We start from the raw sequence: 63,688 nt of genomic DNA on the forward strand, positions 1-63,688 counted from the left end.
ATACCTAGGCATAACTAAAAAATATAATATTTGTAGGTGCGTAGATCATTCAATCCTGTGACCTCGATAACTGAACTACTCGATCCAATCATCGTATATTTCTATGATTAGTGACTAATGATTATAGATAAAGCTTTTTAGCATAGGTATAATATATCATCAATGATGGTTTGTTCAAATAATTTAGGCCAATTCATTTATTTCGATTAAGACTTACGTCTTATGACAATATATATATACGATTGTACGTTTATGTCTCATCTTATCTCAATGCGACGTTACTACTTACCTACTAGATAGGAATAACTGTGACCCTTTTTATCGATTTATTTTATTACAGGCAGCATATTATTCTTATTTCTTGCAATATTATACAGTAGCTAGGTAGGTACTTGTACAGCTTTATTGCAGTAGGTGTTGACTACTGCTGAAAGCCGATTTTATATAATATGCTATATGGGTGCAAATTAAAATAAACGGTCGTAAGTCTGTCCAAAAAATGTGCTTTTGCACATACTTCGAAATCATCATTACATTTAAAATGGATATTATTTTAAGAATTAATAGCAGAACCTCTCTACCTACGGCATAAATTCACTAACAAAAGTTGTATTTGTCCATTAGGTAGATACACGCAATATTATAATGTATACATTATACATTTATTAAACCGGTACCTAAACGCACGAACAGTATATAATATTACAACTCATAACTAGAGCATGGATTTTTATGCACTAAAAAGTATTGAAATATGCCATCTAATATGCAGTAAAAATCATGAAAATATGCAAGAATTTTTTTTTATTCATTTCAAATTTACAAATTAAACAACTTGTAATAATTAATTACTTAAATACTAAAAAAAAATTAGGGAATTTTCTGAACAAGTTAATGTATTTTTAAAATTATATTTATTTTTAAAATGAATAATGCATTACGAGTTTTTCTTCAGTGAAGCTGTGACGTTTATCGGTTGACATATTTTCGACCCAAGTTCATATGCTCCAACGAGCATATTTGAAGCAACTTAGTATGATTTATTGAAGGGTCTTGATAAATATCTTCGAGCTGAACGTTTTCGCTTAATAATACTGAATTTGAATTCATTTTTCTCAAAATTTTCAGACCTTTATTTTTATTGAAAAGCTCGTTTAATTTTGATGTAAGTGTTGCACCTTTCAATCTAGGAATAGAATGAATTTTTTCTTTCGTTTCGCCAATTATTGAAAAGCTTTCATGTAATACCATATTTTGAGTTTCCAGTTTTTTTCAAGTTTTTTCCAGTTGTTATTTACTGCCAACAAAATTATTTTTCTATACTTGACGAAATATTATTTTATACATTTTTTTTAAATTGTTGGTTGAATATGTAGTATATTTGGAATTTTATAAAAATATGCAAAAATATGCAATAACGCCAATAACTATAAAATATACAGAAATATGCAAAAAAATATTTTTCCAGTATCTTAATGCAATTATGATTCGTAAAGATTACTGAAAATCCAAAAATGTGAAAATGAAAAAATATGCGGTTGCATGGAAATCCGCCCTAGTTATTAGCAGGGAACGGATTTAATTGTATATACATATTTTTATTGAAATGAGATATTTTAAATCTGATAAAAAATGTTTACGATTGAGATCATTCTAATTTAAATAAACCCGAATGTATTTTACTCATTTTTACACATTTTTGATAAATAAGTACATATTTTATACATATTTTAGTAATTTTTGATATTTTCATTGGCAACAAGATAAGTAATTTTTGAAGAAAAAATAAGATATAATTATTTCTAAGTTGATCAATTAATAGCGGCCATTAAAAAAATATGCTTAAAAGATTCCAAACCGTGCTTCAAAATTTAAAGAAATGTATCCAGATCATAATTAACCTCTTGAACCTATCATAACAAGTTGGGACTACGTGGCTTGAAGCCATCAAATGCTATTGTGATCATTTTGACAAAATAAAAAATGTTATTTCAAATTTTGATACTGAATCAGCTGCAGCTATTGAAAAAGCAAATTCACTGTTGCAAAATATCAATTTGAAAAACAACTTGACACACATTTCTGCATTTCTGTTTTTTGATTAAGACAATTAAACATTTGGAAACTAAAAACATGTCTTAGATAGATAATATAAGCATTGTAGAAAAATCAGCAGATAAATTTAAAAAAACTCTAGGACACATGGGAGAAATAGTCAAAAAGAAATTTGTCAATATAATTTTAAAAATTCTGGATTTCAAACTATTAAAATCAACAAGATTCTATGAACATCGAATTCGCTCCTTCCGATATAGTAAACATGAATTACTCCTCTATCACATATCTGTTGACAAGGAACCGTCAACCGCATGTAAACATATATACTTAGATATATTGACTGATATTCAAAGAATTAACTTTTCGACACTCCGATATCAATACCTATAGATCTAATAAAATAAAATAATAGTTATAACTTATAAATCTTTACACAATATGTTGTATACTTAATTATCTAAAATAAACCAGAATTCAGAGAACATTAATGAATGATAAATTTTTTATGGATGAAATTAATATTAGGAATTTTTTATTTTATTTTTAATTTATTCAATATATATTTATAACAACTTCATTAAGCTGACTACCCATCTTGTGGGTTGCCAAAAGACACAGTATACACAATCAATATTGATATACATAGGTGCTATACAATTATAAAATTATAGTAATATAAAATAATTTTATAAATATAATTATAATTATTATAAAAAGAAAAAATAATGAAATATCAACTAGGTAGAATTGATGAGAACATAAGAAAAAATAAAATAAGAAAAATATAGATTATAGATGAAATATGAAGACATTTGTGTTGGATTAACTTACACTAGTCAAAAGTATACCGCATGTGGATTTAAAATGTGTATTTTCTCCAACCTTAATATTTAGAAGTTGTGACTTGTGAACGGTACTACTAATAAGTCATCAAGACTAAACCGCTTATCACGATCATAGATTAATAGGCGAAAGTACACAATGATGACTTTTTATTAGATTTATAATTGTAACTTTTATTTTAAAATATAATATTGTAATTGTATTATTTATTGTTGATTCGATATGAGAGTAACTTTAAAAGCAATGGCTTTTCGGAAATAAATATTACATATTATAAACAATAAGCGATGCGTATTAAGCTATTTGTTTTAGTTTAAAAATGTGTATCAATAATCAAATCTGAACTGTCTATAAATTACACAGTTGGTTGTTGTCTTACAAAACTAAACTAAAAAAAAAAAAAACAACTTTTATATTCTGAGAAGTCGTAGTTTGAAAAATGGCGGGACGTTCTCCATGGTGCACTGATTCTAAAGCTCACCGGCCGGCCTGTAATCAAGTTTTGGTAACCACTGTTGTCAGCTGTTCGATCGGCCGTCGGGACTTCGTCCGTCATATCTCCGATGTTGCCGTTCTCACCGGCGATCTCGCTTCCCATTGGTCGACCATGGAGCTGTACTTCGGGCCGCCGCAATGCCGCACGACCCGGGCGCTTACTCGTATAGTATCCGTGACGTCGTGTCTATCCGTCCCGTTTGTCTGTCATTCTTTCTCGCCGCCGCTTGTCTCACATCCATCCCGGTCTGTACGGCTCCGTGATCGGTAAGTAAAACATCAAATTCATCTTTGCTTTTATTTTATCTTTCGGAAAACGCATCGCTGGTTCAACTGAATTACTCTGCGGTTTGGTTGTCGCGTTTACCGTTGCTTAAGCCCAACGTATAAGGCGGCGACCGATCCGCGCCGTCCGCCATCTTTACCAGTCGGGTCACGCCTCAGACGGCGGAAACCGAATTTTATCATTTTTTCGACTTCCGAACCGTTGTAACTAAATTTTTCTCTCACCCCCTAGGATCCGGATTGTAGAATTTCTCGTCGCGTCTTTCCACCCCCGGTCGTTTTACCATAACCGCCGTCCCCTCCAAATTTGCCCTTGCCAAAGGTTAAATCGGCCGTGGCACGAGGTTAATTGATCATTTTCATTAATCTTGTATCCGTGTGTATTTGTGATTTCAGTTTTAACACTCCATTAGCCCACAACAAATCTACAACAAACAAACATGTATTCCTTTGCCAAAGCCGTCGCACCTGCTGTCCGCTCCGCTGTAAGTATAATGTATTAGGGGTTACATTAATTGGTTATAAATTGATTTAGAGGTACTACCGCGTATCAGAGGAATTATGTTTCAGTTTAACTCAAAAAGGGTTGGTTTGAGGTTAAGAAGCTGTATTTGGGTGAAGGTGATTACAAGGGCGAAAGTCTTCCAAAACAAATTTTAAACTTATGTGTACCTATATATTACATGGTTTCTATTTACACTTAAATAAAGAACCTATTTGTATTACATTTGTCCTTTTAGCCATTTCTTTTATAGGTTTTGCTATGTTATACCTAACTCAAATTAATTTTATCAGAACTACACATATATTTTTCTCACAAATGGTTTTTTTTAATTTTTATATTTAATTCTTAGTATATTACGTAGAACATAATACATGCATACAAATAAATTTAGGCAGTTTCTTTTTTTCCAACTAAATTAATAAGTTAGTTGCCATTCAAAATAATTATCATGTTAATATAATTAAGTTAAATATAAATGAAAGACCTACTTGGAAATTAAGTTGATTGTAATGAAACAAATGTAAATAGTAAAATAAAATAAGAAGTACGTTTATAGTTGTTCTATGAATTTTTCAATACTTACAAATATTGATGAATATTAGATTTGAATAACCGAATTAAAAATACACTGCTGTAGGTATTTTTACTTCTGATATAAGTTTAATAGAATATTCATTTATTATACAAATGATCTGAAGTAGCATATTAAGTGTATTAAATATTGATAGTTTATTAAACATTGCCCTAAAAAATTAATTAAAATTTTTGTTCTTAGATCCTCTCCAACTCCAGGGCATCCATTGTCAGGCCAATCAGTAGCATTGTTTCAAATGGACCCAGCACACAAAACCAACAAACTCCCAGTGCCATTATTGCCAACGGAAGCTTGGTAAAATTATTTTTGAGTCTTAAAAATTAAATTTTGATATTTTTTAACAAGTAATATAAATTCATTAAAATCAGGTTAACGCTGTCAGAGGATTCCAGACATCAGCTGTGTCAAGAGATATTGACTCTGCTGCCAAATTCATTGGTGCTGGTGCAGCCACAGTAGGAATTGCTGGATCAGGTATCTAGATTTACAATTCTAAACTATTTTTCTTTTGTACACAAACTGCTTGAAATTGGTGATTGTGCTTGTGTGAGTTTTAACCTAACCTATATTTTTTCTCATTGTATTTTTTAAATAGCTTAATAAAAATGGAATGGTTACCTTCTATTTTTATTATTAATTCAAAATTTTTATATAATAGTACAAATTATATATTTTTACATAATATGCAATGCATTTTATTATGCATTGCTTAACTTATTAATTTCTACTATTTATTCTTACTGCAATCCAATTACATAATAAAGTGTAACTCTATTTTTCCTCCCCTAACATTTGTCACTTTTTCATCCTCACAGGTATGGGAATTGGAGTGGTTTTTGGTTGCTTAATGTTAGCCTACGCACGTAACCCGTCATTAAAACAGCAGCTTTTCTCATATGCAATTTTAGGATTTGCTCTGGCCGAAGCAATGGGCCTCATGTGCATCATGGTTACTTTTTTATTGTTATTTGGTGTTTGATGGAAATGTAGTTTAATATATCAAGAGTTATTTTGCTCATCAATTAACCATAGATTTTCTTTTGAAAATTTATGTTAAGTTTAATCAAATATTAACTATTAAATAGTTGTAAGATGGAACCCGTTTTTTTATGTCTTAGTTTCTTGAATAAGTTTACATACAAGTTTGAACACTATATTTCCATTGTAAATGTCATTAATAAGTTTCATTGGTTTTGTATTTCATGTGCTATTTTTTCATTATAATAAAATAGTTTTCATCTTATTTATAATTGTTTAAGTATAATATTTATATTGTTAGAGTAAACACTAAATTTTATGAGCTAATTTATTTTTTACAATTTTTGTCATTAAGAAGTTCTATTACTTATGAGTAATGACAAAGCTTTTGCTATTTCATTTTTAAGCTTTTGCATGATATTTGAGTTTTGGAATTGTGATTGTTTTATTGGTACAAGAAATTGAAGCATGGTGCAGGAAATGTAAGTTACACAATTTTTTTACAAGATACCCCTACTTTTTTTTAAGAAACTTAAATGTATCAGTAAAATATTTTAATTCATTAATATAATTTTCAATGGTCATGAACAATCTTTTTTTACATTAAATTATTATAAGTTTATTTTGTTGATCACAGTGGTCAGTAGCTATTCAATTTTTTTCATTCTCTTTTTTTATTTTATTTAAATTATCTGAGATCAAAACAACTATCAACTTATTATTATTACTGCAAACATATAATCTTTGGCCCACAATTTTACTTAAATACGACTGTATTAAATAAATTGTATCACTTAAAATATCTAAAATTAAAGCTTGCATCTTTTTAAAAAGTATTTTGGATTTATTGCTTTTAATTTTATTTTGTGGACCTGGGTGTTATAAAAGGTTTGTTCGATGCAATTTTTTTTTGTTAAAACTGCCGATACTCTTGCTGGACAGAGTATTTTTGTTGATTTTTATATTATAATAATAAGTTTTTAATTTTTGTTTTTCTTTGTTTTTAGGCGCTGGAATTGGAACAGTATTCGGTTCCCTAATCATTGGTTACGCACGTAATCCATCACTCAAACAACAACTTTTCTCTTATGCCATTTTGGGATTTGCTCTGTCTGAAGCCATGGGTCTCTTCTGTCTCATGATGGCTTTCTTATTGTTGTTCGCTTTCTAAGTCGTCTCACGATGTCTTTCGTCATTCATTAAGCAAAAAATAAAAAAACATCCCATAACATAAAACCAACAAGGAATTTTTTTAATTCTGTTCAAAATTGGCACGATCGAAAGAATTGCGAAAGACTGTTGTCTGTGAAATACACTTTGATAGGGAATTTACCTGTAATGAAATAGATAATAACTTTAAGACAGCACTTAGGTGTTTATGAAACTGCCTCATATTGTAGACGTATTAAATGCCTAGGTTGGAATACTGTTTTTTTTTTTTTGGTTTTTCCTATTTTGTATATTTCACAGATATATAAATAGAATAAATACTTATTGTAGAATCCATTTATTTATTCCTTTTTTTTTTTTACTGACTTTTTTTAAGAATCTGTTGGTGAATTTATCTCAATTAAAAATAAAAATTATTTTTTGCTGTTATCAGTTTTGGCTTTAGGTACCAATGTTACATGTTTTCTATAAAACGTAATATACAAAGATTTAAAAAAAATTTGTTTCTTTGATTAAGTTGATAATTTTAATTTAAAGTTTGTTTCATGGGAGAACACCTTGCATTTGCTATCTGTCTTTAAACACACACTTATGACAACAAATTTTTGTTCACTAGTTTTAATAGTGCTGTTAGTTTTGATATTAAAGGGAATTGACCTATTATCAAACTTTCAATTAAGAACATTTTTTTTTTTTTTATTATAAAAGCCGCTAGTAATTAAGAACATTATTTGTACTTAAAGTTAGCTTTTATTTAATATTTTCGAGCGAGATTGACATTTTTAATTTTTCATATTTCATATACCCGTATCTTGCTTGAAAATTAAAGTATCTAAAATCTGTGATGCTTCGGCACAGATAATTTCTTACATGAAAGTTCGGATTAAAGGTAAATTTACTCTACCATCAAAACTAACGGGACATTATTGAACTAGTAAGCAAAAAATTGCTATGTAGTATGTTTGCAAGTTTGAAACATTTAACGTATGGGTTGCATCCTTTTCATGTATTTTAATAATAATACAAAAATATACAAAAGTGATTTTAGTTGGGTATTATTTTGGTTGAAGTAATTAAATGTTAAGACTGCTCAATTGAATAAAAGGTAATAATCTTGCAAATTATAGGAAACTTTCAAATCACTAAAAAATAGAATTATTAAGAAAATTGTTCATATTAATGACTAAAAGAAAGATACATTCATAAATGTATAGTTATAACTTATAACAGTCTTTGACCCAAGGTTATTTACAAGTATAATTGTATAAATAGTTTGAGCTGCATACATATATTTATGATAGATAAGCAATTAAAAAATATTCAAATATAGTTAATATTTATTATTTAGTAACTGCTACTGAGGCATGGTTTGTGTGAATCATGATTAATGAGTTAAGTTATAAATATTTTCTCAGCAGGTATTACAAGTCTATAAGAACAAATAATTTTTAATTTTGATACTTGAAAAATTTGTTCTTACAAGTAACCTTAAACCCAAAAACCTAAATATTTTATTAACACAATTTTTTTTTAAATATTTAAACACATTTTAACTTCCTACTGGATATTATATTTAAACCTATTAATTTTAACTATCTTGTAATTCAAGTGTTATTTGTGGATTTAGTTTTGCCTCGAAATTGTGTTTGGTATGATTGCAAATGTAGAATGATAATGGTGTATCATTGAATTCTAATTTAACCAGGGCTTAAAACCGTTTACCGGTTTTTCACGATAACCGTTAAAAACCGTAAATTTTAAGAACTCTAAACCGTTTACCGGTTTTATTTGCAGTATGGAAAGCGGATATCGGTAACCGAATAACAAAAGTTTATAAAGTCGTATACCAAAAATCAATTATCACCATTTCTGAAAATCGTTCATTTAGCGATACCCGGTTACCATTATAATGCGGAAAAGATTTTTTTGTTCCAATTACCAATCATTTATTGTTATTTCAGTTGATATTTTATTTGTAGAAAAATATTTACCTGTTATATTGAACTTATAAGTGTATGATATAATTATATATTATACACAATCACAATGTCAAAATATACGTACACCGGGTACACGCCATGCGCCAATACCTACGCCATACGGGTAATACTAATATGTTTATGAATTTATGATGTATATTAAAAACAATATATTTATAGCTGTGCTGATTAGTGATTATTTCATATTACTGGTATTCCCCTATTTGGCCATTTCTCGTAATACAGTAATTCGTAATTCGTAAATGCATTTTGTCTATGTTGCGCGCGTGGCCCGGATAGAGAAGACAAATGGTGCGCCGACATCCTCTTAAGACAGTTAAAAGTATATACAGATATATCTTAGTCCGTGTTATAAACACATTATAAATAATTCGTTATTGATAAGTGATAACAAAAAACATTTTGTGAAAAACGGTAATTAAACCGGTTAAAACTTAAAATCGGTAACCACTACATTATTATGGTGTAGGGTAACTGGTAACCGGTTATCAAAAAATTGATTACCTATAACTTCAGAAACGGTTTTAAGCCCTGAATTTAACACATCCATGATCAAACAATGACCACAAACTAAGATATTTAAATGGACTAGACAATATGGTATATCTATTCAATGGTTTAAAATTAAGCCACCCTTCGAGTAGTTATAGTTAAGGTCCTATGGCTATAACATTATAACACATGGATTTGTGAGGCCTACTCTCTATCCCTCCTCTCCGTGGCAAGGCCTATTCAAATAATGATGGGATACCCTCGACAGTCAGTAATTTTCCATTTGACCGGACACCTTTTTTTTTAATTAACGTATGTAATTAATCATACTAAAACGATGGTGAATTCAGAATTTGGAGCTCGGAGCTTTCGAACTTTTTGAAATTATAGCTAATTAAAATGTCATATACATGCTGCGGACGCCTGATTACTCACTCGCTCGGACTGTTATATTGCCATTGTGTATGTGTCTATTAAATTTTGCAACATAGAACAATAATATATTATTATGTTAAAAACAAACATTGCTCTTGTAGCTATTAATTAATTAATGCATCATTAAAAAGTATGAGACGCGTGACTACCTAAAAAATACTCATAAGTTATTAAAACATAACTTTTCTTAAAATACAATAATAATAAAAATGTTATTGATAATTTTGCGTTATGACACTACACTGTCAATTCAAATGGAAAACGTCACTCGAGTTAGTAAAACCACCTTAGATAGGTTTCGACTTCAAATCTAAGTCTGAATTCCGACTTCACTATCGTTTTCAGCATACTTAATTGTACCATTGATTATAAATACTAGTATTTATAATCAATGTTATAACTTAAAAAATATAATTAGTAGATAGGCAGGGCCGAATTGGTATGAATCGGTCAATCAAGATTTTCACTTCTCAGCTGTCTATTTACATATTCGTTGGCTCAAAATTGCGTCTAAAATTGTAACGATGTTGTATTGGTAGTTAATTTTATTTTAATCGGCCTTGACGGTACCGTATTACTCTTAAGTACCTATGAATGTAACCCGTAGTTACCTAATCCTAAAACCTAATATATTACTAATAGCCAATAGGTATGATTTATAAATTATAATACATTGTATTTAAATATACAAATTACAAACACGTACAAATAGATTTGAACGATAGGGAACTATTCGTGTTAAAAAATCGTTTACCAGTTAGCCAGAACTGAGCATGTCAGGGTCGAGTGTTAACGATTTTCATACATTTTTTACGGCATTTGGTACTTAAAATATTAGACTTGATAAAAATAGAATTTTTTTCTACTTGAAATCGATATAAGTATCAACAAACATGATCAATAACGATCTGCATTATTTTAAGTCCAATCATGAGAAATCTATTTTTGGATCGAAACATGTTCCATGTTTGATGTTCGTAAAGTGTCATCCCTTTTCATTTTTCATTATGATATTTTTAGAAATGTATACATCTTGATAAGGTGATTTACCTAGGTACTTGTACTATATATTTTTTACGATTTATTATTTAATATTTGATACTAAATAGTAAAGACCATAATAATATGTCACATGACGGGCACGAACTTGTTTATTTATAGGTATATTATCATGCTAAAGACTATACACGATAAGCACCCTTCGTGTTTCTTAATATTTAAAAATCGTTCTAGCTTTGTCGATTTGACGCATTTTTTGCACTGGATATCATTTAGGAACTTTTGATCCCAGGTCCCAAATTCGACTTTGCTTGTAAATTTGTACAGATGTGGCATGTAAATTGTAAGTGTCATCCTACGACTGCGATTACAACGATTTGATTCAATTTTTGAAATTTCCCGCTCCTACTTTCACTACAGTGGTTGTCAACCTTTGTTTTTATTTATTTTTTCGTCGGTTTACGAGCACCCACTGTCTATTTCTTATCACGGGTGGTGTACTGGTGTTCGCCGTTTAGGCCAATCGATGAAAAAAATATCATTCACCTACCAAAGAGTGAAGGGCAAGGAATACTGTCAAATCTTTTTGCTGTCAAGTCTGTCACTTTTGTCGTTCACTACATACCAAAAGCTACCATGACTAACTTAGTCACCAAAAGTTCGTATATGCTGGAAAAGTTGGGCAAGAAGAGCCCCAGGGTAAGTGCATCATCTTCAGTGACATTGTGTGTATTACATTTTTGGTCCTCTGACATTTTCAACGGGCACTTAAAATCAAGTATCCCTGAAATTTGGCCTAGATGTAAATATACTAGCACTCTGGACTAGCCAAAGTGACACTGAGTTGGCAACTCGCTCCCATATGATAAAGCAATATCAATCCCTGTCTAACCTTTAATATGTTTCGATAGCTTTTCGCAGCGTCATTGCCTGCATGCCCTTTATGGAGTAACAGTCAGCAGCGTCGCAACCTCAACGTACATGAACATGTCAGCTATTCGCTGCTGAAAGGTGCTGGTATACCTGTGCCTAAGTTTGGTGTAGCCAAGACTGGTAAGGAAGCAGCCGAACTTGTCCGAAGTCTGGGACTCACAGATATTGCAGTCAAGGCTCAGGTGTTAGCTGGTGGTCGAGGTTTAGGTCATTTCAAAAAGGGATTCAAAGGCGGTGTTAAAATGGTTGACACGTTAGTTACAATTATACCCAATGATAATATTATTTATGTGTTACATACAATACAAATTTTATGAATTCAGGGCAGAAGAAGCTGAATATGTATCAGGTCAGATGTTAGGAGATTTTTTGATCACAAAACAAACTGGAGAGAAAGGCCGTATCTGTAATGCGGTTATGGTAGCTGAACGTGTGTATGCTAGAAAAGAATTTTATTTTGCTGTCATGATGGAAAGAGCATTTGGTGTAAGAGAATAAATCAATTAAAATAATTAAGTCATCATAAGAAATATAAACTGTCTATAGATATTCATTAAACATTCATATTTTTAATAGGGCCCAGTTTTGATAGCGTCTTCTCAGGGTGGTGTAAACATAGAAAAAGTTGCTGAAGACAATCCTGAAGCAATTTTATACATGCCCATTGATATTACAAAAGGTAATCATTTGTTATTAAACTCATCAGTTAATATCATGTTTTATTTTGTTCTGTTATTAACATTAATTTATTAGTATTGCAAACCCAGTCATTTTTAAATGAGTCATTAAATATTATCTATTTAATATACAAAATAATAATAATAATTCATATTTTAATAAAACTAAAACAATATTATGTACTTAATTTAACAACAACATTATTATTTAAATTATCTATTTTAAAATGATTGCTAAGTCATTTTAAGCATTTGAATTTAACCTATAAGGTCAATTAATTATAAAGAATGAAGATAGGCAAATAAAATAATCTCGATTATGAATCAATATTTTTATAATATAAACTTTGTATTTAAGTAAAATAGATTATTTTATCTATAATATATTAGTAAATATATATATATATTTATTGTTTATACTAGAATTTAATTGAATATGATTTGAATTAAAAAATTTAATTTACTTGTTAGTGGGACATGGATTTTTTAAGTAAATGTATCGTTTTAATCAGTGAAGATATCTAATTCTTAATTCTAAGTAAAATTAACAAGAATCTTAATTTCATACTCACATCATATATTAATATTCAGTAATACTAATAGTAGGTATATAAACTTATAAGCTTATAGTTATTTACTTTTGTTTATAAATATTAACTAATAATTTTACCTAATAAATTTCCAATAAAGGCTTAAGTTAATAGTTAGCTACTTTGATGAATAATATATTTATTGTTATTAGGTATATCTAGAGAACTGGCTTTAGATGTAATCACCAAAGTTGGATTGACAAAAAAAAAAGATGAAACTGCAGATGTAATTTTGAAGTTATATGACTTATTTCTTACCAAAGATGCTCTATTAATTGAAGTTAATCCTTATGCTGAAAGTATTTCTACCGGGGGATGTAAGTAAAATATTTTTTTATACAATTAATTAAGCTACAATTTTTTTTTTTTTGTTATGTAACAAACATACTATGTTATATTATTTTTTTTAAGATTATTGTTTGGATGCCAAATTCCGATTTGATGATAACGCAGAGTATAGGCAAAAAGAATTGTTTGATTTGCGCGATTGGACTCAAGAAGATGAAAAAGAAGTAGAAGCTTCAAAATTCAATCTTAATTATATTGCACTAGATGGTAATTAATTAAAATGTACATAATTATTAATTATATGTCAAAATTGATTGTTATATAATTTGCCATTATAATTATTTCAGGTACCATTGGTTGTTTGGTAAATGGTGCTGGTTTGGCAATGGCTACTATGGATATAATTAACTTGCATGGTGGATTCCCAGCTAATTTCTTGGATGTTGGAGGTGGTGCTACTGCTTCTCAAGTGAAAGAAGCTTTTAAAATCATCACATCAGACCCTAAAGTATGAATTTTGTTTAACTACCAATAGTAAATGGGGCTTTCTTCAATAAAATTATAGAGTTCATAGTCAAATTTATTAATTATGGAATTATATTAAAATGATTTAAGCTGAAGAGTTTGAATTGAAACTGAGTTTATCATTAATTTTTGAATTATTATAGGTATGTGCTATTATGGTGAATATTTTTGGTGGAATAATGAGATGTGATATCATTGCTGATGGAATAATTGCGGCAGCTCAAGAGTTGAATCTCAATGTACCAATCATTTGTCGTTTACAGGTATATTATTGTATTATAAATCATAATTAATATGTACTATTACAGTTAGATGTAAAAGATATTTAACCTTTTTTTTAACTTATAGGGAACAAATGTAGATGAAGCAAAACTTCGCATTGCAAACTCTGGTATGAAAATTTTGCCAGTAGACAATCTAGATGAAGCTGCTCGTTTGGCAGTTAAATTGTCTGAAATTGTGAATCTAGCTCGTGAACAACACTTGGGTGTCAATTTTGAAATGCCCATCTAAAAAGGAAAATAAATAATCTAACAGTAATTATTAATATTATGTTAACTAATACTTGTTCTTGAAAGGCTATTGCACATTTGTCTTCTAATTACTACACAATACAGATCAGTAAAATACATTTTATATTCTCACTCAAAGCTTAAATAAATTATTCAGAAGAGACATAAATATGCTTTAACGTTTCCCTTTTATTATTTTATTTGTTGTTGGACACCCTTGAATTAAATGGTTTTTGGTTTCTTATACTCTTAAAAATTCATAATAAGTATGGCTATTGTTTTAATAATATTTTTCTTTTGTTGTTTTTGTCAGATAAATTGTTTTATATAATATTATAGATAATTTATCCCTATAATTTATACATCTAAAAAGTTATTCTAATAATGTTCTTTTGTATGATAGTTACCTTTATGATTAAGTGTTACTAATGATTTAATTTTGTGACATAATTTAACAACTAAACCAATTCATTGTATAGTATTAATTTTAAAATAAAAAAAAAGAAAGTATTATTGCTGTTTAAAAGTCTCCTTAAATTATAAAATGAACAATTTGTAAAGATTTATTCCCGCTAACAGCTTTTTGAAACAAGAAGGCACAGATAAATTAATGTCCATGCTATAGAGTTAATCTTATAGTCAGTTGTGAATGACACGCTATGTTATCTTTGATTGTATTTCATAAATTGTTCCTTAAAAAAATGAAAGTTTACTTATTTTTAGCTTAGCTAATTTAGGTATCTTTTTTTAATTATTAAGTAAAATTATACATAAACGATAATGGCTGTAGATACTTAGACCACCATTATCTTATTATTATTACTATTGTTGTTGTTAATTCTACATAATATTATTGTAAATTGTCATGAATATAATAGATATTAAATAATAATAAACAATTGTTATAATGTGAATATTATTATTGGGTCATTATGTTTTTAATCATTGTTTCTATAGAAATTAGGATATGTGAAGATTTATTCAGTGGTATTATAGAAAAAAATAGATATAGTTTTTACCAAATTGAAAACGAAAACCCTGAGAAAGGTTTTTTTATGTCACCACCGATGTCGTTAAGGATTGAAAATGAATAACAATTTATTTTTTCCATTTTTCACTTTACGAGTGAGGATGTTAGCTCAATATTTGTTTCCTCTCTCAGAGTCATGACGTGTAACATAGATTAAACGCACTCGCATAAAATAATTTATAAATGTTTTTTAGTAATCTTAGAGTAAAATCACCTACTGTAAAAATTATAGTGAATAATATTATTAGGAGTTTGACTAATCGGTATTCGGTTTTATATTTTATTATTATTTGATATTAGAGGTGTTCGACTTTTCTATAAAAAAATCGCAAAATTAGATTGATATTAAACTGTTTTGAGCCAATATTTAGACAAATCATTGTGTCATACCTTTTAAAAGTGATAATAGCATTTTACCCAAGATCACTCAAAAACATAACAAAAAGTATATGTGAATGTGTTGTCTATGTTGCCCCGGCCAAAGAGAAACCAAACAAACAACAGCAGCTAGCAGCATGGGCAGGTACCGGATAGGTACTTTTTTTCTATCAGGATATATTTATTAGGGCTACATATAACTAGGACCAATCACCAATAAAATATATAAAAAAAAAATGCTCACAATACTTTTTACAATCAAATCATATTATATACTATACACAATTAATTGTCAAAAAAATATAGTATTTTATTATAATAACATTTTTTTATGTAAACTATTTAGGTACCTATTAATTATTATTAGAGCTGGGATTTGTTTGCATTTGTATATTTATTCTTGTTAATCGTATGGTGTGCTAAGTAAGCACAAAATTTGTTTCATGACAACAATTTAAAAAATGAAACTTTTAGATCTTATTTTTGAATACTTCGACATTTTTCTATTTTAAGAGCTTATTTTACAATTTTAATTGCATATTTCATCTTTTAGTGCATATTTCGATGTTTTTTGTTGTTTGAGACATTTTTGAAATATAATATAGTATTATAATATAAGAAAAAATATTATATTTTTATAGTATCGATTATTAACATCATAATAAATTAATAGGTTGCGTTATTTATTTTAGGTTCCTTTTTTATATAAATTGATTTATATTTTTTTCTTATAGATTAAAACTACCTACAAAATAATGAAAGTGAAGAAAAAAATTAAGAAAAATAGATAAGTATTTATAGTAGGGTTTGATAATTTGTTTAAAATATATTGGATTAATTAAATGTTTAAAAAAAATATTTTTTTTTGCTAATTTTGTTATGCATAGATTTTATTTTTTATTTTTTTGTGCATATTTTAACATTTTAGTGCATATAGCATATGTTTATGCATATTTAAGATTTTTTTAGCGCAAATTTGGTTGGTTATTAATGCATTTATATCCGTGCTCTAATTATTATTATGGTTGTTTATTTTTGTCATTCGAACATCAAACATATTTATTTATATTTACATTACATTAATACATTATTTAGTTTTAGTACAATAGAGTATAGACAATAGCTCATAGGTACAACAAAAAAGGTACATATTTATTATTTGTACGCCTATCAATGGGTATTATACAGAGGCAACTAATGGAGTGTATATTACAAATATTCAATGATCAATATTCAATACAACTGTACAGCTGTTAGGCGATATAATAAAAATTATTTAATTTTAATTTTTCGAGACTTGGACTTCTGAGTATACTGATGGGGACCTACCGGCTAAATTCCTATTTCCATGTGGTCCTATCCATGGCTAGCCGACACTCCCTTATTATTCACGTGTACAACACTATCGATCTGGTGTTGGAACAATATTACCTATTACAATTGTGTTTAATAACTTTCGTTGGCGTAACACAAAAACTAGATACGACCCCCCCCCCCCCCTGGTGAGGTTTTGGTATACATCCGAGTCCGACGACCAATAAAGCCCGGGATTCCCGAACAAGTATAATGGGCAATAGGTGTATGTACCTTGGTATATCTTTAATTCGTGGTTTCTTCGAGTCGCAACCTAACCTATAGGAACCCACGCTGTTTGTTTAGCAAGGATCCACGTGGCAACTGGTTTTTGGGTCAGGTCTCTGGAAGTCTGGACCAATATTCTTACGAAAGTTACCATAAGTTTTAAATACTCACGAGGCCACAACTAACTAGGTACCTTATTGACCTTATATCATGTACTTACCTACAAGGTTACAATCGATCGATCACATTGTACAAGAATGATCTAAGATTTAGAACCATAAATAAATAATTACTCATCCTGAACTAACGTTTTGTACAAAAAATCAACAGCTGTCCTAAAATGTTATACACACAGTCGTAGAAAATAGAACAATAACAAACGGTTGACAGTAGGTATTAATTACCTTTTATTTTGATTTATGATATTTTTTTCGCAGAGCAGAACAATAAAATGTAAACTTTGTCCAAATAAATAGTTGTTTTTGACTCTTGATTAAAAACTATTCATCGTCCGACGTCCATCAAGTATCAACATTTAGTTTCGGCACAGAATATACAATATATTAATTTGGTTTCAGGCGGGCATCGCAAGAATTTTGAAAATCGCTTTTTATTCTCTAAGAATTTACGATTTACATATTATCTAACAATATACAGGTACCTATCTATTATATAATATTATTTTATTTAATTCATAGGCCACAGCCAATAGGTAAATACATATTTAATTGAATAGTAGGTAATTAATACAAATTTAAGTTTCGTATGTAGGTCATAATATTTTAAAACTTTAAAGGTAAACACGATTTCAACCGACTACGATAATGGTCAAGAAACGTTATAACATTACAACGTCAAAACATATCATAATATATTTTTGATGTCTTTTAAGGTACACAGTTTAAGTCGATCATTACCGAATTTTATTTCTCTTTTCAGTCTATAGTCTAGAGTTCTAGAGGTTTCCTGATTATTTTTCGTAAAATCTCACGTGAAACGGTGAGACGCAGTTATTGTAGACGCATGTAAATAATGCCTTTTTTTCATGGAGACATGGACAGATTTTCGTATCCATGCTCGTCGTTATCAGGGCCGTTATCAAGCCCATTGTTTTGGTATTTACTATTTACATGACTGCAGCCGTGATCCGAACAAAATATTGTGTATCGCAATATTATTAATTTTTAACTGTTTAGACTAGGCGATAAGTTTGTCTGTTTGTGTTTATTTTTTTAAAAACTTTTTTTTGAATCCAAATCTGTGTTTGAAGACCGATCGAAGACGACCACTTAAACGTAAGTACACCAAGTCAGAGAGGCTTCCACTGTTTTCCCGTCGACAACGCTTCTGGTAAACCGTAACATATGTCTTCGAGATGCAAACGTTTTGCGACTCAAAATCGGTTAGAAGCCTTTTGAGTGTAAATTGTTTGTGATAAAATGCCCCAATCGTCAAAATGGTATGACTTTTTTGTGCTGCTTGACACTGTTAACAAGTGCATTGTTGTGCGTAGAAGAACCAAATAACCCCCAAAATAACATTTTGTTTGTAAGTCAGATTTCACAACAACGGTTATGTTTTTATACTAATATTATTGATGTATACAATCGACGATCGTCTACTTATTCAATAATTACTAATGCGGTTGGTTTGTTGACGGACATCATTTTTGTTTTGTTTTCTCATTGTGTGTAGGTACAATTTACTTGGTCAATTTTTTAAACTCATGCTTCAGTCAAATAAATTTTGTTTTATTTGTAAATATTGCACTTTTATTATTGGTTCTACTTATGCATTGACCATACTACCTAGTTGCATCATTCCTGTCACCACTACTTGTATTCTTCTTGTACAGTAATTTATTTACTATGCATTCATGTATAATAATATATTAATGCAACTTACATTTTACTATTTAATATATTTATATATATATTTTGATTATTTTAAGTGTTACCGCTAATTTTTACCTAGCCCATTTCCTATGTGGCATGGTTTTTCATTATAGTGACATTTTCACCGTTCAAAGCATAGCAACAAGTGCCAGTTGTTTATCGTTGTTTAATGGCATTTTTTGCCAAGGTTTGTCCAAAAGTTGCCATGTTCCTCGGTGCAATTGTTTTTTCTCAGTGATCCAAAAAATTGCTTACATATTCTGAAAAACTATTGCTTGAAGGTCGGTAGTAGAAAAAACTAATATAGGAACTTAATTTAATCTAATTAATAGAAATGATGCACAAGGGTAGTAAAAAATTTCATTTAAGCTTCAATTATTTAGATATTATTATAGATGGTAGGTATACTAAAAATTAATTACATTTTTGCTTTGGCATTGAAACATTTTTATTTATTTTTTTTTAGATCTAGGTTATTCAATTATTGATAATGGGCGATGAGTAATAATTTCTGCAAATAGTCAAACAACTTCAAAATTCTTTCTCAAAGCTATGTTTTCATCAGGTAAGCTAATTGTTCTAATAACTTAGGTTTGTATGTTGTCATCTTAAAGTAACATTTTTTTGACACAATACAATTTATAATTTTAAAATTCTCATAACTTGCTTTACAATAAAAATATTTAAAAAAACGCTAAGACAGGCACCTAAATAATAATTCTTCCTAAAATTGTAAATTGGTCAATCCGCTCCAATATAACAATTAATTTTGTGAAATGGATGTAATCAATGATGTAAATTTGTAAGACAAAAGCAAGACGTGTGTATTACGTCCAATTGAAATGTAATTTTCATTTAAAAAAGTACTTTTCCGTTTTTACTTATTAATAGTTTAAGTAATTTCATAACAGTTATTTAATAGTATTTTCAAGCTATTCTGCCTCAAAAAAAGACGTTTAAAACATAAGGTTAATCACAATTTAATAACTCAAAACTGCTTCACCATTTATTATTATTTTTAAATAATAGTGTATATAAAATATTACCAATTGCATGAAAGTATTTTGTTTTCAGACTAGATATTTGATCTGTAAAAGTAAAGACAAGTTCTCAAAGATTTGCATAGATAAACAAATATTAATTTTAACTTTATAAAATGAATACTTATTTCCAAATTTAAGATTCTAAAAACAAGTAATATTATTTCCTAAGTTATTCAAAAACAAAATTCTGTCAAAATATTCAGTAAGATCAATTGAATTAAAAAATTAAATAAATAAAATATAATACCTAACTATAATTACCTTATATATTTTTATAGGTTAGTAGGGATCATTTTACTACAAACAGAGGTAGACGTTAAGAAAGCTAAAAAATAATAATAATAAATCATTCAATAAAAATATCGGAAGTAAAAATTAAAAAATTAAAATACAATATCAAAAGAAATTATTTATTATATACATTTAAATATTAAAATATTAAAAGAAAAATTAAAAAATGTTAAAAATTAATAATTTAATATTAATTCAAATTAAATTAAATATTTTGGGTTGTTTTATTAACAAAATATATTTTAGTTCTGGTTTATATATAAATTATGAAAACAATGATAATGTTCATACTATAACTATAATAATGGTATTATATTGTATTGTACTTTATAGCTTATTATTTAATGTACGTACTACCTAATTTTATCATTTTTACATGGTATCATCCAAAATATTTGACTTCATTAATATGTATTATAAATTTATAACTTTTCGATTAAATTTGTACATCGTAAATATAAATATAAAGAATAACTTTTTGATACAGTATTTTAATTTTTGGTTTATAATAAATATCTTTTTGATTATAATTTATACACATTTTGGACAAATTATAATAAATATAAATAACTGTTTTTGATATGATGTTTAAATTTTTAATTTTTTTAAACTTATATTTTTATTGATTGATTTTTTTCAATTGTCCCCATATTAAAACGGTCGTGCCCAAATGATACATCCATTTGTCCCTATTCAAGTGGGATGTATATTTTATTAAATGAATATTAATTAGTAACAATAAAATATAAATTACTGTAAATAACAATAAATAATATATATTATTGATTATATTTATATTGATATATTATAAAAAAATGAAATAAATAATAAATATTGAATGCAATTAATTTTATAAAAAAAATTTAAAATTCTAATGATGAATATTCACTATCATTTATTAATTACTTCAAGAAGATAAGATCCTCACTGAACCAATATATATATCTAATCGTTAAAACTACATTTAAATTATTAGCATTCATTTTATAATAGACAATTATTGATTTCTAAAATGGTCTATTATAAAATCAAAATATCATACTATAAAGTTTTATTGAGTTAATTAATTTATTATTTTAATAATAAAATGTCAATAGTGAATATCTATTATTTTTATCTTACAGTTCAAGGTAGTGAAATTGCCTGTGATCATTAAACTTTGAGTTTATTCACTGAACAATATCCAAGCATCCCAATGAAAAGTGTAGCTGTTGACGGTACATCAGAAAATTTACGTCAGTTAAACACAACTTGGGGGAAGAGTAGAGGTGAACAACAAACAGAGTTGAGTGCAGACGCACGGAACACAGTACGAAGAACCTTGTTTGTTGAGCCGTCCGCTAAATTAGAAAGCAATGATAACATTTTAACGGATGCAAACGAAAAAAATCCTAAGTGGCTATCTTACGTATTACAGAGGTTAAGTGAAGATACTAAAACTATGCCTGGTAATAGTCAAACACCACCAGCCAAAGAGGTTAAAGAGAGGGAGCCGGAAGTACAAACTGGAGTTGGACCTGATTGTGGTATAAAGGATGTTTGGGCTCATAATTTGGAAGAAGAGTTTACGTCAATACGAAAACTTTTACCAAAATATTGTTACGTGGCTATGGATACGGAATTCCCAGGTGTTGTAGCCCGACCTATTGGCGATTTTAAAACAACTGCTGATTATCTGTACCAGTTGTTGCGGTGTAATGTCGATCTGTTAAGGATCATTCAATTGGGGCTTTCATTTTTTGACGAAGATGGAAAAACTCCCACTGGTCCATATACTACTTGGCAGTTCAATTTTAAATTCAATTTGTCAGAAGATATGTATGCCCAAGACAGTATAGAACTATTGACAAATTCCAGGTAATAGTAAATTTCTATAATTTTTGTGATTAGCATAATACAGTTAAATTGTCTTTATTTTTCAGAATACAATTTAAGAAGCATGAAGAGAATGGAATCGAACCTATAGTTTTTGCTGAATGCATAATCACATCTGGTTTGGTATTGATGGATAATATAAAATGGATGACATTCCACAGCAGTTTTGATTTTGGCTACTTAGTCAAGGTGTTGACCGATGAAAAATTGCCACAAGAGGAGTCAGATTTTTTTGATATGTTCTCTCTATACTTTCCTTGTGTGTATGACATCAAGTATCTGATGAAGAGCTGCAAAAATTTGAAAGGTGGTCTGCAAGAAGTTGCAGATCAATTGGAACTGAAGCGGATTGGACCTCAACACCAGGCTGGTAGCGATTCTCTACTAACAGGCATGGCTTTTTTTAAAATCAGGGACATGTATTTTGAAGGAATGATTGATAGCAAGAAATATTGTGGTCATTTGTATGGCTTGGGCATTACCACATTGAACAATGGCCAAATTCGGTATGATAATAATGAAGGGCCGCCCAATTAAATATACCAGAAATACATTATTAATATAATAATAAATATATTATTCCCAATGATCGTACAGTTGTTGTTTACCACTGATGAATGGTACCAACTATACATTTTGACTTTAAAGAAACAAATTTAAAAAAAAATTATATGCCTCGAGTATAATTTTTCTCTTCTCAATTTATTTATTCTGTGTAAAATTTTGTTTGCCAACTGTGAATGAAATTAGAAAATGATAGAATTAAATGTAGCTTAGAATTATTATGTTAAGAAAAAAAATTAAAGAAAAAAAATGGTCTGTATAATAATTGTTGTGTAATTTTTTTATATTATTTTTTCTTTTAAGACATTTGATCTATATGCGTTTTGATTTAAGATATTTGTTATATATTTAACACAGTTTAAAAACATGGACACTACATTTTTATTTGTGAAGTGAAGTGTGGAATTTGGTCCAATGTAATTCAGGACCTTAAAATAAACTAGCTATATTTCGTTTCCTGGTACCTGTATATAGATTAATAAACCATTTTATTAAATGAGTATGAGTAATATTATGTCTGTAAATGTTATGTTAGTGTCTAAACACAAATGATTAGATTATGTTCATAATAGATCATTGGTATGTGGCATGTGTACTACAACCTCCTCACCATTGTGTGTAAACGTAATAGATTTTAAAATTATAATTTTCAATTTTATGTTTTAAACTATTTGAAAGTTTACAATCATATAGTGAGAATTTAACCACTTGATAATGATAGGCGTGCGTGAGTGTGCAACAAGTATAGGAAGTGAGTACTTCTAATAATTTACATTGGTGTTTTTATTAGTAGACTTAACTTTTTGATACTATTTTAGAATAATTTTTTGAGTTCTATTATTTAAAGATTTTAAGTACAATTATTTTAAAAATACAATTATATATTTATTTAAAAAAAAAAATATTAAACTAATTATAATAATTATAAATAGTCAACATGGCCCCAATCTATACTATGATATAGTTCATGTGGTATTTTAACATTTATAACCAGAGCTATTAATTGAATTATTTTTCTTATGAACAAATTTTGTTTTAAATTCAAAATATTGTCATTCTAAATATGAAATTTAATTTTGCATATTTCTGTCAAAAACCATGAATACAAATGACGGGGGATTTTTTTTAAAAACATTTTTAATGTTCTATACTTCTATACCAATATATAATATTTTATATAAAGATTATTTTTCATAAATCTTTTCAAAGATACATTTTTTTATTTGAGAAGCTATTTATATACATTTTTAATATTTTCCTCATATTATTTTTGAAGTCATAAACATAATAATTATGAATTTATTTAATTTAATTATTTCCACTTTGGGACCTGATTATATTTCTTTACTTATGAGTTCCAAAGTGTTTGCATATTTCAAAGCTTTTAGTCCATTAAAATTCAGCCCTGTAATATTATGATACCTATCCATATTTTGTTTAAGTAAACATTTTGGGATGTTATTAACATATTATTAGACATTAGTATTGTCGGCAATGCACCTTAGTTCATTATTATTTATGATAAAATATTAAAATATGACGGAAAGTTATAAACAAATTATATATTAATAACTAGTATTGTTGTTCATCCTAATAGGTACCAATTTAGTATTCATATTTGTGTACAGATGAGTTTGTTAGATATAGGCACTTAAGTCATTAAAATTAATATAACTCATAATATTATCCTCCTACATATAGCATACCTATAATATAGAAGATGTTTTTTTTTTATAAGTTATGTATTTCTATTACTATTATACTAACTATTATTATTTATTAGGTATTAAATAATAAATGTTAATTATTATATACATTTAATTTGTAAAAAAGTTATATCTAGATTTTTATACATTGAGTCATTGAGTGAGTCATTTGCATGGTACACAAATTTAAGTACCTACGATAATCCAACTCAAATGATCTATTATTGTTTATTTATAATATACAAAACTTAATTTTAGCAAGACCTATATGGCATTTACGATATTTATAATATTTTATCTAAGATTATTGATAAAGCCAGTTCATTACATACTTACTTTTCTAAAAGGTACATAGCTACATCCCAATACCAAACCTTAGTTGTGTTAGTAAAGAAAAATACTAATAATACCTCATAATATGTAGCTTGAAAACTTGATTTTTTTTTAAGATTTCTGTGTTTTGCTGTTTTATGAAATAAGTATGATTATCGTGTTAAAACGTTAAGAGTTTCTCACTGTTTCCTGACGTAGATAATTGTATTACAATAGTTTGTCTATAAAATTTATCATTTTGTAAACAAAAATCATATTGTACATTTTATTTTTACGAAATAAAATTACAAACGTGTTCTTATATGTTAATATAACATTGGAGGAAAAAAAGTTGTTACCTATGTCCTAATTAATATTCTCAGGTGGAACATTTATTCAAACTTCGGCAGAATCTTTAGAAATCCTTTTCTCTTTCAGTAAAAATAAAATCAATTATTACTATTTTATTTAATATAATATTATTTTGTTTTTAAATTATAGGTATAATATATTTTAAAGTTTTAAACGATTCGTTTCGTAATGACGGACAGCTATATATTACAGCCCATAAGTGTTTTTCCATTTTTATTTTTTAATTCATTAAAATTCGTTTATTGATGATCGATGTATAATAAACATTTAAATCATACTGAAAAGTCAGAGCTGCATTTTTAATTTACTCGTATCTATAATACATTATTATTCTCATATCAAATTGTTTCGTAGAGTCGAGATGCCTACATCACAATAATATATGTGTGTTCTGATTTGTTATTATTACTGTATATGTCACGATAAAAAGTAATTGATTAACAACATAATATTATTGCGATTGCACTCGGCGATCGGAATTTTCATTAAATGTAAATTGTAAAATGTAATATTATTTATTTTTTATTAATGTGTACACATCAATATATAATATTATAATTTATACAGGGTGATTCTTCAAGCATGATCACATCACCTAATATTGGATTTAGCATTTATTACATCTACTTGGGCCATTTTTACAAATGATTAATGTTTATAGATTACCTAATATAATAATTACTAATATTTTTAAATCACCATAACCCCAAACCCATTATCATGGACCTATAATCCTTAGTATCTAAGTACTCCATGTTAGGTACATAACTCAAAAACCACTCGTTTGAATTTTGATTCTGAAACAACATTTTCAGAAAAATCATCCACTAAATAATTTACAGTAGAAAAGGGAGGTTCCCGTCTGAGGAACAGACATTTGTAGTATCTCCACAAGACATTCCTTATATGTAATACAAAAAATCTTAAACATTTGAAAATACACTCACCATATAAATATTCTTAAAAATTCCTAAAATCAGTTTTTGAGAAACTGCAGTATTGAAAAAAAAATGAGACGAGAATGCTTGGCGAATGATGCTGTATAATAATTTAAAACTATGATATGGTATAGGAATTTAAGACTTCTCGAAATAACAGTTAGGACAATATTATTTATTATAGCTATGGTATTAGATATAGATAGATGGTAGATCCGACAGTGAAATGTAAGGTGTAACGTATAAATGTATAATACTTATTCAATTTTGTGATTTATGAAAATTATACAACACGCTGGCAAATATGTTTTTGAATTTTAATATTTTACGTTTTATTACAATTATAACTATATTTAATGATATCGTTACCTATGTCATACATTTATACATTGTACTGTCAACACTCAGTGGACAAACTAGAGCTAAAATGTTGGGGTCGGTGAGCTGAAGCCCCAACCTGATATTATATGAAAAGTAATCTGTGGTGGCGTTGCTCCCAAACCCCCAATACATAATCACTTAAAAATATTTTTAAAAAAACAAATATTTATTTACTCAAATTTAATTTTTTCACAATAGTAATAATGTCTGTATATTATGCGTACGGTTCATAATAAAATAATTATTCTGGTACCTATATCGTTTATCGTTGTATATTAGTTAAATGTATTGTATGTATATAGGCCGTTATTGTGTTGGTTAAAGGTTTGAATTGTAATAACAGTAATGTTAAGAATTCATTATTATTATTATGATTTATGTTATTTGTATACATTTATAAATACCAATTTTACAGTATTACAATATTACCACGAATTACAACTCTAGTTCAAAATTCAACCCTCTAGAGCAGCGTTTCTTAAACTTTTTTATCCGTGGAACCCTTTTTTATGTGTACTTTCACCGTGGACCCCCAACTTTTTTTAGCTTTTTTTTATTGAGCTCTTAACAATAAATTATCACAGCTCGATAATTAGAACCACTACATTGTTTCAATACTTTCAATGCGTCATTTTATGTAAGGAATATTTGCAATAAAAGTTATAATTATGTGTCAAAATTTAAAATTTTGAACAAAAAACCACAAGTTTCGGGGAACCCTGAAGTGACCTCCGCGGAACCCCGGGGTTCCGCGGAACACAGTTTAAGAAACGCTGCTCTAGAGTAACCGGTTAAAGTCGACATTTCTTAACAAGTAATTTAATAAAATATACATCTTAGAGTCGTTTAAAGATTATAATATATTAAAAATAAAAATATACCTACACCTTTATTATAATATTATAAATGTAAAAACCTCTAGATAACGTCTGTAGATGACCTTCAGATTACTATTGCTCGAGCAATAATTATGTGGTATTTATTTTTGTCAATATTTGTTTTTTACCAAAAATAATCAGTATTGCAAATTTGTTATAATTAGCATAATTTTAGGTTTATATCATATACAGTGATGTCCAAACGAGATGTCGATACTTGATTATAGTATTATATACATTTATAAATAATATTATTTTACCTAATTTTATTTAAAATACGCTTTCTTACGCGATAGGCGAATTGGTTTTTTTAATGGGAAATAATGGCAACGAATAGGAGGCAGGGCCTACTTATATCGCAGTAATTTTTACAAAATGTTTAATTTTGGCATATTATTTTACCTCGAACATGTGTGTGCCCAAACCGCACGACGTGCTTGTCATTCTCGTGTAGATGGGTACCTACGATATATGTTGTATCATTATTATTTGTTCATTCGGAACACAGTTGTTTCTAGCGGTAGCACGACTGCAGCAGCAGAGTCACACGCACATAATAATATAATATTATAGGTACGCACACGCATAAAATATACGTAGGTACAACACCTATGTTACATACAAAGCGTTTGTTTCAACTGTACCTATACTCATAATCATAACAAGGCCGTAACTGAAAAAATATCGTGGGGGGTCCAACATTTGGATAGCTATCTACTGGACACTTTTATCATTTTTACGTTCAAAATACAAAAACTTTTGTTCTACTTTTAAAAATTTCTGGAGGGAGGGTTCAAGACCCCTGAATGTTCGATGCCATGAAATACATTTTTACTTTTTGCTACCATATATTTAAACTTGTTCCGAGTCTTAATACTTTCCTGATTGACAGTTTTTAGGTATTTTTGATTTCATATTCCTAAGTCGAATATTTTGTTGAGAAATTTGATATACTTACCTATGAAAATCGAATTTCGAACAAGTGGGGTTGTTATTTAATTAGTTCAACATAAGTATTGGGTTTAGAGTTTTTATAATTTAGACTTTAGAGTTTAGATTGAAACAAATTATTTGGACGAATTGGACGAGTTGCACGGGTGGAGTATTCCGCAAAGCGTTAGCTTACACTACAGCGCAGTCATGTGTCAAGAATTTTCGTTGCTGATTGAACCCGACGCGTGTATATATATATAGGTTTATGCCTGTATTTCGAACCAAAAAATACAAACGCTCGACATTGTCATTATATAAAATATAAATAGTACGAAAATCTGGAATAGTATTCCATCTGACGTTGGAATGCGTCAGACTGAATGCGACGACGTCATGATGTCTCTCGACTAGAAACGCGTGTCGTATTAATTTATTATAATAATATACGTATTCATCACGATGTATTTATGTTTTTTTTTCGAGGGAGCGTGCGCTCGTATAATATAACGATGACATCACCTCCGTGTCGGTATGACGAGAAACGCGATGGGCGAGTACAACTATACAGTCATCGTCGCTGGTTTAAGATTGGACTGACACTAACCTTTTTTTGATCTGCTGCAGACGACCTGTTTGTAGGTACCCGAAAATTAAAACCGTCGATGATCGGAGAAAAGCTCCTTATGAAACACACGGTTAACCGTGTACCTATAATAATATGTCGTTTGCATCTCTGTCATTTTGTATCCCAATTGAGTGGGTATAAGTACAACCAATGATTTGAACAAACAATTTCTCCAATAAGACTTTAAGAGCTTGTTAGGGTTGGTCATTTGGTAGGTCAGGGGTGTACTGGCATAATTCCCGCTGTGCCGCTGCTACAAAAATGAATAATGTATTCATTACAATATTATCCCTATGTAATAAAATAGGTTGATATGTATGTCGTAGGAATATATCATTATATATATAAATATTTTGTAACTACATATTATATAGCACGTGAGTGCTGAATGTTAAAATATTGTTTACGTATGAATTATTGCTTACGGGTATTACACTATAATATAGAAAAGTCAAAAATAAGTCAATTCGTGTAGTTTTTAAACTTTGTACCTATACGGCTATACTAAATGAATATCGATTAGTAATCGTTTACATTTCACCACGACAATTATTTATTTACGATAACTCCTGCCACCTGCGCACTGTGCAATGACAACCATCCAGCAAACTATAAAGGCTGCACTGTCTATAAAGAACTCCAGCAACGACGTCGCCATCCCGTGAGCTCCAATCATGCCCGTCTACAGCATCCGCAACAGCCTCAACATCCTCCAGTTGACCAGTCCAACTACCAGCCAGCCAATCAAGAAACCTCTCACACCACTAATAAACCTAGTACTCGATCATACGCTAATGTAACAGGTAACGGCACCACTCAAAATAATACTGATAATTCTTCAACCAATGTTGATTTCATGCTTACCAAATTCTTAGATGAACTTAAATCAATAGTTAACCCCTTAATAAACCTTCTGACCACTGTCATCACTAAACTTATTGAATCCAAAAATGATAAATAATTCATACACCTCTAATTCCCTCCTAATCCTACTTTGGAATGCCAATGGACTTAAAAACCACAGAAACGAACTTCTTATCACTCTCCAGGAAAAAAGAATAGATGTAGTACTTATCTCTGAAACTCACTTTACCAATACATCCTATGTTAACTTTCCTGGCTACCATTCATACCGTGCAAATCATCCAGACAACTCTGCCCACGCTGGTGCAGCTATATTTATTAGGGCTTCACTCACATATACTCCATTACCTAACTTCCATACAAATCACATCCAATCGTGTGCAGTTTCCTTATTGCTCAACAATGTACCTATTACCATAGCAGCGGCATACTGCCCTCCTAAACACAAAATCTCACCGGATCAATTTACTGAATTCCTAGCCACCTTAAATAATAATTATATAGTTGGTGGTGACCTTAATGCTAAGCATATTCAGTGGGGCTGCCGTGCCTCTAACCCTAGAGGTAACTCTCTCCTTCAAACTGCCTACCACTCTAACATCTCAATTCTCGCTCCACCTAATTTCACCTATTGGCCCACATCTCGTCATAAAATGCCTGATATTTTAGATATCTTTGTCGCCAAAATTCCAAATAGCCTACACACGCAAACTCAAAACTTGTTAGACCCATGTTCAGACCACTCACCTGTCTTGCTTTCAGTAGATTCCCAACCTCCCGAAAAACTCAATTCATCGATGCTATCCCAATATCGAACAGACTGGGAAAAATTTGGTCACACCTTATCTGAAAAAACTGATCTAAAACTTTGTCTAAAAAAATCCTCCGACATTGATGATGCTGTTAACCTACTCACAAATAACATTCAATCGGCTGTCTGGGAATCAGCAATCCAACCCCCTCCAAGAAAGACTGAATTTAATCTTCCTATACACATCAGGACCCTCATATCACTGAAACGTCGTGCACGAGCAATTTGGCAACATTCCAGATACCCATCCGACAAGCGTCACTACAACGCCCTTGCACTAAAACTTAAACGCCTCCTTGCTAGTCATAAATCTGAAGCTTATGCAAACTACGCATCTTCACTCTCACATAATGATGGTTCACTTTGGAAGGCCTCTAGAAAACTCTTACGTATTCATAATCCACCTCCTACTCTACGTAACGACGATGGTACCTGGGCGGTCTCTGACCAAGATAAATCAAACATATTTATGAAACATTTAGAAAATACCTTCCAACCGCATTATAATATTTTATCACCCAGCAAAATCCAAGAAGTTGAAAGCTTTCTCAACTCTCCACTACAGATGTCCCCTCCTCCTAGAGCCTTCTCCCCTGGTGAAGTTTACTTTAATATTAAAAAGCTCCCAGGAAAAAAATCCCCCGGATTTGATCTAATAACTGCAGAAGTAATCAAAAATTTACCTAAAAAATCTATCTTATTCTTAACACAAATCTACAATGCAATGCTCAGATTATCTTATTTCCCTATTCTCTGGAAATACTCTACTATAATTCTCATATTAAAACCCAAAAAGCCCCCGGACTCCCCGACTTCTTATAGACCAATCAGTCTTCTCCCAATACTTTCAAAGTTATTCGAAAAACTGCTATTAAAACGTATTCTACCCATTGTCGACACTGCAAACATTTTACCTAACTCTCAATTTGGCTTCCGCAATAGCCACTCCACCGTTCATCAAGTGCACAGATTGGTAGACAAAATATCCTATGCCTTGGAAGAAAAACTCTATTGCACTGGTGCGTTTCTAGATGTCTCTCAGGCCTTCGACCGCGTGTGGCATGCTGGTCTTTTATATAAACTTAAGATTCTTCTTCCTAGTCACTACTATTTAATCCTTAAATCCTATTTAGAAGACCGTCACTTCTCAGTGCGAGTAGGTTCCACCTTTTCTGCTCCTACTTTAATCAATGCAGGCGTACCTCAAGGTGCAGTCACAGCTCCCCTCCTATTTAATATATATATATCTGATCAACCCTCTTCCCTCCATACGCTTGTCGGTGACTTTGCCGACGATAAAGCTATCTTAGCCTCTAGTTCTGATCCTCATCTAGCCTCTAGCTATATTCAGGACCACCTTCACCTTCTCCAAGCCTGGTACAAGGAATGGGGAGTTAAAATGAATGAATCTAAATCAATCCATTGTACTTTTACGCTTCGTCAAGGAGTGTGCCCGACCCTCCTCCTTAACAACCAACCCCTCCCCACTGCCCAATGTGTACGCTACCTTGGAGTCAACATTGACCGTCGACTTACCTGGTCAGCTCACATTAAAAATAAAACTCGAACGTTGAACGATCGTTTTCGTCTTCTCCGGCCACTCCTAACTTCTAAAAATATCAAACTACCTACTAAATTACTGCTGTATAAACTACTACTCAGGCCCATTTGGTCCTACGGTTTACAACTTTGGGGCTCAGCCAAAGTATCAAATACAAACCGTATACAAAGGTTTCAATCCAAAGTCCTTCGCGTCATCTCCAAAGCTCCCTTCTATGTTTCAAATGATACCCTTCATTCTGACTTCAATTTACCAACCGTCACTGAACTAGCCAAGCTCCACTATAAACGATTCAACAACAAGCTAACACATCATTCCAATCCCCTTATTGTCCAACTATCATCTGCAACTATTCCAGGAAATCCCCACAAAAGATTAAAAAGGCAATGGTGTCGTGACCTACTTTTATAATTTAAAAAAAAAAAAAAAAAAAAAAAAAAAATGTATCAATACAACTTATGATCTTTTGTTACTTATAACTATTATGTAGTATGTATATGTATTCACTGCACTATCACTATTATTAATATTAATATTATGCTAGAACTAATACCTTAAATTTAAATTAATATTCATGCTGAAGTACCTCCGATGGGAGGTCTCTTCATTCAGTCTCTTCTGTCTATTTTTTTGTTTATGTTATTATCAATTAAGCTTATTGTTCAATATTGTAACAGATAGCGTAATAAATAAAATTTTGTTAAAAAAAAAAAAAAAACGATAAAAGTGAAGATAACTTTTATTAGCAGTGTCGTAAAAATGACAAATTTCAAATAATATGTTGTTACATCTGTACATATTATGTACCTTACATCGATTATAAAACCTGGTTTATATAATAGATGGACATGGTAGTTATAACTGAGAAACTGAAAAATTCTAATTTCACCTTCGTTCAGTGACGTAATTTGGAGGCAGGAAGAGGCAATGTGGGCATTTGCCACTGTCTAATTTTAAAAGCAGTCCTGTTGTTTTCATTTAACCATTTTTATATTTTATTAGCGCAAACACATGCCTATTTTTATTATGTTTTGGGAAAATATTATGTTATGTACTGAGAAATTATTGTCATGCAATGATAAATTGGTAATTAATAGCTGGAATTTATTTATATTTAGACTCACGAAGGACGTGCATGAAAGCTAGTATGTACGTATGTGTGCATGTGTGTGTTTTATAGGAAAAGGAACATAATAAAATGTGCTTGTGAGCGATTTTTTTAAGTTCACTATTTGGGTTGTTCAAAACTTTTACCCCCCTCTATTAAAAACTGAAATGACGCCAACGCTTCGTTTTCAGGGGGTACGTATTATATCGATCTATATAAGCAAAACAAAAAATTGCAATAAGGTAAAGTAGGTAACAAAAATAATATATCTACTTAAATAACTACTAAATTAAGTAATATCCAATTTATGCTAGATACTTTCTAGCATAAATACATACCTATAATGTTAATACTAACTAATAATGATCTCGGTCTCCACAGTCCTCTCTTCAACCTTAGGGCTTTGGGCTTTGGCTGCGGCCTAAAGCTTTTCGAATCGGCCCACCAAGGTAACTAATGTTTTGACACTAAAAAGAAAATGTTAATAATACAAGATACATATAATAAAATAAAAGGTGCTTAATTGGCTGTTGTTTTCGACAACTAATAATAGCGAAAAACTGTTGATCACATCCGATGAGTGAGAACGTTCTCGTATGTTCGGCGTCAAGATGTAACGACCAAGCACGACACATAATATGAGTAGGTTGTAAGTACATAACATTGAATTAGATTTTAAGATTAAAAATATCCATACTTAGTATGAAATGTATAATATATATAAATATATAACATTATATTATATACGATGTAGATGTATTCGTATTATTGTAATTGTAATGGTTTAAATTATAATTACAATAAATACAATAATAATATATTATATAGACTCTCTATAGTTTAACCTATCAGAATATTTGACTTTATCTGGGTTACTATAGGTATATTATGTATTATTATTTATTACCTACACATATTATGCACAATATACACCATTTTACCTTCAATAATGAGAATTATATACACTGTGATATTTTTTTAGGCAACACATAGTAAGTCAATCGATTCACGCAGGATCAAAACATTTTTGTATGAGTAAATTAGTAAATAGTTGTTAATAAAATAAAAAATAACTAATTTAACAATTTTGTTGAATGTTAGCAGAGCTCCAGAGCGTATTATTCGTATTATTATAACAAAACTGATATTCTGAACTACGGACATCAAGACGTCTTCAAGACAAATATTATAATTAATAGTTGTTGCGGAGTTTAGAGTTAGCCCTCTGCTACTCACTTTGGTGTAATGAAGGGGGCGGTGGTACAAATATACATTTCGTTTCAAAGCCTCAAACATTTCGCGCAACTACTGAGCCACTGTCTACATTCTAGCATACTAGTATAATTCATTATGTCTATGGGGTTCCTGTACGATTATATTGTATATTATACCGATTGACGATTATTCCCTATAGTCTGTCTAGTAGTATTCGAACTTACGAATGTCACACATAAGTCAGGTTCTCGGCTATGACGTCTGTCGTTGATCGCAGCCAAAAGTTGAGCACGATCCAACTCTGAAAGTGTCACGGTAAATCATTGTAAAGGCAGGCGTCCACTATCGGCGTGTGCCGTGTACACGACGGATGTTCAGCTATGTCCAACAATTAGGTAACGTGGTTAATCGAGTGGTAACCTGATCTAACCAACCAATCACAGCAAAGGACTTGAGCGAAAGTGTATTGTGGAAACCCTCCTTTAAAGTGAACGATACCATGATAACCACGGTCAATCAGAATATGCGCTAAAAGCCAAACGACGCGACAGGAGGTTAGTGTAAACCCGGCTTCGTCGAGTAAATAGGTTCGTATAATTATAATCAGTATATATTTAAGTATTTTTGAATCGATACATTTTTTATGGCATTTTTTAACGGTACCATTCCAACAATATTACATTTCAGCCCTGGGCATTCAAGCGCCCCGAGCACTCCCTTCGGGACTCAGGGGTCAGGGACCCGAGTTACGATGCTCTGTGTCCCGGCAATATTCACGTAACCGCATGCCAATGACAATAACCTTGTAAAAACTGCAGGTATACACATGGGTCACCTAATGGAGTGCCCGATTATCGTGAATTATATTTGAACATAAATCAGTTTTGGTCATTTCGGTCGTGTTTTACGGTGGACTTTAAAATACCTACGGCGCTCGCGGCTTTTCATTACTCCCACCAAGGACGCCGTCTTCAAACGTGGTCGTCCGTACAAACGGCAACGCGCCGCGCACGCACACTCATCGACAACAACAACAAAAACAGTCAACAATAACGCAACCACACTATACCATAGTAACATAATATAAGCTCCGACGACCGTCGCCGCTTCGACACTTTGCCGCAGACCTTCTCGCCGTCAACGCCGTTTCGGTAAGTCGATTTGTTTTTTTCCCACGAAATACGATATTAACATATTATTTTGGTAATCGTTACAACATCACGTCAGGTCGGGTTGGGTAAAATTCGTTTAGCGTTCGTCTTCGAGAATTAAATCGCACAAGATCGCTCCAATTCGCCATGTTTTATCTGCCGAATTTCGGTTTGAAAATACATTGTTTGGGTTGTTGTAAACGTGAAAATAATAATTATTGAAAACCGACTGTATATTATATTATGTCCCACCGTTAGTGCTACTGTTCGGAATATAATAACATGTCATCGTGTGCATTTAGATAGTCACATATTGTGGGATAACACTATAATGTGCTAAAAATTGTATAGTCCTTCGGGTTAGCCGTGTGGCCTTGTGGGTCTTGGCCCTTGGGGGTATAAATTAAATTTTTCACTTGTATTTGTAACACGGTACACCATCATAATATTATATAGGTGCCCATAGTGAGTATTTGGTTGTATTTTTAGAACTACACGCTGGTTATTAGCTGGTCACATTTTAAGTCGTATTATTTATTTTTATTTTTACTATATAAACCTATAAACTCCATTTTAAATAGTGTGCCAGAGCTTTTTTTTTAAAAAAACTTGAGTGATACAAATAAAATAAATTATAGACATAGTAAAAATATACATTTCATTATTCCCGCTACCTCTAATGACTAATATATTAATATCTATTTTTTTATTATGTTCGTGGAATTATTTAGAAAAGTAACCAGCTTTTAATATTCTCATGATATATTATTATATACATATATTTCAACATGTAACTCGACTTTTGTGGTATTAATAAATTGTATTAATATTTTGGAGAGCCTGTGTAAAACCTCACTAAATTAGATGATTTATCATGTAGGTACTAAATACTGATAATCATTTCAGTATTACGATCATTAAAATGTAGTACGAGCTTCGAATAGGTTAACGTAATCTAGTTATGTTATTAGTTACTAAGTAATTCCCATCAATATAGTATATCATGTAAGTTGTAGGTAAGCAAAATTAATTAAACGTACCTTCTTATCTAGTATACCCTATTATTGAATATTAAACTGTTATAGAATAAAATAATGTGATTACTGATTTCGGATGGGATAAAATAGGCACTAAATAATTGTAGTAATTCATTTAGTTTTTTGTATTCTTATACTATTTATATTCAATGCAGAAGTTAATAAGCTTCACATTGTTTCACTTGGAACGTTGATTGCAATTTGCAACCAGGACTATAATATTATTGTGTTTGCTTATTTATACATGTGTACCTGTACCTATAATCTATATATACGTCTATTTTACACACATGTACGAATTGTACGATGTACTCTTGCCTTATATACTGCACCTTTGTATTTTGTAATTTCCGAATATTATTTTACTCTATAATACCAAAGTCGTTTTTAAACCGTGCCTTTTTTTTATTAGTTATTTAATATTAAACAATATTTCGTTGAAAATAAAATTGGTATATTAATTATGCCATTAATCCATTAAAATTAAAATGTATACAAATATGTAGGAATGAATTTAATATTTACTTTAAATAAAAAATATTTTTACTGCCGTTTTGAAATTATGTTATTACATATACGAGTATACGACTATCATTTCGCCGAAGGCTGTTTTAAGAAATGTATAGATTGTGTATAGATAACTTTATAAAGTTTGCATACATCAAAATAAAATTAAGTATGGCGAAGTAAATGATATTGTCAAACGAATCCAAACCTACTGCGGCAATAGGATTTTTGTGATTTAAACTATGCGAACCCATGACCCTTTAGAAACCGGTTTATTTGTTTACAAAATAAAAAATATGTTTATCGATATCAGATATTAATTAACGACTTCAATAATTTTTTTCATGGTTATTGCGACAGGCTAAGGGATATTTTATAATAATAATAAAATAATATTTATCCACAGGTACCTATGTGAAAAAATTTATTTATTGATTTTCCATCTCATATATTTTTTATTTCAACTCAAATGAATTTTAATTGTAACTCTTCTTATACATTCTTTATTTATAATATGGTTTGTATTTTATCAGTCTAATAATAAACATACACATCATAAGCGTTAATGTAGGTTCATAAACAAGTACTATACATTTACAAGTGCAAAGTTAAATTTAAAATACTTATAAAGCTCCGCATTTCTCAAAACATTAATCATCATTCATTTCTAACGTTTATAGTTCACTTCAACTTTCAAAATTAAAATCCAATCCACGTACAAAAATAACTTGAACACCAAATATTTTTTTCTATCATCTTAAATGTTGAAGTGTTTTTAAAAATATTATTTTAATGGATATCTAAATTCGTTCTTAAAACCATTATTAATATTAACATTTATTGGGCTGAAATTTAGAATTGGGATATGAATGAGTAATAAAACATTCTGAATTATATATGCACTTTTTAAACAATGACTATTAATTCTATAATTTTCTCTTATGTCTTTTTATTATAAAATCTATTTTGTACTTAGTAATAACTTAAATCTTTAGTAGGTTATATTATATTATATTATATTATTTTTATTTTCGTTTCAAAATAAAATGTTACACTAAAGGTATTATTTTTTATTACATACTAAAAAAGGATGTTGTGCAATAATTATAGAAGATTTCATGCCTACACAAAAATGCGTCCGAGCTAAGATGCTGCATTTCAGTTGACCTACATATTATTCTATAATATAATATAATATAATTATACTATAATACTAACTAAATTCCTAAATTTTGCTACATATAAATAAATATATTACACAGTTTTTTATTTAATGATTTCCATGCTATAATTAAATACGTACTTAATAGACTAATTATATACTTCTTAGTTTAAATTTTAAAAATAAACTGATCGTTAAAGGTTTTTATCATTATACTATTATTATGTAAATACGAAGAATAATTTAACGTGGATATACATTGTTATATTGTTTTATCTAACATCGTTCAGGAAATTAGGTACATAAAACAAATAGCGTTTTCTCAGACTAACGTATTTTTTAATATTATCGACAAAATTGTTTAATAATAATATTCATGTCTTTTTTCCTATTATGTACCTACTTACCAGTTATATATGCAATTTTTCTCGTAGTTGACTATTTAATATAACCTCTAAAACGATGACATAATGCCCGTGAAAAACAGTCGTTGGGTTGTAAAAATAATAACAAATCGGTGGGTACCTACATGGTAAATATGATCTATCACAGTATATAGGCGTATAGCCTCAGGATGGAAGCAACCGCACCTGGTTGTCCTTCACACAGGATGACCCAAATGCCGAACCAAAGTATAATTATCCATTTCCTTTCTTTGATGCCAATAGCAAGTTCATGAGATATTAATCGTAATTTCGAATCATCAAAACAAAAATGTCCTCCTCCGATTGAACAAAATATAATACTTGGGGCTCTAGGCATTTCAAAAATTAATTTACGATTTTCTTCATCATTATTATTAATAATATTAATTTTATCAACAATGATCTAATCTGTGCTGCACGAAGGTCACGGCTACCACTCCCATATTTGAGCACATCACTGCCAAAGCGCCTACACTGAGTGGCCTTATTACTTTGAAATCTACCAAAATATGTTATTATATTTTTAATTTAATTATCTAATATACATATTAATTATTTTGTCAACCTTTGTTTTGTTTGCAGTTGCCTAGAATAAAAATAAAATAAAAACCAAGACTCCAAATCATCAAAATGGCAATCACGAAAATTACTATGATTAAATTTTTGGAGCTCGTGAGTATAAAACATGCACATGTTCATAAATTATATTTTGACGAATTTCACTGTATACCTACTACTTATATAGGTTGTAATATAATAAGCAGCAGCTTTTTAAACATATATATATCGTAAATATGATTTAGTATTATTTTTTGTTAAATAATTGATTTTTATTATATGCCCGCTGCGTTTTTAACACCGTGTGAATAGCATGCACGCGTTCCATTAATATTGTCTATTAGGTGCTGTTATTACATTTTTTTTATGGCCACAAAGGTATTATTTAGTGCCGGTGGCACGGTGATGATATATAATGTATACTGACTGCACTAGTAAGTGTGATCAATGGTCGAAAATTGTATTATTTGTTCGAAGAAAGTAGGTACTTTTTAAACCTGTCAACTTGCAAGTATCTATATATATTGTATACCTATATATGATTATAATATTGAATATAACTGAAACGCGTTTGGGTCGATGGTAATTTTTTTATAGCGAAATTATGGTTTCTTTTATAATGTTTTGTAAACACGTAGCTACGATACCTAGTATAATATACCTATTCGGAAACGTTTTAACCTGTTCAAATCCGTCGACCCCGCGTTGGTACTTTCTAAATTCTAAGTTCTAAATAGCGAGTCGTCCTTCTAGAGTCCTTTTAGAGATATCATAAACCGTCACCTACGAATATTGTGTTCTTATAAACATTGTATTAACACGAAATGAACAAGAGAGTAAAAACTATTTTGTTCAGCCAATCGTAGCCAGTATAAAATAGTAGGTATTGTATTAAGTAATAACTATGCATGATATAAGTGACGTTAATTGGTAGATATTATGTATTATTGAAATTACACCGCTGCTTGTAGAAGACATGCGTGTTGTAATAGTAGGTAGCTTAATGGAAATTGCGTGGTATGCTATAATTATGATTTTATTGTACATTTTTAGACTTATGTATATTATAGAGTGTTAGTATTTAATTATTCTATGTAGATATGAATAATACATTACATATACCTATATATTATGCTCTGAAACGTGCATATAATCTTTCAATTACTTATTTTATACTTAGGTACATATTATTATTATTATCTTGTCGCCACAATAAGCCTAGTTTTTATATACGCAGCATCATATGACTAATATTGAAATGTATTGTGAATTATTGTACTTCGAAGGTGTGATACGTGTATAAAATGTGTCACACAGACTGTTACATAAAAAGTTAAGCCAATTGACTGATAGTATACCAAAATATTAGTATTAAAGCAATATTATTTCGTAGAGTCCCAAGGCATTCAAGTCTGCACTAAATGTCCATAATGACTGTCCAATCATGACTAAATAATTCATCTTAACTGACTTTTCACATAATAAATTACTATCAAACGTAAAACTTTTTCATTTTTAAAAAGTCTAAAGCCAAGTATTTAAAATGTCAACACAATGAATACTACGCTTAGGTATCTTACAAATTAAATATTTTTGAGATTTTTAAAACTGGAGGGGCCTAAATAGGTTAGGTACCTACTAGGCGAACGAGATTATAAGTCCTGTTATCATGGCCCTCGAAATAATACTTACCCTTACACGATGTTTCATTAGCATTTTATTGTTATGTACGTATACCTACTTTTACTTACCACTTGGATGAGTAACTTTCCTGATTCATTGGAAATATTTCTCAAATTTTTCTAAAATATTTTATCACAAATCATCACATTTGTTATAACCCTATTATAAGTACATCATAATATATATGTATATATATATATATATATTATTACCTTTTACACAGAGAATTGAGGTTCATTTTTATACGATTTTGCAGTACACATATAACATAATATATTATGTTGACGAATTGACCCCATAATTGTCTGATATTCTTAGCTGGTGTAGTTCATATTTTTTTTATGCTGTTTAATTTCTCCTAGCATTCTGTGCCAGTTTAGTGTCCTCGTTTAAACGATATTACTGCAGAATATTATTATACAAACTCAAGTTTGTTCACTGCCACTTTTTAAAAATTGCATTTTTTAAATTTGTCGATTTCGATTTATTTATATCTTGTTATATTTTTTAATTTTGAACAAATATTATGAATAGTCGAACAATATGTTGTGTTTAAACGTGGAATTTATGACTATTAATTTTTGCAAAATTAACTGTATGATTTACTTATCAATATATCTTAGGACAAAGAGTTTTTAACGTCACAGTGTTGACGCTGGTCCAAGCCAGCCGTTATATTTAATACAATATTATAGCATTCTCCCGCCACATTCCGAGACCCATTTGGAACAGAATATTATTATGCGGTTTTTATATTTTTGTTTTGAAACGGAGAGGTGGTAATGTCGAATGTGAATAAAAAAATAAAAAACAGACTTAACGTACATGGACTTTGTTGTGGTGGACGGTGGTGGAGGAAAGCACGAACGCATCGAAGCATAACAAAAAGGAAATTAATATATGAGCGATATGACTATAATATTTTACCTAATAGTCAGAAAAATCTCGCATTTGGCTTATACACGCCGACGTTACATAACACATTTAAATATAACATATTATAATATACCGACACAACTATACTCTATAGTAACAATAATAATCATATTGATAATAATACAAGGAAAGTTGAAAAAATATTTATACGGTTAGGACGTTGGGTGGGTTTACAGGATTGGGAAAAATGTATATTATGTTCATTCTGGACCAAGTAGCCATAATAATAATGAAGTAACAATTACCATGTTAGTGTCAGTGATATAGCTACAGCTTGCTATATAGTAACTATAGTGAATGGTTAGCCAGTTTACGAGTAAAACGCTGACATATCAAAGTATGTGCGTCCCTTTAAGCAGCTGCGTCTCTGCAAGATCTGCTCCAGTGTACCTATTTTACTTAGTTTGGAAAGGGGTCTGGTCTTCAAAATCTGATGAACTGAACATTTTGATTGAAATTGGAGAACATGGTTAATGAAGGAGGTTCCTTTTTATATATCAGCAGTCCGCAAAATATGGAGCTGCAGTTTCGAATATGGGAATGACCTCTCACAAAAAATGATCATTCGTTAGAGGAGCTTCTCACAGGAGGCGTGCGATTGAACGGGGTTGGGGTTAGACTTAATTATTTACTTTATTATTATTGATTGGTGGGTCTTATATAGGAAGTCGAATCGACGAGTATACAAAATATTTATTTAACACCAGTTATTAAAGAAATTATCAAGCAGTTTGGTAGTTGCCTACTGGAATGCTACGTGTTTTGTTCAGCCCTATCCGGTCAGTCCGTTATCATACTATAGAGTGACAACTTTTGTTAGAAAAATATTGCTTAAACTTGAATGTTCGTTTTATTTATTCGTATTATATTGTAATTATTAGTATAAATTAGCATTAAACGGTGAAAACGTAAAATTGCTAAAGATTAATACTTAATATACAATATTATATAGGTACCTATATAATTTATAGCTTTGTGTTTAGCCATTATGCATAATTATTATAATAACTAAATTAATAATTATTATTTTCAATAAAAGTTTCTAATGTCGAAATTGAGATTTTAAATATGATGATATTATCTCGTGACTAATGTTTTTAATAAATGTGAAGCTACACCCACGTGTATGAATGTTTTAGTAATAGATAAATGTAACTATAGTGGTCACACATTTGTGACCCATGTTTTTGGCTTTAGATCGGCATTAATTTGGAGAACGTTATCACTATAATATTATTATTCAGTCGTTAGCCTGTAATACATATTGATCCAAATTTCGAATTCAGTGTGTGAATAATTTACGTACACTTGGAATTGCCTGAGAGTCAATAATAGTTGAACCATATAATATAATGTTAGTAATTTAGTATTATAATATGGTGTTTTGAAATAATATACCGGTTATTTAAATATTTGCAAAACTATTTTTCATTTGTATGTAGCAACAAAATATGTTGTTATGAATTTATGATACGCGTTCTCGACGCACAACTCAAATATACGGAGTGATTCATCAAGAATGCTCATACCTAAGGCCCAACTTTATCCTTTAATTATGATTTTTTTTGCAATTTAAAGAATTTCCCGAGTCGATGCAAACTCTTTTTTTAAATGAGAACCACCTTATTTTACCTTAAAATGTTAAGCAGGAGATTTTTCTTTGAGAACGTTGGCAAATATAAATTTAAATTAGGGACGAGTAGCTGTTTTCCGGAGTTTAAACTTAATCTACTAACGGTTATTCTCAATCCTGAATAATTAGTTTTTTTATTCTATTTATTGGTCCTTATAGGAATTTTTGTAGGTATTTATTACATTAATTCAGTAGCTTACAATATTCTAAAATGGACTTATAGTAGTTTAGTCTACAATTGTATGTATTTTATTAACAAATTTAACTAATTGTCTTTGTACATAAATAGCTTTATGGTGCGACCCAGCAATATTCATGTAATTAGACCCCCCACATTACAGTATAGACTGTGGGTGGTTTTTTTTGACATTTTAATGTATTCCAAATTAGTCGAAAAACGCCTACGGAAAGTCCTTGCTGACCAATGATAGCCTCAATGATAATAAAAATTTCAAAAAAATAAACTGTCGAAAGAATTCCGTGTGTTGAATTGCAGGGTATAAATACAATTGAAATTCGGACCACGTCTTACATAGGCTATTATTACGCCTAAAGACTTAAAAAACGTGGGTAAATGCACTATAATATTATTTGTAATATGTATGTGTATATTTTCTCCGAGGAATCGTTTCATTATATTCAAGGGCACTTTGCAATGATTCATCCTAAGAATGTAAATATGAGATTACCTACCTAATACAGTAATGCCTAATACATATATTAGTAAATAATAATGACTAATGCTTGTAAATTATCGTGTGCCGGACTGTGCCCTGTCTGATATGATATTGTGTTTATGTGAACCAGTGTAATAATAATAATCGTTTCGATTACGACACTCGTAAATTAAATGCAAAATAGGTTTACATGAATCAATTTTCAAACACACATAGCAGCAATGACCCTGAATCGTTTCGGAACATTGTTTTTTTAAATATGTTATGTACTTATGTACCGCTGGAAGTATGATAATTATTATTATTATCGCCGTCGCCGCTGCCGCTGCCGACACAATATTGTACGTGTATATTTATTTTTTTTTTTTTTGTGAAAGCTGCGTGGTATAAATTGAATTGCGGATGGATCCTTGACACTATTCTATTTATTTTCTCGGTTTATTCTACTCGCATTTAAGACATTTTGTCGTTAACACGAATACTTATTTTGTCGTGCCTGCACCGGATCACTATCGAAAAGCCTATGTATGGGAATAGAAAGACATCGCCATTGCTTCAGTTAATGCACTGAATTATTATATTATAGTGTACTTTCGACGACTATTTTGGAATCGTTTCCCAATGAAAATAATTTCTCTACACATTTCCACTTTAGTATGGAGCGTATCAGGGGGACACTTAGATCAATTATTATCAATTATCATTAATACATTTTATATTTTACAAACCGTCATCTCCATACTCTTGTGCAGTAATACAAAAAATAAACAATAACAATTTAAATTTTTTTGTTCAACATCTTTGTGTTTTCAAAACAATTTCAAACCATTATAATAAATTTGCATTTTTTTATAATATACATAAAAATAAATTTAATACGTTAAGTATTATTTATGGATACCAATATAAAAATTTTAACACCCATTCTTCCTCACTGCAGCAGTGTTTTAAATCATATTTATAAGTCATATTACGGATAAATGAATGTTAGAAATAAATCGTTTTCCCTTTATGTTTTGTTATAACTATTTTTTTAAATGTGTTCAAATAAAAAAAATGTGTGTTCAATTTAAACAATAACTTGTAGGTATACCTATCATAATATATCATATTATATATACCTACATATTTAATGTTTTCGTATATAATAGGTGACTGCATAATATATAGGTATATTGTTCATCAGGTTTTGTAGTTGCATTATTTTTTCGAGGTATTTGCAACATAATAATTTATCTGACATAGACTATGAAAATGTGTTTGTATATTGTAAATGCATAAATCTATATAGATTTATGGACTCATGTCTCGTTTGTTACCTACAGGGTGAATTTTTTTGTTTATTTAATGATTGCCATTGGTTACAGTCTTACAGATTATATTTGTATTATAACTATTATAGTAGAAATATGGCATAAAAGCAATGATATTTAAAAAAAAAAATATTATCTTAAAATCAAATATTTTAATATTTATGAATACAATCACAAAGATACGATCACACTTTTGGTTCGTTTTCTTAATTCTGGACATAGTTTTGAAGTAAAAATTAATACAATTAATTTGGATGAATATCAATCTTACAGATATTGAATTTCAATCATTAATTGAATTAGTTTTTTATGTTTACATAATACTATATTCAAAATTAAAAAGTGAAAATCGTAAAATTAATCCATAGTAACTGAAAAAAAAACTAAAAAAAATCGAACATTTTACATGTCTATAAATAGCTCAAAAAGTTTCATAATATTTTGAAAATTATATCATTTATACATTTCTAATATAAATTATAAACACATGGTTAGGTTTCTCCCAATTCTTCCTTGAAATTATTTACTTTTGACTCCCCAAAGAACCAACTATAGATTCACTTTCCTACAAAAAAAAGATAAAAATAATTATTGAATTATTAAAGTTAAAAATCAAAGCATTTTTACTGTTTCGAAAGGCTATGATATACAAATTGTATACTTTATATAGAATTCCTTCATCACTCCGCTCATGTTAATTCGTTTCAAGATTGCTGTTAAAGTGTTAGAATCATCCGCTGAATAAACTAATATTAATCAAATTTTCAGTGTTTTTGGACATGACCGGCGCTTTAAAAATTAATTATTTTATGCCCATCATGGCCTTTTAATTTATAATTTTTAGCTTATAATTTAGATTTAGAAGAATAATTGCAAACATTGCATGACAAATAATAATAATCGTATCGTATTTTTACAGGCTCTAACCATTATCATTTTCGTCTTGCATTACAACAGTTTCCCAGGTGGTGATACCACATCGATCATGATCACTACCGGAACTTACGTCGGTTATGTGATTATTCTGGCTGGAATTTTCATTGGACTTTTTACGGGAACACCAATAAGCTCTCGACTGGTAAGTCTAATTAAATAATTTAAAATTTTTTCATACATTAGCGAGAAAAAAACCCATGGTTACTGGTTAGATACTTATAGTGGCAGTATTGGTCGTTACTTGTAGGTATAACCAGTTGTAGTATAAAAGGATAGTTAAAAAGTTGCATACAGAATTAAACCTACTTACCTAAAAAAGTATAATTAATTCGATCTATATAACCCGTTATTCTTTGTTTTGTTATTATTTTGGCATCTGTTATTTCATTATTTGGTAGGTACATTACATAATCTGTTTGTTTTATATGCTCTACAAATTTATACATATTATTTCTTTTTACATAAAACAAATCGCCCGAGTTTCTCTGGTATATTAAATTTCGAAAATACCGACTCAATTTACATGCATTTTCGGTATGTTGTAAATAATTTCTCAAAGAAAAACATAGACTATAATATGGGTACAGTGGGTACACGACCATTGATTTTATAATAATGTACTATATTATTATAAAATCAATGGTACGGCCGAATTTTTGGTAAAACAATGAGCGTTGGAATAGGAGTAGACCCGTGTCGCCATCTGACTTGTTTTTACCACGACTTAGAAGTACATTTTATCCCGAAGAAAGCCGTGTCAGATAAAAGCTGCTACTACCTATTACTACCTATAATATTATACAATAATAATGTTTATTAACGATGATGATTATGTTTTAGGACATGTTCTTCGTGTTGATTGGCGCTGCTCTCTTCATTGCATCCGGAGTTATGTCGTACAACTATTACAATGGTTTTACATTGAAATCGTCCTATGTCAACACTGGTTTAACCAAGGCTTGGCTGTCCATCCTCAACGGAATTGTGTTCGTCGTCGATGCTGCGTTCACATACCGTGGCGAATAAGTTATATTTTTAAGGAAATATAATATTATTGTTAAGCTAAATTTTAAATAATTAATATTTATTTTGTTCAACAAATGTTATAGCTGGTAAATCAACTGTTTCTTTTTATATAGAAATACAAATGTAATTATGTTGCTTCTTATTGCGTTTAAACTAAAAATGTATAGGTAATTTATTTTTCTATGTACTACAATAAATAATTAATTTTTTATCTATATAATATTTAATTCAACTCATAATTTGTTTACTTGTTGTGACTCATTTAAATTTGCTTTAATTATTTCTCAGAGTAAAAATTATGATATAGGCACCTTATCAGTTACTTCATTATATTAAAATTGAGTGTGTTAGTTTATACTTTAAAATAATACAATTCAATGGTTTCATAACAACAAACAACAGTAAATAATTAAAAATGTGATTTAGCAGTCACTTATTATTATTTATTATGTCTGTATAATGTGTTTCGGCAGGAATGTTAATCTTTTTATTTTTAAGATTAAGTAAAGTATTTACTATTAAGTTATTTATCACATTTTATTTATTATAATTTTCTGAAGTATATTTTTTATTTTTTTTATTTTTATCATGCAATTTCTATTGTTACTTAGATTTACATTCATTTTTTAATAACATCAACATTTTAATCCGTAAAATGTACAAAATGTGGAATTAAAATATATTTCGATCTGTAAAATGTTTTGATTTTAGTATTAATTTCATTCACTTTATCATACATTATAATTTATTTTATACTATGTTGCCACTGACATTTTTAGTATAATTAATGTATAATATAAAAGTTATACTTGTGCGTGCATTGATTGAGTGTTTGTAAATACTAAGTTACATATCTTAATGTCAAAGTTACTCAATAGGTAGTATCAACTAAGTTAAAAATCATACCACAATTTAAAAAAAATAAAAATAATTGAACTACAAATTTTATTAATTAAGCAGTTTAATTACATTAAACAGATAATATGCATTTCTCACGGTTCACATAATTGTTTGTTTTTTCTTTAACTATGTACCTATTGATATTGATACAAGTACATTCAATACATTCATATATGGATTGACTTATGTGATGAAATGTATTATGATATGACATAATGATTTACGACTATTCAATATTGATGTATTTTTATTATTGCAAATGTGCTATGTGCACCATATTTTTTTATGTTGAAACATGACCATCAAAATCATTTTTACTTCCATCTCAGTCAAACTATAAATATTTAAAATAATTGACTATTTTTAAGTTTGTTAGATTTATACACAATAAAATGTCTACTACCTATACAATTTCTATTTAAAAATAAAAATGTTAAAGAAAATAATGCATATCGGAATTATGATTGTAATAGATATCAATAATGTTGGTACATGCAGAATGAGATTATAGCATTTATAAAAAAAATAAAAATTGTTTAATCATTTATTTCTAAAGTATTTACTACAAAATGTTAAGAGTTAAATTTTTGTTTTTAAATATCTAGCCATCTACTTTAATACATTACATTTTTTTATTATTATTATTTTACATTAAAACATACATAATACATACTTTTTAGCTCTTGTATAATATGTGATGCCAGGATGAAATGTAAATGCATTTTAGGAGTAAGAAGCCTATTAGTGACACTTGACAGGGAGTGTAACATTTAATTTAACATTGCAAAATATGTTATGTAAAACAAAAATTGTATAGCTGTGAGTCTATGACCTAAATAGTAAAATATTATTTCTTGCCAACCATTTAGGATTTAACTATTGCCTAAATACTTGGTGACAGGTGTTTTTCACATGCTTTCAAAACAATTATCAACTGTGACATAATTTAACTTATGGTACAATTAATAATAATTGGAATTTTTTCTTTTATTCTAGCTTTTTTTTTCCTTATGCAATTGTTCACTCAATAGATTCTTTTGGGGATAGGTACTTTATTAAACTAAGATTTAGAACAGATTTGATTTAGTACAGATCTTGAAAAACCTAAAAATCTAATCTTTTATAAAACTAAATAATGCATTTTATAATGTGTAGAGTACCTATTTACAATAGCTTGAAAAAAATTAAAGTGAATCCAACGAAATGAATCATGAATTGGATTTTATCATAAGATTTAATTTAAATAATTAGTTAAATATTTGATTTATGAATTTTTGCGTAATCTAAGTACAAATTACAAGGTTGACAACTTGGTTGTTTGTATAATATATGAAATAGTTTAAATCAACAAAAATATTATCTGTATTATATAAGGAGCCAATATTTTAATAGAGAATGTTAAAACTTCATTATGTGTTGAGTATCTATCACTTGTATTTGACTTAAGTGAACAATCAGACAAAATACATATTTTGTATGAACAATCTGCCTTAAAAGAACTGGTTGTGTTTTGTCTAGACACATGTCAATTATTCATAATTTATAGAGTTAGTTATTATATAATTTATACACATAACATATTTTATACCTACCTATGTAATATACTAATATGTACGATGTACCTGTATTTTAATCTCATTATATTGTATAAATTGTCAATCTTGTAATTTAAATTTTAAGCCAACAGTGTACAATTATAAAACCTATATTAAATCAACCAATTAATAACAATTTTCAATATTACATAGGTATGAATTTCTAACCGATTAATACTGAGTAGGTACAAAAATATGAGCTTAAATCTGTTTTGAATGTTAACTTCACATTCTGTAACAGTTTTTATAAAATGTCAGGTTGACAATTGTGGTCTATCATCTTTAGTTCATTAATTAAAGATTAAACCACAATTCTCCACCTGTTGAGCACTTTTTAAATAAAATACAATATAAGGGGGTTAAAGTTTTAACTAAAAAAAAGACAATAGACATTTTAAGCTCAGATTGGGACAACATAAAATATTTTAACAAAAAATAATGATTTTTTTATGGTAATTATAAAATCATTTGTGGTTACTTTAAACTTATGTTATTATATTTTACCCACACCAGAGGCATGTCTAGGGGGGTTGTGGGTGTTCAACCCCCCTCCCAAATGTAATGTTGTAAATTGTATTACCATTACTGAAATAAAATGATTTAATATCAAAAATATCATAACATGTACCTATACTTACACGCTTAGACTTAGCAATACTAATACATAAGCTGACAGTCCATCTTCGCTGAGAATTGTTTTCTGCATCAATCAATGTATCATTGAATTCAAATTTAACACATCCATTACATTGACCCCTCCACTCCTACTGTAGGTAGGTACCTGGTACAGTAGGTACAGAAGATCGGTACCCACTTTCCCACTTTTTTTTCTCATTATTTCTTGTTTGGTTATTATTTTACAGTAAGTTAATATAGTATAATTTTGTTCAAGTGTTACTTGATTATAATCACCCCTGCTTCTGTTGTATTTAATTTCAGATCTCGTCTGCAAGATCGGTTGGCCAGAATATTATGTTGTTTGTATACACATGTAAACACAAATATTGACATTTGTTTGTATTATCGAAATTTTTCAATGCTATATATTCGCAAAACAAACAATACGCGTGGTCCATACTTCCAAGTAATATCTATGTATTTGGAGATTCTGTGTCCATTTTTACGGGTCGATGAAATCAGTTCAAGCGGACATTATCACCTTACACGCACGACGACTACCGCATACAAATATGTGTGAAACCTCTTTTTTTATACTCGTACAAAATATATACTTACTGTATAGAGGACATTAATTAATACTGGCAATACTGCAATTTTTTATAATTTTTTTTGAAATTCATAGGCAACTGTAACGGGAAATGTTCGATGTCTGTAAATTGCGTTTAACGAAAGTGCGTCCACGGAGACCAGCACGTCTTGAACTCTGACCGACTTCGCCACGCTTCGACGATAGATGACGCTCGCTTCGGCCAGTGCATCAAAAACCACTGTCGTCTCCGCCAACTTGCATACTAATCACTCAAATCCTAAAATTAACGCATAAAATGCATCAATCACTCGTCGCGGTCATTTTAAACTGCATACAATCTATACTGTAAAAAGATCGGCAGACAAGAGGGAAAAAGGACTGAAACGCACAAAAACACCGGACCGAAGGTCCTGAACATACACAAATACAGGTCGTTTCCCTTTCGCAGGGTTACCGTTTTGCCGGCTGTGAAGTGACACTGTCTCACATCGCCTCCGGGCGACTGTAACGTTGCGTCCGGGTACACATGTCGGAAGTCCTTCGTCTGTCGAACGGTGCTGCAACTTTAGCCCGGTTCCGTGTCCAGTTATGCCGATGGAGGGCATTTCTAACGTGAACATGTAACCCTGCCGTGAGTGCTCAACAATCCAGTCATACCGCCGAGGAGGTTGCTGCGAAGTAGATGGCCAATGTTGCCAAACTACTGTGACTTGTGAGTATGACCTGTGTCTATTGTGTGTACAATTAATTGTTAGATATACTGTATAAAGAGCTTTTAAATACAATTGAGTAGCCCCCAAATCTACACCTTAAAATTATACGTCCAACGAAGACGAATATTCCGATAATTTAAAACAACGGGAATACATTGATGGAAACACCAGCTATATGACAGAGAGATATTGAGAGAAACTATTAAAGAAAATTATAGTAAGATAATCAACTTTATATTGAAGAAAATCACAGAAAAGAAATTAACGCAATGGATGAGACAGTAAAACACTTCGCCGATTGTTAGGAAGATACAGAAATAGGACGAAAAGCTTATCGGAGAAAAGGTACTGAGATAACCAAACCTATAATGATAGGTTACAAAAACAACGACTGGAGAGGAAGACAATAGATAAACCAAGTCAATGCAGAAAAGATTGAAAATATCGAACGAAAGGAGCCGATTGAAAAAAACAACAGTGATTATATTATCTCACATTTCGTCAATACTTTACCAACGAATAATAGCTCACTTAGTCCATATCTACAATGTGAAATTGAAGGAGAATCAGTGCTGCTGTTAGTAGATACTGGTGCCACAACTAGTGTGCTGTCTAAAGAAGTTGTGGACGTCATTGTAGAAAGGAACAGCAGAATTCCGATATTACTGGTTAATGGAGTCACGATCTCCAATGCGGTTGGAAAGGAAATTTGCAAAACCACGAGGCAGATCTATTGTGCATGCGAAATAGGAAAAACAATGATATTTGGAAATTTTTTAGAAGTCCCAGATTTAAACGGAAAAGGCATTATCGGAGTAAATATACTAAAACAATATAATGCGCAAATAAACTTTGGTGACCAAACTATTAAATGGGAAATAAATCGGGTATTACACACCACGTCATTTGCTAATAAAGCATCCGAGATTAAATCATTGAACGAACAAATGGACGATATTAACACAACTGATTGTGACATCAGCCAAGGAGAAATAGAGCCGTCGCTCGAAGCAGAAACATCGACGGAAGTCAGTGCAGAAAAAGAAGAAAAACCAACATCATGGTCAAGAGAAATTGAAGAAGTCAAAGCGGCGCAACAGGTGAAACAAATGAGTAACACAGCTCGGAAAAAGAAATTGTATGCTCACCGGCAAAGGATTAAAAGGAAAGCGAAAAGGGACCTACGAAACATTAACAACCATAGTATGCCTATGTAAATATCATAACTTTTAGTTTTTAATTTCGTATGTAACAATATACCTAATAAGTAATAATATGTAAATAATCAAAAATCAAAAAGAAGGCAATTTAACTAGAAATAACTGTAAATAGCGATTAATCTAGGCAAACGTCGCGAACACTGACTGGCGCCGTTGTCCGTAGACAATAGATGGCGTTCGAAACGGTCAGTGTATGAAAAAACCACTCGGAAAGAGGAAAAAACTAAAAAGGAAGTGTTCTTGAAATATATGAAAACACTGGCCCGCTTGGCTAGAACATGTGTATATTATAATTGTTAGCTCGAAGAGCGGTAAAACGATTCAAACACGAAAAGAAAAGACCGTCAACTTTTTAAATATTATAAATTGTGTTGATTTAAATAAAGTAATAGATGATAACCTGAAATCCGCTGGCGTTACGTTTAGTTACAACTAATATCAATTTTTGATGTACCTATCAATATAACTTGAAAAACGCTTTTAGCCGATGGACATAAAAGTTTTGATTTATCAAATGTGTAATTGTTCTTTTTACTTACAGTGAATATATTTGTAAGAGTACAGGAAAAAAAAACATTTCACTCATAATGTGTTCACGGCGTATTGAGCGTGTAAATAAGGCTATAATGTTGGTTTTAACTTTTTCACAAAATGACTTTTTAAAATGCAATTAAAAAAAAATAATAATAATTTTGCTCATAAACCTACATCAATGTAATGTTGTCAAACATGTTATTGGAAACATCTAGAACCGTTTATTGTGCATAGCGGACACGCCGCTATACTTCTTTCGTCTTCGACGTAAACTGCCTGATGAACGTATCAATACGTAAGTTCTAGTTGACACCTCAGAAATAAGCATTATGCGTATAAAGTATAACTCTTTTAATCGAAGTTTAAGCGAGTGGAGTACCTACATTCCATAATACATATATTAAATTCATAACTATTATAGTTATCAATATTGTAGGACGATAATATTATGTTTTTCACACACCTATAATTGGTGTTATTGGTGCCATACGGGTGACGATTGTATTATTGAAGTTGATGATAATACTAGCTGTATCAACGTCTTGACGAGCCCAGAAATATTAAATGTGTGGTTGTAAAATTTACTTCCTGTTTGATATGTCGATGGCCGGTGACGAAATCGGAAAAAATTCTAATTCCTAAGCAAAGTAATTAGTTAAGTTCAAAGTCACCAGCAAAATTACAAAAGTAAACTCTTCATTTAACTTCATACTTCCTAACTAGTTTGTGCCTTTGTAGCATTATTGGCATCTATATATACATATATATATATAAGTAGTTAAAAATATCTTGCAAACTATGGCGAGATATACCGGCCTACTCTATACCTATACGATTACAGCGTATAATATATGAGACTATATAAGGGCCACTTCTCAGGTTTTTTTTATGTGTATAGCATAGGTATTTTATTTGAATGTTCTTTGATGAGGCAGGGGAAGTAAAAAAGAAATGATCCCCTTTTCCACGAGTTTTAAATAAATATGAGACGATTTCAAAAATGTCTCATTCTACCAGGCGCGGTGTGCAAGGGTAATCGGAAAACGGGCGAGGGTTAGGTACCTATTGTTGAGCAATAATAATATGAAACATTATGTCTCGTTGTTAATTGTAGAGCAAAATAGTTTGTTAATTGTAACTCTCCTGACCTATATGAAGACTCATTCATCGGCGTTGCCCGTTCATTTTGACGGGTGGAGGTAATGTAGTTCGGTGCAGGCAATAATTTGTATTTTATAATCATCGGACATATCGGCTTATTGTATAATATTACGACGGGTGAACGTTAAAATATTTCAATATCGCGATAAAAAATACACGACAGAATAAACGGAACATTGATTGATACTATACTGAAGCGAGTAAGCGACTCGTTTACATGCTGTTAACTGTATTGGTAGATTTATAAATATATAATGTTATTTATTCGTATTATTAATATCATTTTTTTTTTTAATAATTTATTAATCTTTTTAACCTGCATTAACTTAATGAATAATATACACTAATATAATGCAATATATTATAAAGAGGTAATGTCTTATAAGAGAACACTACGCATGCATTTGTTGTCTCCGCCTTACACGCGTACGACATATAGAACATTTTCGTTCTCTAGTTTCAATAACGTGCTGTTAGTTTGGATATTAGTGTGAATGAACCTAATATCAAAGTTTTGGGTAAGAACATTATCCATGCTTAATCGTCGGAGGATTCTTGGATATTTTAATTTTCAAGCGAGATATGAGCATTTTTGATTTGTGTTAAATTCATATATACTCGTATCTTACTTGAAAATGAAAATATCAAAAATTCGCCGACTCTTAAGCATAGATAATGTTCTTACCTAAAAGTTTGATAATATTTAAATTCACTCTAATATCAAAACTAACGACACACTATTCAAACTAGTGAACGAAAATTCGCTACATCGTAAGTTGATAAGACGGAGACAACAAACGTAGCATTCTCTTAATCTTCAATTGTGTCTGTCACGTTATAGTATAACAACTGAAATACATTTCATGATTTTTAGTTTATTATTATAAAAATATTTAATTGTTGATTATTATTTGAATTATTTTGGAGTGATTAGAAAGAGACTTAGGAAAATACATAGAATTTATTTGGAATATTCTTTGTGTCTGGTAGAATTTCAATATTCCACCATTAAGTTCTCGATGAAATCAAGTTAGATTTTGTACTTTAAAGTAACACAGTACAATATCTGTATATTATACGTTACAGTTAAAAAAATGATTGCGTTTGTCGAGTATAAATACATTATTTTTGTATTATAAACGTTATTTCGAACCGTTTACTTATTGGATTTGACTATCGTAAGCGATGAAGGTACATTTTTTTTTAAAGGCAATGTTTTTAACAAATTATATTGCATTGTAATAATTATAATATATCTACCAAAAATGTATCAGTTTGTATTATTTTCCATAGCTTGTAAAATGTTTTATTGGGATAGTTTGTAAGCCTGCAGGCCTGCATTAAACGGTACCGTAGGTACCTACAAATGTTTTCTCATCACTCATATTATAATACATCACTTATTGAGGATTATTAAAAAAACACTCTACGCACATTGAATAATTAAAAACTAAATTTATGTTTAAAAAACTGTCAAATAGGTTATCTCTTTTTGACTAATAATATGAAAAATATAGTACCAAAAAGAATCATCATAATCATCTCAAGGCAAACATTTTTGCCGTTAATCCAATGGCAAAAAAAGACTTTGTCCCTGAAAAATGAAAACTATGTATACGTGTGTTATTTATTGTTATACATTATTCTAAATCGGTACGTTTATAACTTCAAGGCCAAATTAATTTAAAAAAAAAAAAAACAGTGAGATTTAATAATAAATTATAATAATATTATTATTATACATATTAGTATATTACACTATTACAGTTACTATGCTCGTGAGTCATAGATACTCACATTGTAAAATTAAAGTTTCCCACTTCAGACTACTGTGTGCCATCTATATTTTAATTGTTTTTTAAAATACAGTCTCTGTTTTGTATACATTTTGTTGTCCCTATATTGAACCAAGTTTACTTGTTGTATTTCTATTACCTATAATATACTAATATAGGCTATGGGTTTTCAATAATTTCAAATTAGACATTTATTTTGTACATATGCAATATTACAATATTATATTCGTCGTTTTTATAATTCAGTTATTTTACGATCGTTGAAGTCCAGTTCTAATAAGGAACATTGAGACTTATCTATAATATTCATTTTTGATTTTATATCTTATCTATAGATATATGGAGAAATAGCATTCAAATAGTTATATCTAAGATAAAAATCTCCCTTATTTATAGATATACACATTTATTCAGATTGTTTAATTTATTCAACTGTTTTATTATTATTATTTTGCTACAATACAGAAAGGGACTCAATTTTATTAATACATTATGATTTGTTGGTACACCATATTGAATGTTTTGAATTACAATTATCATATTTATTAATTTGTACAAGTATTAAGTTATTATTTTTGTTTGTATTATACATTGTGTTTTATTCTTAAGGTATAGGCGCAAGCGCCGCAAGCATAAACAAATTGAACAAAAATATTCGGAATTTTATCCTTGAAAAAGATTACGTTTTGTATTTTTATAAATTTATTTTATTTTGATAAAACAATTTTTTTTCATATTTATCTAGATAAATTTGTTATTATCTGGTCTCAACACTGGTCTAAAGTCTAAACCCTTTACGTACTTAAACTTAATTTATTAAAACGTGTATTTCCAAGAAAATATATAGGTACCTAATGGAAGATTAATAAATAATATAATTAGCTGTCGAAAAGGAACGCAGTCTGTTTAAAACACATTGACAAGCCGATTACGGCAATAGAATACAAATTCAGATATAAATTTATAATAACATCGGGGAAAATCAAAAAAAAATCATCCACAAATTGATTTTCTATATTGCATTATAATAATAATAATATCTGCACGTATGGTCCCCGCAACGTGGGAACCGAATTTCGAACGGACACGTTTCGTCACGACTTAACAACCGTAGGCGTTTCGATGCGTACGAAAACGATTAGCGTTTTTAATAAAACATTAAAAACTATTATTTTTATTCGGCGCTGGGGTCAGTTCTCGGCCGTATTTTATACGAACGACTACTGCACGCAAAGGCGTGCGCCCGACAACCGTGGGGGTGTGGGTGGGGGTTGGCGGTGGGGTGGGCAGCGTCCGTGCATTATACTCGAGTGATGATAATAACATTATAATGGCGAAACAATACTTGTATAATATAATATAAAATAAGGGAGGACCGCCGTCGATCTATATACATACATTCATACTTATATACATACAATGTAATATTTATATACGCGCGTCGTACCAATATATGTATATATAAATAATACGGTCTATAAACGTTTTATTATTTTTATTAAACGCACATAACATAATAAATTCAAATAATTGTATTTTTATCGCTGCGCAGCGGCGCGGGTCGCGTGCACGACAAATTATTTTCACGGCGGCGATACGTCCGATGTATTATTTTATCGCACACGATAATAAATAATAATATTCCTTCGTAATATATAATATATATATATATACAGTACATATACAGTATATACAGTGTATTTGGGTGCACCTCCGTGTATATATATATACGACGACGCGTGTACGATATTATAATATTATTGTATTATATCCGTATTAAACACATCCGCGGACCGTAAAGTCAAACGGCAATTAGTCATGGGGGAATATCATTATTATTATTATTATTATTATTAGTATTATACACTTTCGTTGTTGTTATATGTATATATTACGTCGGCCCTTACAAATAGGTGGTGCACGCACACGCACGCATTCAAAGTCAGAGCGGTGCCAAATGACCCTTGACGAATTAAAACGAACGCCACCGCCGCCGCCGCCCGAAATATATAATCGATATTTCGCTTCGATTTGACGGCCTGGGACGTATCGCATCCGCAACAGCATGGCCTACCTATAGAACAATGTACGGGATTCAGCAGAATAAAAAAAAAAACGTACGTAAACTGAATCAATAATTAAGTTCACAGTGGGCACGTGTACGTATAATACTTACTACACCTCCGCAGGTACGACGTTGTGGTCTCGATCTGCAGCAGCTTTCCGCGAAACTGTAAGAAAAAAATATACATTTAAACGGGCAAAATATACTTTAAAATATTATGTTTGGTGTGATTGTCATAAGAATATTTGAAAAATAATTAATTCGTTTTTGTGTTCGAGAATTTAAAATTAAAACATTTTTCAATAGACGTTTATGTGTCCATTTTAGTATAATGCAGGGATTCTCAAGCTGTGGTACGCGTACCCCTTGGGAGTACTCGAAATGCTTTAAGGGGCACGAGTCTGGCCGACAAACCAACAAGGAAAAGATTATTTAAAAGTATTGAAATTTTTTTATACATATTTTAGTTTAGTAACTAAGAAGGGGGTACTCAACAAAATGTATTGATAACAAAGGGTACAGTGTTTTTAAAAGTTTGAGAATCCCTGGTATAATGTTGGTATAATGTTGTAATATTATGTACATTGTACAAATATTTTTTACTATTCAATTATTTTATTTATTGTTCTACAATTCTACGTGTTTATTGTGTATTGTTTGTTTTTTTAATATTTCCATTCTAAAAATGATTTATTTTCAAAACAATCGCAGTTGTTAGAACATGAAAAGTATTTGAAAAAAAGTACAAACACCTAAAAGTAACAAAATAGCACGGGAATACATTAAATAGGTCAAATCCAAAATTGATATGCAAAATAAAATATCGCCGTGGTGTGCATACTATTATTGAGCAACAGAGCAATGCAGTGAGAGTCAATTATTGAATGGCGAGAATATGGGTGGGCGGTAAGTAGGAAAAAAGTTTGTAAATTGTTGCCTTTATTTAAACAATTTTTAATTAGATGCAAAAAAGTTTCACTTGTTATAGTCACACTCCGGTTGTGCACCTAATGTGAGTCCACTATAGCCATAGACATCATATATTTTTTATTTGATGGCTAATGGCTATGACTATACCCGACGAGCCTCTCAACGAACTGTGATCCCGGGACGTACATGCATATTATGGATTTTTTACAATACCTAATTAGGATTGGCACGAAATCGTGAAAAGTTAACGATAAAATGAAACTAATTATATATTACACTTAGGTATTGTTTTTACAATAAATTATTCGTAGGTTATTGCTGAATATACATTAAACGTATTATTAGGTTGAAGATTATTTTGAGTACATTTAATTGGTAAAGGTTGTGGCGGCGTCGGTACTATTTATGTGTTCGTGCCGTTTAGATTAATAATTATATTTATTAATCACAATTACTTATACACCATTATTTATACATACCAAAAAGGGAATTTGTTTGATATCTAAGACGTGATATATTTTTATTACCCAATATACCGGCAAAACGTATGCAATAAATTAGTCTGACGATGGTTCTTGCACGTTATGCATAATGCGTACCTATATATTATGCATATAATGTTTTATAAAATATTTTACTGATAATAATAATAATAATAATATTATGTTCATGTCACCGTATAGTGAATGAGTTCGAAAATGCGCAACTGCGTTAATGAGCAGCACATTTAAAAGTCTACATTGATAAATTATTGACGATGCCGTACATCATAATAAATTAATAAAATATTATTACGTGTTTGTGTACTTAGCGAATAACAAATAACATTTTTAAACGTAAGATGTATAAACCGGTAAGTCCGTAATATTTATACAAAAAGATAACGTTGTACAGATTAAAGGGGAGTATTATTATAGAGGTATTATACTTTATATCAATAAACTCGAGTTGTTCACTGATTATCAAAAATAACCACAGGTATTGTAGAATTATTTGTTTTTAAATACGAAACCTAAATCAATATATTTTTTTTTTTGATCTTATATATTATTGAACTGTGTACATTATTTGTACCTATGTACTTGTACATTTATATAAATACATATATAAATATATTATAAATTACAATATATATATTTATATAATATTTAAATACACGTTCAATACTGTTTTGACCGTTTGGCATGAAATGAAATCGTTTAAACCATATATTAATTATTAGATATATTTAGTTTTTATAAAATATTGAAATGCTTAGAACATTTATATGTTGTAGTATGTTATTTATTGCATTACTATATAATTATAGGTGGTTAAGACTTTAAGAGTGTATGACGTGATAATTATTAACAGTTTTACATTACTATGTAGGTACGAAAGATAAATTGGCTACTTATAAAGACGACTGTTTCCATATAATATGATCCGTTAAAAAAATATAATTTATTAATTTAATAAAATATTACGCTATCGCCGTTATCGATTGAAGTTTCAATAACTATCACTCTAATAGAATGAGCAGGAGGACCTTGCTGAATTTAAATAAATACTATTTTTACATGCATGCTTTGTAGTACGTATTATTCGGTAGTTTAGTAATTTAGAGTGTCTTCATAAATTACAAAAAGAGAAATAAAATAATAATATTATTTTATGAACTATACTTATCTATCTAATAATACATAACTGAATAATGAATAAAAGTATGAAGCTAATCTTTTTTCAGTAATACCTGTTGATTTATTTAATCCAATGAGACTTTTGGCTATCACGAATTGCATTAAAATCAGATATTTTAGTCCATAATAATAAATAATAACTAAAGTACTTAAGATATCGTAAGTTATGGAATTAATTACTTTAACAATGACTAATGACTTGAACGAGTAGGATGTTCAACCATAAATTTTTAATTTTCTTGAATATAAAAATGTTAGGTAGGTATAAACTATAAGCAGTATACCAAACCTATTATTTATTTGATTAGGTCCTAACCATTCAATTTTACTTGTATTTTTTTTTAAATAATAATTTTATATATTAGTGGTATAATTGAGAGTATAGTATTTTATTCTATATTATTGGTTGATATGTAAAAACATTTTTTAATGACATTTATTTTTTTCACTGATTAATACACTTATCGTATAGCATTATATTTATTCGGTATAATTGTTTATCTGGAAAATAAGTTTTGTTTTCACCTAAACTTAAATATCAATGCTCTTTAGGTTTAAATCTCAGCAGAATCTTTGTACGGTAATATTGTATTATTGCTATATTGTAATATTGTAATATTGCTCTAAGAGGAATACAATATTCGCATGTGCCATAGACAATAAATAAACTTGCTTCTCCTATGTGAAATTATTGGGACACTTAATTGTATTGTTTAGGTAATGAATTAATGACAATTTATTAAGACAAAATCATAATAATCAAATCTAAAAAATATCGTATAAAAATTAAAAAATCTAGATACGTTTCCGATTTACATAAAATTATTAAAATCTCTCTGCCATGGACATCAAAAGTGTTTGAAGTATATTTATAACTCGTATATCTCAGTCACAGTATTCAGTTGACGGTTCTCAGTACCTATTTGATACAAAATACATTTCTTCAATAATTTATAATCCAGTCAATGAGAGTTATGACGTACTTACTTTTTGCATAATATATTGACTGTGTATATATATCAGATAAATATTTCGCATATCGCAGAACCGAAGCAAATGTATGGACGTAAAGATCCAGCCCGAGACCGAATTGATGCTTCAAGTTTTTGATTTGAAAAGTCGACCAAAATCATTGGACGACCGTGATGTTGCGAGTTTGCCGCTGCACAGACGATTTTTTTCGACTCTTAATTATATGGTATTGCTCTCAACTTCCGCAGACGAGGCACCTGAGATCGGACGGCTGTCCAAAACTGATCCAATGATTTGGGCTTTCAACGATTCCTGGGAAAATCGCCCGAAAGCGGTGGAAAGAAGTGATCTGGAGAGTTTGCAGCTGCACAGACGATGTAAATCGACGTCTAACATAACAGTGCAGACAAATTCGGCAAGCGATGCAATTGAGATGACGTTGACGTCTATCGCATCCACGGGATTGGCTGATTCAGAAATGACACCTTGTCCGCGATATCGAGACGCCGTAGTTCGTCTCCGTCGGCGTTCTTAGCAGCTTAATAAAATAAAATATTTTTTATTTTGATACAATTAATAACCAATAATAATATGCCAATGTAAGTTTACCACTCTCTAAATGAACTAAAAATTTGCCACTCCCAGGCAACAATGTTGACTTGTCCCCCATCAAAATAAGTTTCTGTTGCTAAAGATACGATGTTAATGACCCAATAAAAGTACATAAAATGTGACAAAAAAAAAAAACATGTTTTAATAACTTCAAAACTGTACTAAGTATAATAGGTAATAAAAAAAAGCTGGCTAATAGTTGACGCTCTTCTGTACCATAGGTTACAAGTGGGTCATTGTAATGGATGGTGTTAAATTTGAATTCGAAAAACGATTCCGAGCGGAAACGATTTGTCAGGATGTGTTATAAGCAGGGCTGTGAATTTCATGCACTAAAAAAGTCTTGAATATGCATGCATTTATGCACTAAAAACAAGTGAAATATGCTTTAAAATATGCACTAAAAACAAGTGAAATATGCTTTAAAATATGCACTATAAATTATAAAATTTAAAAATATGCAAAATATGAAAAAAAAAATTATACTCACATATACTGGATGAAAAAACGTTTTAT

General features: G+C 29.8%; 6 protein-coding genes and 1 long non-coding RNA gene across 7 annotated transcripts in view; 5 read left to right on the forward strand and 2 right to left on the reverse strand.

Moving 5' to 3' along the window:
* Positions 1–27, reverse strand: part of LOC111028866 (juxtaposed with another zinc finger protein 1) — a 5,143-nt gene extending 5,116 nt beyond the window's left edge. The window contains exon 1 of the mRNA XM_022307636.1: positions 1–27. This exon is cut by the window's left edge and continues 900 nt beyond it. The gene's annotated coding sequence lies outside the window, so the exon portion shown is untranslated.
* Positions 28–3,528: 3,501 nt separating this feature from the next.
* Positions 3,529–7,267, forward strand: LOC111028860 (ATP synthase lipid-binding protein, mitochondrial). Its single transcript, XM_022307630.1, has 5 exons — positions 3,529–3,663; positions 4,078–4,166; positions 4,962–5,075; positions 5,150–5,255; positions 6,767–7,267. The coding sequence occupies exons 2-5, from the start codon at positions 4,122–4,124 to the stop codon at positions 6,928–6,930; spliced, it is 429 nt and encodes a 142-aa protein (XP_022163322.1). The 5' UTR covers positions 3,529–3,663; positions 4,078–4,121; the 3' UTR covers positions 6,931–7,267.
* A 4,099-nt stretch (positions 7,268–11,366) lies between these two features.
* LOC111028880 (succinate--CoA ligase [ADP-forming] subunit beta, mitochondrial) lies at positions 11,367–15,071 on the forward strand. Its single transcript, XM_022307660.1, is given in 10 exon segments — positions 11,367–11,435; positions 11,438–11,554; positions 11,767–12,041; positions 12,112–12,274; positions 12,365–12,467; positions 13,208–13,372; positions 13,467–13,610; positions 13,691–13,851; positions 14,012–14,131; positions 14,217–15,071. Coding segments are annotated over 10 exon segments (1,467 nt in total). The 5' UTR covers positions 11,367–11,381; the 3' UTR covers positions 14,382–15,071.
* Positions 15,072–18,466: 3,395 nt separating this feature from the next.
* LOC111028878 (CCR4-NOT transcription complex subunit 7-like) lies at positions 18,467–23,546 on the forward strand. Its single transcript, XM_022307653.1, has 4 exons — positions 18,467–18,664; positions 19,731–19,829; positions 21,723–22,455; positions 22,521–23,546. The coding sequence occupies exons 3-4, from the start codon at positions 21,794–21,796 to the stop codon at positions 23,008–23,010; spliced, it is 1,152 nt and encodes a 383-aa protein (XP_022163345.1). The 5' UTR covers positions 18,467–18,664; positions 19,731–19,829; positions 21,723–21,793; the 3' UTR covers positions 23,011–23,546.
* Positions 23,547–35,759: 12,213 nt separating this feature from the next.
* On the forward strand, positions 35,760–48,307 carry LOC111028862. Its single transcript, XM_022307633.1, has 4 exons — positions 35,760–35,892; positions 39,606–39,695; positions 46,743–46,901; positions 47,600–48,307. Exons 2-4 carry the CDS (start codon positions 39,654–39,656, stop codon positions 47,783–47,785), a joined length of 387 nt encoding a protein of 128 aa, XP_022163325.1. The 5' UTR covers positions 35,760–35,892; positions 39,606–39,653; the 3' UTR covers positions 47,786–48,307.
* A 10,312-nt stretch (positions 48,308–58,619) lies between these two features.
* LOC111028893 lies at positions 58,620–62,691 on the reverse strand. The gene is made up of 4 exons (XR_002603955.1): positions 62,576–62,691; positions 62,405–62,507; positions 59,091–59,145; positions 58,620–58,988 (listed from the first exon to the last, which is right to left on the reverse strand). It is a non-coding gene; the product is annotated as an uncharacterized LOC111028893 (long non-coding RNA).
* Positions 62,623–63,115, forward strand: LOC111028892. The gene is made up of 2 exons (XM_022307678.1): positions 62,623–62,742; positions 62,809–63,115. The coding sequence occupies exons 1-2, from the start codon at positions 62,649–62,651 to the stop codon at positions 63,093–63,095; spliced, it is 381 nt and encodes a 126-aa protein (XP_022163370.1). The 5' UTR covers positions 62,623–62,648; the 3' UTR covers positions 63,096–63,115.
* The last annotated feature ends 573 nt before the right edge of the window (positions 63,116–63,688 follow it).

This window comes from Myzus persicae, unplaced genomic scaffold (assembly GCF_001856785.1).
Source record: "Myzus persicae strain clone G006 unplaced genomic scaffold, MPER_G0061.0, whole genome shotgun sequence".
In the NCBI taxonomy this organism is placed as follows: domain Eukaryota; kingdom Metazoa; phylum Arthropoda; class Insecta; order Hemiptera; family Aphididae; genus Myzus; species Myzus persicae.

Excerpts from the sequence above, each read along its gene's own strand:
- LOC111028860 (XM_022307630.1), top strand. The coding sequence starts at position 4,122 with ATGTATTCCTTTGCCAAAGCCGTCGCACCTGCTGTCCGCTCCGCT. Across the intron at positions 4,167-4,961 it reads CACCTGCTGTCCGCTCCGCT|ATCCTCTCCAACTCCAGGGC; the intron begins GTAAGTATAATG and ends TTTTGTTCTTAG. Across the intron at positions 5,256-6,766 it reads AGTAGGAATTGCTGGATCAG|GCGCTGGAATTGGAACAGTA; the intron begins GTATCTAGATTT and ends CTTTGTTTTTAG.
- LOC111028878 (XM_022307653.1), top strand. The coding sequence starts at position 21,794 with ATGAAAAGTGTAGCTGTTGACGGTACATCAGAAAATTTACGTCAGTTA. Across the intron at positions 22,456-22,520 it reads GAACTATTGACAAATTCCAG|AATACAATTTAAGAAGCATG; the intron begins GTAATAGTAAAT and ends TTTATTTTTCAG.
- LOC111028862 (XM_022307633.1), top strand. The coding sequence starts at position 39,654 with ATGGCAATCACGAAAATTACTATGATTAAATTTTTGGAGCTC. Across the intron at positions 39,696-46,742 it reads TGATTAAATTTTTGGAGCTC|GCTCTAACCATTATCATTTT; the intron begins GTGAGTATAAAA and ends GTATTTTTACAG. Across the intron at positions 46,902-47,599 it reads CACCAATAAGCTCTCGACTG|GACATGTTCTTCGTGTTGAT; the intron begins GTAAGTCTAATT and ends ATTATGTTTTAG.
- LOC111028892 (XM_022307678.1), top strand. The coding sequence starts at position 62,649 with ATGGACGTAAAGATCCAGCCCGAGACCGAATTGATGCTTCAAGTTTTT. Across the intron at positions 62,743-62,808 it reads GGACGACCGTGATGTTGCGA|ACGAGGCACCTGAGATCGGA; the intron begins GTTTGCCGCTGC and ends CAACTTCCGCAG.